Genomic DNA, 72089 nt, shown 5'->3' with positions numbered 1-72089 from the left:
TGCAAGAATTCACAAGTTTGCATTTGAAGTTTTGATATTCCTCAAGTACTGTAAATATTAAATATCACTTGTAAATTAAATTTGTTTATTAGGCAATCAATAACATTACTTGTTAATTTGTTGCCTTTACTTGTTAATTTACTAACATCAGTTGTAAATTAGAAGGCGTACTTATCTATAATTTATAAGTAAAGTTATCAATTTAACAATCAATTATGCTAATTATAATTGAAAAATAATGTCAAGTATTATATAATTATTGACATGTTAACTCAAGTAATTTACAACTCATATTTGTACATTAACAAGTGGATTAAGGAAATTAAACAATTTTGCATAATAAGTAAAAAGTAATTTGGTCTTTTGACTGTCAAAATTCTTTTGACTTTTCTCTCCTGAACTAAACTAAAATTTTAAAATTTGTTTGGACCCACCTGAAATTAATTCTCTACAGTGTTCTATAATTGAAATTCTCCCTAAATAATTTTACTCCATTTTGAAGGTTACATATAACTTCCTAAATTGTTAAAATTTAAAATTTCATTAATCAGTGAGTAATTTAGTCAATTAGAGTATTATTTTGAGTTACTCACATTCCTGAATCGTTAATAGACTTGTTGGGATTTTGTTAAACCTTTGAATCAGGCTAGGAAGGGTATTGGGCTAACAGGCCCTAGTGTGTAGAACAGCACACTGTGCCATCTGCCGCCATCTGCCACAACACAAGCATTTTGTGTTGTGGAGGACATGTGTTTCTAAAGACAAATCAGAAGCAAAAATTTATCTAAAATAGAAGGAAGAAGTGAAGAAAATGTGAGGGGCAATGGATGAACTTGTTGGGGCTGTTAGGGACTAGATTCTTCAGCACTTTAAAGAGTTTTTGAGCTAGATTCAAACTATGTAAACTTCCCCTACCTCGCTTCTATCTCCTTATTTGAATTTTTTAGAGTTTGGATGTTAGGAGATGATGATTTTCTCTTGGAATGTTTTGTCTAAACCCATTGAGTTTGTTAAAATTATTGGGAGTTAATTTAATTTTCTATACCTATCTCTAGTGATTTTATGATATTTTGGAGTTGGTTCCTGGGTTTTGGATGAACTACAGGGTAAATTTGGGAATTTAAGGGCAATGTGAGCTCTGATATAATGTTGTAAGAGTATATGGAAGCTAAATGAAGTTAATAGAATATTGTTAGAGTGTTAGATTGGTCAACGATAAAAGTTTAACATTATAAGTAGCTAAATTGAGTTAAATGATGATTATGTTACAACCAATAATTGATGATTAACATTTAATTATATAGATTTTAGTTTCTTGCAACCCCTTTGAGCTTTGTGGAGGCTTGTGAAGCTTGGGTATTCCACAAGAAACCCTTTTCGATAACAAAAGAGTATAGATAATTGGATAATTTACTCTACTTATTGTCATGTTAAACCATTGATGAGATTTTATGAAAATAATAGTTATGTATTATATGTGTAAGCATGTGGATGTGTTAGACGGTTTTAGAAACATGTGTGAAGTGGGGAAAATAGTTTTGAAAACAATACTTGGTTTATATGCTTTTATGTATTCATGTATTTAAATTTGTTAACTCAATATATGACAATGGCAATATGAGCATGATGATTGTGATGTGATAATGGAATATGCATGATGTATGAATGGGAATATGTAAGGGTGTTCAGTTGCCAGCATTGAGAAGGTTTAGATGTGTAACATCCCCAAGTTTCTAATTTGAAAACCTAATTGCTAGTCAAGAGTAAATTAATAATTAATAAATTAGTAGATTAATTAAGTTAATCATATTTTCAAGTTGTTAATTGACATTTTGGATTATAAATAGCTCTAAGATTGAGCTAGGGTAAAAGCTGGATAAGATCGGGTTGGAACCGGTGAGTAAAAGTGAGACTTTGCTCACTGTACCATATATCACAGCTTGTGCACAAAGGCTACTATACATGGCACATTTTAAATAGCATAAGGTCATAACTCAGCTCAAAAAGTCAATTTTGAAGTTAAGTTTTTGGGGGGAGCTCAAAGGAGAAGTTAAAAACATATGCTAGGGCTTGAAAATTTAAGTATTTGAGAGCTATTTTTGACCTCCAATCTTTTAGGTAAGCTCCATAGCTCTCTCCTCTACCTTTCTAGCTCATTTTTTTGGGTTTTGAAGAATGGGTAAACGAGTTCTAAGTTGGAGAAGGGTTTAACTCCAACCCTAATGCTTGCATGTGACTTTGGAAGTTTAATTTGAGTTCTCCTATCTTAAATAAGTGTTAATGTGAAGCTCAGTTGTTGTTTGGAAGGAGTTGGAAGAACCCTAGCTTGAGATTTAAAGTTATGAAGCTATGGGAGCTAATTATGAGTGTGGGCTTGCTTGTTAGTTGTTAAATGAAGAAATGTGAATTTTTTGTAGCTTCAAATAGCTCAATAATAGAAGTCAAGGAGTAGATAGCTAAATTTAGCTAAACTTAGCTAATGAGTACTGATGTTAAGTTTGAAAACTAACATATATTGCTTTATATTGTAGATTTTTGTAGTTAAGACCTCGTAGAGAATAAGAAAGCAATAGGAGCACATGTGGATCACGAGTAACCTTTTTGTGTAAGAAAGGTTGAGGTAATAGGATGCTTTAAACTATGTATTATCTTGCAAAATTGTTTGCAAGTTGTTTGTGAAAATATCTAATAGATTGTGTATATATATATATATATATGTATGTTTTAAAACTGTTAGAGTGGGAAAAAGAAGTGATTTTTTTAAAATAAATCAATAAATAAAGTGATGCATGTCTAAATTATATTTTTAATGAGAGTAAAATTATTAATTAAGGCATGGTTATTAAATTAGCCCTAGAGCATGTTTACCTTATATACTATAGTGATGTGATTTGTAAATGCATAATGATTGTGGTATATTAATAATGCATGATGTGATGATTGTGGTGAAAATCATGACACAAGGATAGGAGTTCTCCCAAGAGAGAAGTGGTAATAATATCCATATGGTCAAATTGTTCTATTGACATATGAGCAGTTATACTATTCACTTTGTATCACTGAAGAGGTAATAATATCAATTGGACTTGATTCAAGCTAATTAGTGATATAAATTTTCATATTTGAGCACTTAGATGACCTGTATTAGTTATAAAGTCTGACTTTTTTACATTTGGGCATCCATATTTTACATATAATGTCGGATCATAATGAATCTTATACTACTAGTTAGATTATTGAACAAACTTCACATGAGCACTTGAATCACTCCAATCAAACATCAGATGTGAAAATGGCACATGTTTGAAATTTGCCTTAAAAAGCTGCGGTGACAACATTTTGATATCATGATAGGGGCATGTGAGCCACAACATGTTGTGCATGTTAGATAGGAAGGCCCAACGAAAGATTAAAATTTTAAAGTCTCTATCCTGATATGGACCGAACGAACTCGTTTAAGTCAAGGTGGATAGAAGAGTTCATTTTAATTCTTCAAACTTGGCGCACATTCTCTTTAAGAGTATGGATCTTAGGAGCTGACAACGTAGATCTGCTCCCTCTATCGGTATCCACATGAACAGCTCTCTAACTCGAATAATGTGCTAGGGCTCCCAGTGTCTATTCTTCTGTGAACGTTAGTTTTTTTTTCTATAGGGTGTTTCATGACTCTCAAAGTGTTTTTGCCATCAGAACTTTTCTAACTCTCTCATTCTTAATCAAGGACGTCCCTATCTATATATATTATATAGATGAGGGTTTTCGTCTTCCACTTAAAAGGCCCACAAAAATATAATTAAATTTATCTTATAAATTTAATCCATGATGTCACATCTAATTCGAATTTATCTTATAAATTTAAATTATAAAACTGACATGATATTCTCTCATATCATGTTAGTTATTAAATTTAATCTATCATATAAAATTAAATTTAAAACTAACATAATATAATATAATATAATATAATATAATATAATATATCACATATACATATTATATTATATATATATGAATATATATATATATACACATATATATTTCAAATATATATATATATATAATTATATTTTGAATTATATATATATATATTTATTAAATAAATATTCAAATATACATATATAATTCATTCACCCTATATTATATTCATTGAATCTAGACATATTCCAGATTCAATAAACTTGGACATTATAGCTCGAGTTGGGTCATTCTTGCGTGCGACCCTGTAGGGTCCTATGAAATTGGCAGTAAGCTAATTACACTATTAGCCCACAAGTCACAAGTGGCCTCTAGCAAGACATTGCAACTACCTAATTCACATAGGGATCGATGATTCGATGTTACCTATCATACAACCATATCACATTCCTTTTGTCACGTGATATTTCAATCAAGTATGAGACATGAAATTGTCATTCTCCTTTACCTGATTGTTACTTTCTCGATCTCTAAGTAGACTGACAGTAACAATGGAAAAACCCTTTCCATTATAGTATGGCTATACATTTTCTCAATCTTACTCATCGAGGGGTCTAGTAATATCTCTCATTTCATGTGAGGGATAAATTCCATCTTGACCACTCATATTTCTCTGCATGAATATTACTAAACTTAATCATAGCCTTTATGATCACCCGATCAAAGGTGACTTTTGACTAGGTCAAAGTTCAATGGTCATCATGCAGGAATCCGTAATGATCTCAGGTCAAAAGGCTTAGTGATATAGTTACATATGAGATAAGCTTATGACTTGTACCATACAGCTTTCTCATAACAGGTCAGTCTAAAACCTTGAACTTTTTCAAGCGCCTATGACTTTAATTTGTATCTTTATAATTAATCAAAGTTATACTAGTCTAATTTCATCTATGATCCCTCAAAGATGACTGACTAAGGACATTTAGGACAATCACTATAATTTGTCCAAGGATATAATTATCATATTAAACATGAAATTGATATGATAATAAAAGAGAAATTCATTAAATAACAATGTGCATAATATAATGATTAGCCCTAGGGCATAATTTTTAATAGTACATAAGTTGTGGCTTATGATATAGACGCCAAATTTCCCTCTCTAAGCCATATGCCACGGCGCATTGACCATATGCCGCAACATCTATGCTAGAATGTGCCAAAATGACTTTTTTTGCCTTGTTTTCCTATGTTTTGCTTTCCTTGGTCTTCCATGCTTCTTGTACTTTTAAATATCAATAAGTTTAAGTTCAAATTACATATTTGAATGGTTTTTGGGATCCCAAAAGTTTTTACTATCCAAAATATTTAATTGATTTAACCATTCTGTGATTACAAGAAGCTTAAGAGGGATTAATGGCTCCTAAATTACTATTGTCTGTTGTGATTGTGTAGTGATTATTAGTAATGTCAAGGCAGACATCATAGGATGGACTTGGGATCATGCATGCATAGATTGTGATATATGTGAGAGCTCGAGAGCTGAAAAGTTATTTTGGATGTGGTGTTGTGTTAAATTCACTAGTCACCTCAGAGGAGTGAATTGGGAGTTTCCTGATTTTTCCCTAATAGAGTGTAGAAATATGTTAACCTTGGTTTTGATTATTATGACAAATTTAGAGAATATTGTGTGTTTAGCCAATTTAATGTGTCTTAAGAAAATAAATGTATAAAGTTTGATGGCTTAAACTTGACTATTTTTTCGATATCAAACTTTCTTGAGAATTTTGAAATTATTACACCACTTTTGAAACTTAAGCTTCTCTCTTGTTTGTTTTTTGAATTTCCAAATTCTTATTCTATCTTTCAAAATTGGTTAAATCTTCATTTTAATCTCTTATCACTTTTGAAATTAAACTTGTTATTTCGAAACTTGGCCTTAAAAGTGATCATCCTTAATGAGTTTGGAAAATGTGTTAATTTTTTTTTTTAAGACAAAGACATGGAAAAAAATTCATGTAAAAGGTGAACAAAATCAAGTCATGTCAGATTTTATAAGGAATCTGCATCTTGAGAATGGATAATTATAAATAATAAAATCAAGATTTTTTTAAAAAGCCTGCTGAGCAAGTATGTCTGCGAAAATGTGTTAATTTAATCTTTCAAAATTGCTGATGTAAGTTTTTGGATGAGTATTTCTAAATGGTCTTGAAATTTTGGAAGTGTTTTAAAAGTTTCAAAGCCATCCTGAGAATATTGAAACTCATGCTGAATCTCAAACGTGATCTAGTCTTTCGGAAGATATTTTGGATTTGTGTTTTCACAGTTTTAAAATTCAAAAGCCACGTTCTGATTTCGATATTCTGTTCTCTCATTACTTCTGAATTTTGAAAATCTTCCTTGAATTCCAAAATTGTTCCTCTATTTTCAAACTGTTTATGCATTTCAAAACTAAGCTCATATTTTCAAAAGTCACACTTCTTGTAACTATTTCAAAAGAAGCTTTGTGCAGATTCAACTTTGATTATCCTGAATCCATAACTTATAAATTCTAATTTCATTTTTTTTTAATTTAGGTTTGCACATCTCTACTCTTGAACTCATTAATTTTATGGATTTATTTATTGAATCAAAAGTTCCAAAATCTTGTGAATTTCGAAACTAATCATCTATAATCTATAGTAAAAGGCATCGGATCCCATCCAACTCATTTTTTTTTTAATGGATGGTCCTACTTTTTAATGGATGGTCCTACCTTTTTCATTTTTTTTTTATTTTTTACGGTTCCTACTTCTTCATTCTTTTTTATTTTTTTACGGATGGGTGCTGTTACTTTTTTTTCTTAATTTTTATTTGTTAATTTTTTTAATATGATATAGTTAAAAAAAAAGGTAAAAAATAATGTGCGCTCGGTAATAAAAGAGGTACATGTCAGAGTTATAAAAAATAAATTATTAATATGAAACTTATAATTAAAAATGAGTAAAATATTTTTTTAACTTAATTAATGATACATTTTTTTATTTTTTAAAACTTATATGAACATTTTTTAGTATGGATAGTTATAAAATAAAAGCCTTCATTTTATTTTTAAGATTTTATTTTTATTCACTTAATCATTAATTGACCATTAAGTTATTTGTGTTGGATTAAAATACTCCTATTTAAATATAAATGTTGTCTGAAAATTATTTAAATAACCAATTTTTTATTATTTAAATGTATTTATTTTGTCAATTTTTAAAAAAATTAAATATATAAATTGGCCAAAACATATTCAAAGACCTAGTTTATGGACTCAATAAAAAATAAAATAAAAAATTCATAATATATATATATATATATATATAAGAGCAGCATATTACAAAATAGAAGTTGTACCCCTATTTAAATATAAATATTATCTGAAAATTATTTAAATTACCAAAAAAATAATTTTTTTATTATTTAAATGTATTTATTTTGTAAATTTTTAAAAATTAAATAAATAAATTTGCCAAAAAAAATTCAAAGACGTAGTTTATGGACTCAATAAAAAAAACTAAAATAAAATAATTTTTATAATATATATATATATATATAAGAGTAGCATATTGTAAAATAGAACAAGAAGTTAAATTATGTATGTTGTTCTAAAATATGCCTATTTATATATAAATATTGTCTAAAAATTATTTAAATTAACAAAAAATAAATTTTTGATTATTTAAATGTATTTATTTTGTAACTTTTTAAAAAATAAATATATAACTTGGCCCAAAAAATATTCAAAGACACAGGTTATGGACTTAATAAAGAGAAAAATAAAATAAAATAATTTTTAATAATATGAGGTAGTTAAACCAACCTAAAGAAACCCGAAAGCTAGAGGTATCAAGAGTCAGGCTTAACTATAAATTTTTTATATGTTTAGATATTTTAAACTCAATATGAATTTAGGCTCTATGAGTAATGAAGGAAATGTAAGATTTTAATAAACTTGATTTTTAAAAAATTGTAGTGTGGTTTAAAAAAGTAGTGTGTGGGACCTACTATTAAAAAATGTGAGTGGGGTCTATGTAAAATCTCCTTCCACTAAACACATTTAACATTAGAACTCATGGGAATCAAAAGATTAATAAATAACAATGATTACTAAGCTTTTGTCTAAATTCAAGGGATCCCAAGTTTTCAAAATAATAATGAGTTCAAAACAATCAAATCCTTTATATCAGAGTAAAAACAAGTTTCAGAAACATGGGATACCTTAAAGAAGTGAAAGAATTCAAAGATGGTTGAAAAACAAAACATATGCTGTGATACAGGGCAATGCGTTGCGGCTCATGCACACTATACCATGGCTTGTTGCTCTCTGTGCCACGTGCCGCGACTCAGGAGCCATGCGCCACGGCATGTTGCATGAAAATTCAACTGATTCTGCTATCATTTGATAGTAGAATCGAGGAACTTCTGAAGCGCCCCGATTCTCCATTTGACATCTGAATGACGTGATCTAGGTATTTAGAGAAAGCTCTTTACATGAATTAGCTAATGGCATGGGTTTTACTTTCAAAATAAGTCACACAAGGAAGTTGGATACCTAAATACATTTTAACCCCTTTTCACAACTTTCACACAAAATGGGTGTCCAAAACTCTCAACATGTGCCAAAAGCCTTTCTTAACACTTGAACCATATCCATTGGACTTAAGACTACCAGCACAAAACATCACAAGTAATAAAATAATAGTATAACAAAAATTCACTCCTCAACCCCATTTTATCAAAAATAAAGGGGGAGGTAAATTGTCATTACTTTGTATCTAATTCAATCCAAACATGTTCAAACCATCATTTCTACACTTGCACTAGTATTTTGGCTCTATAAAAATATATACATCTCAACATACACAAATATTCAGGGCCCAAAATACAAATCTAACATTTACAATAACAAAATAGTGCAAGTGTGATGGCATGCATTCTATAATTGACAAACATATACTATTACATAAAATAAACTAAGCTAGAGGCATACATTAGGAATATGCTAATTCCTAGCCTCCTAAGTCTTCTCCCTCTTAGCACTAAAGCTAGAGTCTGAAAAGTGTTAAATGTAAAGAGTGAATCTAATCACTCAGTAACTAAAGTAAAATCTACCCTATGCAGTTATATATCAATTATAAAATAAGTATATGCATGTGAAACCAAGCACTTAAAACATACTCATACATATCACAACTCATCCTTTTTCACTAATAACATCCTTATCTCACATATACTAGGTACGTTGTCACCATATACTCAAATATGTAACATGTCCCCTCATTTATATGATTTGCCATAACTTAACATGTATGACACATCATATATTTACTTAGGCAATGATTAACCAATCTTATATCTTCCTTATTTTCTCAGACTGAAATCGTAGGCTATAACACTGAATAAGGTTTCATCTATGTGACTAGACTACCCAAGCTCACCAATCGTGAGGTGTAACCTAGCTAAAGATCACATGACTCACTCTCAGACCATGGCTTCCCCCATTTTTAAATCTTTAAGGTATCTCATACCTTAGGCTATTCTCCTCATTAAACTGGTGGAGATAACTAGGTTTTAGTCTCTCGACAAACTATGGGACAGTCCCTTAACAAACTGTGGGATAAGGCTATACCCCCATGCACTAGAGGGCAGCTTAAATGCCAATGAATTTTCTATCTACTCCCAATCCCTGGGAAAACTCCCGCCACTAATCATGCTATAATTAATACTCACTCATTTTCACATTTTCATTTTCATTTACTCATTATCACCACAATCATGTTGGGCTCATGATCATGCGCTACCTAAGTGCACATCAATTTTTTATCTTTCACTTATACCACTTACACCTATTTTTCAATCACAGTTGTTCATCTTTATCAAATCAATCACTCACTACTCATTTACAACACACCATCACATTCATCTTTCTAAAAACATATGCATGTTCATATTCGAAAACACCTTGATTTGGCATTTGTATTTCCAACCACAATAATATTATGCACATTCAATTTTCATATATTCATTAGAACTAACGCATACTTTTCACATTGAAAACCAACCCATACATGCCACATTCACAACTAGAAATCAATTTACAATCAATTAACATATAACTACCTAAAGTAGGGTTCCCCTAGTTACCTCAAACCTTTGAGAGGTCAAAGGTTTACCCCTTAATGTTTTAGCTTCCAAACTTGAATTTCTAAGTCAAGACATGAGTCCAAGAGCCAAAACTACAATAAACCAAGTTGAAATTTTATCAACATTACCAACTCAAGCATTAAACTCTCAATTCTCTACTTCTAAATTGCCTAATATTCACTCTACATGAGTTGGAGCCTATCCATTGGGTTCATTATCTATCTATAATATCATATAACTTTATTGAATAGCCATATTGCCATTAATACCTCAACAACCACAATAATAACAAATTTAATGTCCATTTTCGGACATTAATGGAGCCCATCTTCTAACAACCACCAAAATTATTTATACTATGTTTAAATACTCTAAACAACTCCTATTAAATCTATTTGAGTCAATATGTTCAGACCTATATCCTATATGAACTGAAATCACTATCCTCATTTAAATCCTAACTCAAATCCTTGAGAAAATGGAAGAAAAAAGGAGAAAAAGGGTTTAGGAATCTTACCTTGGGTGTTTGTAGCCTCTAAAATACTCCCAATGTTGTCTACAAGAAAACTCTAGTAAAGCTTGGTTCGTCTCTTCCATTCTCTCTTGTCTTTCTCTTTATTTTTCACATCTGTTCGCGTATTAATTCTACAGATTTTGCACTGTGCATCGCAGCGCCTATTCCCATACACTGTGGCATGTGGTACAGAGAAGGAAATTCTCACCTGATCGCCCCGTGCACCATGGCACACCACGCTAGCGCTACGGCATGTGGCACAGAGGCTATTTAGCTTGTTTTTCTCCACTTTTTAGTCCCCAAGTGACCCAATTTTACTTTGGACCTAAATTATACCTAAAATTCTAACTAAAAATACTTATTATTCTCCTATGACCACACACCACATCAACTTACTTAATTATCCTTATTAATCCTAGTAAATCAGGAAATTAAAAATTGGGATGTTACAGCCTACATTTATAAATTTTAAAAATTTAAATAAGGCGTAAAAAATAATAATTTTTTATATTTTGAGAGATCATGTAGAATTCATATTAAAAATTAACGGTGAATATAAGATTCTTACTAAAATAATAGGTGTTAAATAAATAAAAGCTAGATTATATTTCAAGTTGTAAGAGGTGAGAAATTTTAAAAAACAATGGTATTGTTTTACACATATATTTTTAAAAATAATGCCATTGTTTAATATATATATATATATATATATAGTAGCACATTGCAAAATAGAAGCTGTTCTTTATAGATATTATCCCATTAAAATTTTAGTCTCAAACTATAGAGATACCTTAAGATACAAGAAAAAGAAAAAGATGTGTTCCTTAAATTTTAACTTACACGGGACAATACATTCTAAAATAAAATAAGTCATTATTTATTTTTTAAAATGTAGGAACATAAAAAAATTTTAAATAAAATATTTTTTAAATTTTAATCTGCACAAATTAATAAATTATAGATTAAAATACACTGAGATCTCCTTTGTTTTGTTAAAATTATAAAGACTTATTCTTTATTTTTAAAATTTACACTTTATTCTCATTTTATATTTGTTTTTGAGTGAAACACCCAATTAAATAGTAAATATGAAAAATTTCTTAAATATTATTTAAAAACTAACTCCATAAAGTTTTTTACAAGTTATGTTTATTCAAAGTTGAATTATGTTATTAACACTTGAAGTTTATGCCTTAAATTAAGACTTTTGGAGATTTTATTAAGTATTTTTCATATATCTCTTAATATACAAATCCATTTAATGTGAAACTTGTTCATTTAAAAAAAGACTTGTAAAGATTTTCAAAGACGTCTATTGCATTTAAAATAGAATTTATATGAAATTTTTATGAGTTTTTAAATTTGGCTTTTGAAGCTTCTAGATGCTCAAAAAAATTCCTTGACCTTTGCTCAACTTTTTCTATTATATATCTCAAACTATTTTAAACTTTTGAGTGGGTATTATTTCATTGGAACTAGACATCCAGAGCTTTCCAACCCAGGTCATTTCCCTACTTTAGAATTAAAATGAGAGAGTTATGACCTTTATAAAATGACTTAAACTGTATTCCATATCTATATTCGTTATTTTGAAATAGCAAGTCTTTTGTCTTATTTGGAAATAAGCTTGCTAATTTCAGTGTAAGCATCTATTTTAAAGCTTTGTTTTTCATGTTCATTCTTAGCCTCTTCGACTCTCATTCCTTGTTTAATCCTTTCACCTTCTAAGTGTTGTGTTTACTCTATAACTTTCCTAAAATCCTTTTAAACACAACTTTGGCTAGTATTAAATTCTTAATGATTTTTTTCATCATCCTTTGTTCCCATGTAGTCAAGAAACTCAAAAGCTTAATCTGTGTTTGATCAAATTGAGTTTCTTTCTAAAGATTAAGTATTCAACTTGATCTTAATCTCTTAAGGACCTTCATAATTGCCTGAGAAGTATTTCAACTAAACTTAGAGTCAAATATTCAAAATCTGAAAGCTTCTATGAATTTGTGATGAAGAGGCCCTTATTCCAGAATAGCTTATTCCTATATATGATCCTTATTCCTAAGTAATCACTCTTTTACTTATTCAAACATATCTTATTTGAGAATAACTACCTTATTCAAGAATAGTGGTTCTCTCTCTCTCTCTTTCTCTCTCAAAGTTGTTCTCAATGCTTCATCTTGTATCATATTATTTAGGAATAGATTATTTGGGAATAGCTTTCCTTATTCCCAGATAAATATTTTCATATTATCGTATGCATAACTTTTTTTTGATATAAGAGTTATATTTTGAAAGAACCTATTATGTGCTTCTTTCTATCATGTTCTTCATTATTTCAGAATAAGCAATCTTATTATGGAATAAGCTTGAAAAAACTTGCTCTATTTCACATGTCCATAATAGGAAAATTTTGATTCTCTCTCTAATCTCTTTCTTCTCACTTTCTAAGAGTTGTGTTAGTTATTTAATCATCCTAGAATCATTCTAAACACAACTTTGGGTTGGATTAAATACTTATTGATCTTATTCTAAAAATCCTTATTCTCAAATAGCGTTCGTTCTTCCTGTTTGATTCTTAACAGTAATATTGTCAAAGCATTAAATTCATAAAAGCTGTTATATTTGCTTTTGGCTCTAACATGCAAACCCATTTAAAAAGCTACTATTTCCTACTATCATTTTATATAACAATACCATTGCAAAGCTATAAAGCTATACTTACATCTATAATGTTAAAGATCAAAGAACAATACAAAATTGATTGTGTCTAATGGACACTCTACAAGACACAAGAGGAGAGAAGATGATGACTTTAACGGCTACTTTAATGAGTCTAACAAATCACTTATCAACTCCAACTATAAAAGGACTCATTTATGAAGATTTAAAAAGAGACATTAATGGCACAAGCTTTGATATTCAATACCTTCGACTACTCTTTATTTTGTCTCTGATATTATTATACTTCAATGTATTCATCTATTCAATGAGTGAGTTTGTATCAGGATCACTTTATGATCAAAATTTTTTTATTATTTATTTAAGCAAACTTAAGATCAGATCTTAAGTTGGGTACTAAAACTACCTTTGTAAAAGGGAGAGAAACAGACTTGTGAATCTGAGAGATTGTAAGTGACTTCACAAGTGCCCAAATTTAACTTGTGGGATTTTTATAAAAGCGAGTAATACAGATGATAAGTCTATGATTGTACTGTAGCTTCACAAGTGCATAGATCTAACTTGTGGTTATAGTGAAAAATCTCAAGAGGTTCCTAAGGACAGGCCAAGTGGATTGAGCTAATCCAAGATAAATTATCTTTGTATTGCTCTTTATCTCTCTCATCTTCATTAGCTCTATTTATCCTTTCATCATTCATATTTCAAGTTTCTGTAGTCAAGAACTTTAAGTGAAAAAATTGAAAGACACCCAATTCACTCCCTTCTTAAGTGACCAGCATATATTACAAAGTGTTATTATTATAATAGCTTAAGTTTTAAATTTGAAAGTTAATATTTAATTAAAAGGTAATTATTAAATTAAGTAATTAATTAATTTAAATTATGTTTTCTGATTGCTAATTGACATTTTGAATCATGAATAACCTCAAGATCATGCTAAGGTGAAAGTTGGATCGAATCGAGTCAGAATAAGGAAGCAAAGGTGATATTTTGCTTGCTATGGCTCATGGCATAGTTTTAACATAAAATCATGTAAAACATCAAAAAAATGATGGGGAAGGTTGGAAAACTTAGGGCATAAAGGAGGAAGATGGAGGCTCTACTAGGGCATTGATTTGGGAAAGGTTAGAGGTTTGTTCAAACCTCTAATCATCCAAGTAAGTTTCTTAGCAATCTTCTCTACCTATCCACCTTGGTTTCTTAGATTTTGAAAAATAGGTGGTTGAGTTTTGAGTTAGAGGGGGATTATACTCAAACTATAAATCTTATATGTGGTTGTGAGAGTTTGATTTAAGTTTCATTGAGTTGAGGGAGTGTTAATTTGAAGCTTGAGTGTTAGGGCCTTGGGTTTGGAAAAACTCTAGGTGAATTTAGGATTGTTGGAGTAGTGTGAGCTAAAATTAAGCATGAATTAACCTTGTATATGTTAAATGAAGATAAGGTGAGGTTATAAAAGCTTTGACTAGCTTGATGGAAAAAATTTGGATTGTTGGATAGCTAAATTTAGTTAATTTAGCAAATGGATACTTATGTTAGATATGAGAAACTAACATATGGTGCTTGAAATTATAGATTTACATAATTTGGTATCTCTACTAGTCACCAAAACTATTGGAGTAAATGTTACACCACAAGTAACCTCTTTTAGTAAAAAGAGGGTTGAGGTAATTGAATAATTCATTATGTTGGTTAACTAGTTTAACTATTTATAAGTAAATTGCATAGTATGATACATATTTGATTTCAACCATGAGCATGTTTTGTAAACTTGCATGATGTGGCATTAAAAGGGGTTTAATTTATAAACTAAGTTATTTATGAAAGTAGTTTTAAAAGTAAATTACTATATACATACATATATATATATATATGGATGGATGTGTGGTTCAAACATATAGTTGTATGTGTGAAAATGCATGAGTATGTTAGGGGGTAGGAGTTTACCTTGAGTGAATGGATTAGTGTGAAAAATTCATATGGTCAGGCTAACATCATGAGGTAATCTGATACAATAATTGCTTGGGACTGTTCCCATGTGGTAATTTAGGTAGTCTAGCAACTCTCAAGTGCTTATGAGGGTGTAATTAAGAGTCAACGATACCTCGATCGTGTGTGTGAAAGGGAAAAATTTATAGTTTAAAAGTGGGATAGAATACCTTAGTTAGGTAATTCTATCACTGAAGGTGTGCTAGGATTAATGTACATAAGATTGATCCCATAGAGTCTATGGGTTTGTCCAAGGAGTATGGAGGTTTAAATGGATAGATGATCATGTGAGTGTGTGAAAATAGTTTTATGAAAATGGTTGTGATTATATATATATATATATATTGTGGATGAGAAATAATAATAATACAATAGTGTTTTGTTTACTTGTTTTTAGTTATTCTTGTTAATATATAGTTTTGAATTATTTTCGTTATTAAGACATTGTCTTACCTTGTGAATTTATACTACAAGTTTTGAAGTTGAGAGGAAACAAGGGAAAGAGCCTAGCCAGGAGTAGTTTGTTTACTTACTTTGTGATGCCCTTATATTAAGTTTTGTGTATATGAATGTATGCGTAAGCATATGTTGCCAACTAGGGATTTCATATGTTTTTGCACGGTGCTTGTATGAGTGGTGTATTTGAAATTTTAGACCAGTGATAAGACATATTATTTATACACATTTATTAGCTACTTAGGACTATTTTACATGCATTAAGAGTCTCCATATACATTTATATCACATTCATAATGCCATTTTTCCTAAGTGTTCAATTGCATGCATTAGGGATATTTTGGTCATAAAATGTACACTTTCACTAAAATTAGGGTTAAGCTAAAGATTTATGTCTTTTAATGGAATAAGATAATTGGTCAAATTAATTTTCATTGATTCATCCTAGATTGAGAGTTATTAGTAAAAGACACCATTTTAAAATTGTCTTCTTAAAGGTTTCCATTTAGCCTTTGATTTTAGTTTAAGTGTGTGCTTATCTATACTTGTTCTTGTAAGGCTTTCATATTCATTTTCCCTTAATCATTATAATACTTTAGATGGATTAAATATTTTCTATCTTAGTCTAATTAAATAAATTACACACTATGGTTATTTGATTATTTGATTTAATTATGACTTCGGTGAATTAATATGACAAATGAAAACATAACTCAAGGCAATTGAAGAGAGATTCAAAAGGGCAAATGTGGCATGACATAATCAAATTTAGACAGGTCCAAATTAGGCTTGGAATAGTACATTGTATTGGATCCAGTCTACATTGTAGTCATCACCAATTTTCGCTCCAAAATGCAAGTAGTTTGGCCACTTGAGTAATTAGTTGAAGACAAAAACCAATTTATAAGCTTCCATCACTTTTCTCTCATTTTCCATCAACCAATTTTGTGCTCAAGCCTCTCAATTCAGATCTCTCACTCATTTTCCCATCTTCAAACACTTTCTCTCACTTTATCACTTGTTCATCAATCTTTCCACCTAATCAATCACTCATATCACTCTCATTTCTTATCCAAATCACACAAAACCACATTCATTCTTCTCCTCTCTCTATTTTTGCCCAAACTCTTATATCCAATCAAGGATTGAAGGCTTCAATCATCATTGGAAGGAGATGAAGGTTTTACCCTCTTTGTGTTCAACCTTGGAAGCTTTGAAAATGATGATGGATTGCTAGATTTCTTATGAGATCTTAGAGGAAAGATAGATGGAGGATGAATCAATGATCTTCTAATGGCTATGACCTTCTAATTCTCTTAGTTTCTCTCATTTGATTTGATGTTTAACACATTCATCTAAGGTTATTCTATCATTAGTTTTTAATTCTAGTTAGAATTCATCTTAATGTAATGAGAGATACTTGTTTGGTTGATTGGATTCTTGTGATTCTCTTTGGTTAATTTGGCCATCTATGAAAATATATATAGTATTGTGTTTTTCTATTAATGAATATTTTTCTTTGCTCTTATATAGTCTTGTGGGTAAGATTAAGACACCAGAAAAGACCAAAGCAAGGAGAATCAAACTAGGGTTTTCTCTAACCTAAACACTTGATCATCATAAAATTAAACTAGGAAAATAACCTAAGAATCTTAGTTGATGACTTAGGTAATTAAACTTGCTAGATCAAGTTTCTTAGAATATTCTTCATAAGGAACACTTGTACAGTCAAGAAGAGAAAATAATTTACCAAGCCATTAACATTGATAAAGATAATGATTCTTCCACTATCATAACTTTAGGGTTTCACTTTGTAAAAGGGTAAACACTTAGCTCATTCTTTAGTTTAGGTTTTAAGCAATTTTAGTTCATTAGTTGGTAGTAAACCTCTCTCAACTTTTGAATAAATTATTCACTAGATAGCTTCATTATTAAATTGAGACACTCCCTAAGGAGATGATCTAGGGTTGACCCTATACTAAAGGTTAGAACTAGTACTATTTTGTTAAATGTATAATTAGCCTCTACTAAGTTCAGGATTAGAACTAGTACTATATTGATAGGTGTACTATTAGCCTCCAATATGTTTTAGGAGATATGTGTGGGGCTAAAATATTAGTATAAGCATTAAGTTAACATATGCATATATGGTTGAACTATACTTGCAATGTACATTCTAGTACTTTAGCCTAATGTATATGTTTGGCAATAACATTGTGGAAATAAGCTAAAATAAGAATACAAGTATATGTTGTAATGATTACATGTGATGTGTTGTGAATATTTTTCCTAGCAAGGAAATATGGTGAATTTCATGAAATTGCTTAGTTATGGATATTAGGGTCTTGGGTGGTCAAATCTTATGTTTGATATAATATTATGTGATTACTTGATCAAACATATGTGTATTGATCCATTAAACTTAGTTCAAGTCCCAGATTGAGTTAGTAGTATAATTTTTGAGATTTGAGCACTTGGATGCCCTATATCGATTAGAAAATTTGACTTTTGCATTCAGGTATCCAAATTTAGCATATGACATTAGATCATAAAGAAACTTATTCCATTAGCTATATTATTTAATAAGCTTCATGTAGACACTTGAATTACTCCAATCGAACATTAAATGTGAAAATGGCACATGTTAAAATTTTGCCCTAAAAGGCTATCATAATAGCAACATGTTGTAATGACATGGCATGTGCACTGTGGCATGTTTGCATATGCCATGACACATGGTATAGTAATGATATTAAGTCCTTTGTGCCACATGTCACAGCATATGGACCCTTATGTTGTGACATATGTGTTAAAATGTGTGAAAATGATGTTTTTAGCTTTGTTTTGCTACAGACCATACTGCAAAAGGATTTTTCTTGGGATCTTAAAGGCTTTTAATTGCATTTCAAATATTTAATTGATTTAACCCTTCTATGATTACAGTAAGTTTATGAAGGATTAATGGCTCCTAATTGCCATTGTATGTAATAATTGTGTGGTGATTATTGAAAATCTTAATGTAGACATTACAATGATCTTGTGTTAGATGTGGGGCCTACTAACTTCTTGGCACACTTTTCAACTATGGAGCCGACTGTCATCTTTTAATAGATTTATTGAGAATCATGCTCACTATATACATGTTTTTGTACTTACTTTCATAAAATATGATTCAGATAACTTTTCCTAGACATTTTACTCAGGCTGGACCTTGCTTCATTTTGCGTGCCAAAATAATGTACTTATGTAAGTCCCTATCAGAACATTTGGCCGATCATAAAAGATGTCCTTGATTTATGTGCCTTAAAATAATAGTTATTCTCCTTACTCAAGCACATAAATACTTTTCTTTGCACTGTAAAATGTGGTTTAAATTCTCTTTTCTCATTTTTCATTAATTTCTTGCCTCGTAAATGTGCACTCTAAGTTTTCTCATCTTTATGTGCATCAGAAGCTTCTCATAAAGCATACAATCGCCTACAACTTACTTTATGGTATAAAATACCATACTTAGGCACCTTTGTACCTTACTTTGATCCATTAAATATAGGATGTTACACAGTTGAGATTGACATTTTGAACTTTTTTTATTTTCCCTATGTGCTCCCTAATTACCAACAGTGGCATCGAAGTCATGTCAATGCTTGTTTAAGTTGAGTTTTGAGTGCTATTTCCTATATATATGACATATGCATTGGAATTTAGGACTCACATTATTAGATTATAGATCTGATTTCATAGATGTGATATATATGTATGTGAACTATGCAATTAAATTCAATTTAAATCAAGAGATTGATTGTTCGATGTGATCAATGGATCCATGACATCTTTCTTAAGGTAGTGACTCTTTCTTAAGGATATATCTAATCCTAGCATAACATAATCTAATTTAACACTAAAACCACAAATTAAAGTTTATAGCCTTTCATATTGGATGAGATGTTTATGTATTGTGATTTGTTTGTTTGAAATTGGATAGGCATGGTGCATAATATGGCCCTAGGAATTTATTATGGTTTGTAATTTAAATATGATTTGAGAGTCATGCGTCTCTCTATACCCTCTAGATATACATTCTCTTCTCATCTCACTCCTCTTGAATGTACAATTGAGGTTTCTCTTTGTATATAGATTTTATCTTAGAGTAGTCCTCTCATTCACTTGGAAGAATAAAGGTTAGATAAGCTATATTGTGACACATTTATTTTATGATTTACGACGAGATCATTCACATGTATATGTATACAATGCAATGGTGACATATGATAATGCGATGACTAATTATATGAATAATAATATAACAAATGAAATACAATCCCTCGAATCAAATTATTTAAATCATAATGCCCCCAATTAATGAACTCTTGTCAAGGCTTAGATTGCTTAAACATTAGCTCTACCAAAGTGGGGTATGTTGAGGTTATCTTAGTAAGACAACCATCGATAATGTTGCTACACACAAGCTCCAAAATTGTTTGACTTAATTGAGATTATCAAAATGGTTTTAGGTTTCAAGGCATTAGATGTGATTGAACATGCTAGATTATATGATGATAGAATTCCATAAAGATCTAAGAGTTACATGCAATGTAATTTGTAAACAAGTTTCTTATCTAAATAACTTAATTTTAAGCATCATTCTAAAGCTGACTTAGACTTAAGTGAAATATAGATCTTAGACAATAATTGTTATATTTCAAGGGTTATTAATTTTTATGGGGAATTATTAAATTAACTTTGCATTTTTTCCCTTGTAGAATCATGTCAAAAGATAACTTTACTATACTATCATTGTGATCTGTCATTAAGAATGACAAACCCAATGGGACCAAGTTTCTTGATTGGTTTAGAAACTTGAAAATTGTTATCAAGCAGGAGAGAAAGTCATGTCCTAGATGATCCTACTCCTAAGAAGCCTATGGCCAATGCTCTAAGAGCATAAAAGGATGCTTACATTAAGCTTTTTAATGACTTTGCGGATGTAGGATCCTTGATGCTAGCCATTATAGTTCCAGAACTTCAAAGAGATTTAGAACATATGGAGGCTTATGACATAACAATGCATCTCAAGGAAATGTTTTAGCAATAGGCAAGGTAAAAAAGGTATGTCACCACGAAGGCCTTACAATCTTGCAAAATATATAAGGATGCATCTGTTTGCACTCATGTCTTAAAGATTAAAGGCTACATTGATCACCTTGAAAGGCTTGAATTTCCCATGATCTTGTAAATCCATCTAAGAGGGGGGATGAATTGGGCTTAATAAAAATTTGACTAATTAATGCAAAATAAAAGATAAGGTAACAACCATGTGACAATGGCAAAAGCAAATATCACAACTTGTCATAAACTTAATAATCATGTGATACATTGGATAAGAATGCATGATTTAACCATCCTTATGTCCTCCTTACCTTTCAACTAAAATTGTGGACTACAATTTAATTAAAGCTCTGTTTATGTGAACAGACTACTCAAGCTCATTAATTGTGAGGCATGACCCAGCCAAATATCACCATACTTACTCTCAGATCATGACTTCTCCCATTCTTGAATCCTTAAGGTGTCATAAATTTTAAGCTAATCTTCTTGATAAACTAGTGAAGTCAACTAGATTCGAGTCCCTTTACAAACAATGAGACATGTCCTCAATGTAGTGGGACAAGGCTACCACTTGATTTCAACAATTAGCAGTCATTATCATATGGATTTTATCTACTCCTTTTCCTAGGAAAACTCTTACAAAAAATGATCATGCTATGAATTTTGCTCATTTATTTCACATATTCTCATGTACAAATACAAGTTCATTGAATGCACATAATGAGTTATCACATGCGAGCATCACAATTATCTTTACTCATCACACATAATTTCTATTCTCAATCTCATATACTCATCCCACATTTGCGCATTCTCCACTTTACTCATTTATTACATTCAAATCTAATATACCAACACAATCATCACATCAATTTGTCAACTTATTATTTTAAAGGTAATTGTAATGTTTCAAATATTTCAAATTCAGACATTACATTTATAAGTTAATCCAATCTCACATGTTTTTGCACATATTGACAACAGTAAGTCAATCTTTCATGTCAAATCCTTTTTTCCAAAAAATAAAACAGTTAACAAACAACTACAATGAAAAGGTTTCCCCTATTTATGTCAAACCTTCGAGTGGTCAAAGATTTACCATTCAAATCAATGCTTTCAAAGCTTGTCCTCAAGTCAAATAGGTGCACAAACGATTAATCTACAATTAATTATACCATAACTAGTATTATCATCCCAAATAGGTTTTCTTCTTATTTCTACACTTTAATAACCCTAACTTACTTCGATTCACCCATTAAGAATATTAACTTCCTTCAATCTCAACTAGCTTCTTTAACTCTCTTAAGGTCATTAATGTCACCTAACAACCTCCAAAACCCACAAATAATACTTAATTTTCAGACATAAGTGCCTCTCCAACTATCAAAATGAGTTAAGCCTTTAACTATAGGTTTAAATAGTATAAATAATTTCTATTAGCTCCATTTAAGCAATGGGTTTGGACCCATGACCTCTGTGAACTGAAAATTACTTCTAATCACAAATCCTAACTTCAAGAACTCCCAAATGAGGAAGGGAAAAGAAGAAAGGAACTTGGAGAACTTACCTTTAATGTTTTCTAGTTCCAAATACTCATAAACTTCAAGTCATAGAATAGCTCTAGAGTTCTCTCATTTTCCCTCCCACTTCTCTTATGTCTTTCTAGTTGATTCGTGACTTATCACTATCAATTTGGCTATGTACTGTGGTGCCTGTCATAAACAATGTAGCATATGGCACAGAGAGGGTTTCTTTGCATTTCTTAGGCTATTGCGCTATGACACATGCACCACGACGATTGCGATTGTCGCCTACCTATCAAAATAATTCTAGTTTTAACCCTAATGTAGTAAAAGATTAATCCTAGGTTATTTTCCTTGTGAGTGCCTCAATTTACTTATAAGGTTATCTAGTGAGCAAATTACCCAATTGTTTGAGATTAATTAATTAAAATTTTAATTATCTTGAATTAAGTATACATTATGGCCATCAGTGTGTCTGAATTCAAACACATTTAAGTATAATTAATTAGAATAATAAATTAAATTAATTAATTAAAATTTTATTAATAATTTAATCAATATGTACTTATGGTAATAGGCCTTAGGAGAGCTTGTCACCATAAGTGCGTCTAAACTCAGACATGTTAATCATGTGTGAGTTTAGACACATTTAATTATAATTAAATTCATTAATAGATAACATTAACAAATTAAAATTTAATTAATTATTAGTTATTCAATAATAATTTTGAATGTCTACTTATGGCGACAGACTCCCCATGGGCTTGTCACCATAAGTGTGTTTGCACTCAAATACAATTAATATAATTGAGTTTTTGAGTTCAGACACATTAAATTAGATTTAAATTCATTAATTAATAAAATTAAAAAATTAATACTTATATAATTATTATTTTTAATGTGGACTTATGGCGATAGGTCCTTGGGTAGCTTGTCACCGTAAGTGTCTCAGACACATTTAACTTATATTAAATTAATTATTTAATTAATGTGTATAATTAAATTAATTAATGAATCACCTTTTTTAATTAAAATTTCACAACTTATTTTAATGAATTAGGGCTACAGTTGATACTTATGACTGTCACCATAATATCTACATTTTTTCACTTATTTACAAGTTTATCACTATATCATTTATTACTACAGTTATTTTAGAAATTGTAGTAACAAGAGTGATGTCAAAATCGTATGTTGCACTAATACTCCTTACATTGATTTCCCATTTTCAGGCGGGGATCAGACAAGGAGTCAAAGAGAGGCACAGAAAAATTGCGTCTGACGAGTCAACTTGTGTTATCATGGCACCGTGGCCACTTTACTTTTGTATCATTCATGACTTAGGACTTATTTATCTTTTGGAGCCTTAACTTTGATTTTATATTTTGACCGCTCCTGGTCTAGAAACATTTTGTAAAGATATTGGATGGTTTGGGATATTTTGGTCAATTAAGGTTAAGTTAATTGGATATTGCTTGGGCTTTGTCGATTCTATCGTTGTGGGCTTTGATCCCCCTTGGCCTTATACTTTTGTTGGGATCCCATTATTTTGTTAAATCGTTGTATCGTACGTATTAATTTGTTACGTTAATTAAATATTTTGAAAAAGATCAATTGGGGACGACATTATCAGTAATTAAAAGAAAAAAAAAAAGCTTATACTCTTTTTGGTCCAACTCATATAAGTTAACTTTTCGAAGGAAGTAATTGTCTTTTTTAAATGTCAGTTTGCATAAAAAAAACAGGGATCGTTAATTACTCCCCCCCCCCCCCCAAAACTTTTCCCAGCTTTTAGAAGAAATAAATAGTCTTTCTTTATAAATCACTTTTTATAAAAATAGGGATCATTAATTACTTTTTTTCACTTTTTTCCTTTCACAATTTTTTAAAAGTAGAGTAAGGTTACATATGAAAGAAAAATATCTTTAAAGATGCATTTAGTAAGGATAAACTGATTTTTTTTTCTTTTATAGATACAACATCAATTATTTAACTCTCTCTCATCAATTCTAATAAAATAATTACTGGCGACTTATATATGGGATCAGAAGTATTGATTTTCAAGCCTCTTACCCTGAAATTTTCTTGTGAATATGTGAGTAATAATTGTGAGTACTTTTACTGCGTGGATGTAAATATTTTAACACTTGTACATGGATTTTCAAGCCCCCTCCTTGAAACAATTGATTAATGAATATGGGGTGACAGTTGTATATATTTTTGTTGCACTTGTAAATTTTTGAAAAAAAAAATTGTATGGATTTTTACTCTCACCTTTGAATTTTTAGTTGTGAAAGAATATTAATTCTGTTTTTGTTTTTTCTTTGTGGAACTTGACTTTAATATTAAAAAATTGTATGGAATTTAAGCTTCCCTTATAAATTTGACTCGTAGATATGGAAGCTAAAGTGGCGAAACATTTGCCTTGATAGATTATTTATCTTGAGAAGCTAGCAAGTACAAGATCTGAATTCCATTTCAATTTTTAGGCATCAAAAAAGTCCGTATCAAACTTAAATATTTTGAATATATACGGTGAACAAAGTGGCCACATATAATGTTAGAGCTATTCCTATCGCGTGCCTACACGTTTATAAAGTGGTTGAATCGACTTATGTCAGTTCTTTTTTTAGTGAGCATAAGGTGCTTGGTGGATACTATGCTCGGTCAATAGCAAATAATATCTCCCTTAAAATATTTATATTAAAGGGTGAGCCTCTCTTAATAAAATTGCAACATATATAAGGATTAGGGTTCAAACCCTCAATACTTAATTAATACTATGCTTAATAAGAGAGAAAAGTGAGGGATAGAGAAAAATAAAAGTAAGAAGTTGAGGAAAAACTATAGTTTCCCTTTCTTTTTGGCTAAGGAAAAAGAAATGGGAGAGAAAATAGAAGGAGAAAAAGTACTTGGGAGTCACATGTTTTTTTCCTCTAACGTTCCTCTCCAAATATAAGAGATATTGGAGAGAAAATTATACTTTTAGGTCATGTTTGGTATGATAGAAGAGTTTTTGATGGAATCGAAATTAGAATTGGAATCAGAATTGGAATTGAAATCAGAATAGAATTGGATTTAAAAGTGTGTTTGGTATGATAATGGAATCTTGATATAATTTTAATAAAATATAAGTACTTAAAATAAGAAAAGACCAAAGTGCCCCTTTTAAAATTAAAAAAAAATATCTCCACCAGCTCAATAGTCCCATTCGGCCATTCCTCTCCTTCTGCATCACGCCACTACCTCCTCCTCCTCCTCACCTGATGAGCATCCTCGCCACCGTCCGTCGCTGCGCCAGCAAGGACCCCCTCCCCTTCTTCTTCTTCTTCTTCTCTGGCAAGGACCCCCTCCTACAGTCTATCGCTACCTTCTCATGGTTCATCGTCACTGCTTTCTTCTTCTTCTCCGGCGACACCTGACTAAATAAGAGGATGAAGACTAAAGAAGAAGAGAGAAGGAGATCGATGCAGATGATGATGTCTTTCGAGTAGGGTGATAGTGATGACTGTTGCACCGCTGCTCAGTTCTTCATCGTCATCGCCAGACCAAGAGCACTCACAGAGAGAGAGAAAGAGAGAGAGAGACGTGATGGGCACTTTATCGACGGCGAGAATGCACGAACGATGATGGGTCCTTCATTATTGATAAGAATGCACGGCAAGAATGCATGCCAAATCTCCTCCCACACATATGCCGACAACTCCTCCTGCGGGTGCTCCTCTCTCACTTGTTGCAAGCCAACCGCTAATGTTGCTGCTCCAGCACGCATCAAGTCCATGAAGAAGAAGAAGAGGAAGGGAGGCAAGGGTAAGATGGAGAGATAGAAGAGAGAGAAGATGGAAAGTTACACAGAATCGAATTCCATAGCTTTTGAGATGGAATCGAATTCTGAGAAATTTGTCAAAATCAGGTTTCTAAAGAATCATGATTATATCATACCAAACATGTTTTGACATGGATTCCGTTTCCGTTTCTATTTCCATATTTCAGATTCAAACCTACCAAATATAGCCTTAAATTCACCCAAGAATGTTTTTCATTTCTCGCCTTCTACCTCCTTCTATTTTCATCTTAATGAATGGTTGTAGTTTAAATTTTTGAGATTATTGTATATTTAATAATTTTATAAATAAAATTTAAAATTAAATAAAATAATTTTCAATAAATATATTTTTATTCCATTAGTTTTTGTCCAAAACATATTTTTTCCATTAGTATTATATAATGAAAGTTATATAAATAATATATTAAAACTTTAAGTTTGATTATATCTAAATGTTTTCTATAAATAATAAGGATATTGTTGAGTAAATGAAATCAACAATTTTCTCTTATTTTTATTTTCTCTTGATTAGCCAAATATAAGGAAAGAAAATCACATCTATTTACTTTTCTTTTCACTCAGTTTTCTCATATTATCCAAGCATTGCATAGGTAATGAGATCCTTTATTATTCACACTAATTTTAATTGGTTTATTTCAATTTCAAACTCTAATTATCCTTAAAATAAAAACACACTTTTAGTAAAATATACAAATTAAAGTGTTTCTTTTGTTGTGTAAAATCAAAATCTATTTGGTATAATTCACTTACAATGTCCAAACTTCATCTTGAAAACTTTTTTTCTAGGTTAAATTTCTTTTTACAAGAATTTTAAAAGCCACTTCTTTGACATATTTGTAAAATTAGACGGAATTGGTAAGTCAAACCAATGAAATAGCAATCTGACTGTTTGTCTGATCTGATCTTGCACTTTTTGTGTGCACTAATTAATCTGAGTTAACTTGCCCAACCCAAATTAACTGGCAAGTTATATTTTTTTTAATTCCTGAACTCTAAAACAACTAGTGTTGGTGTTCTAAAAATTAAAGAAAAGGAAAAAAAATAAAAGTCAGAACGACAATCAGATTTAGAAGCACAAGCCTTCTCGCCCTTTACTTCAGACACTACTAGAAAAATGTCGTCCCTCGCTAAATGCTATTTTTTGTAGCTAAATTGTATTTTAGTTAAGAATTTTGTCCCTCATTAAATTCGTAGCTAAAAAAGGGCTTGCTAAATTTAGCGAGAAATTGTATTTCTCTCGCTAATTAGTGAGGGATTTAGCAAGAGATTTAATCCCTCGTTAAAATTAGCTAGGGACTGAATCCCTCGCTAAATATGCTTATATTTAAAAATAATTATGCCACATCACCCGCCATGTGTGATGTCAACTTGTGATATGTCATCAACAATCTCATATTTTGTCAATCATCATGTCATTTACCATCTCGTGCTTTATCACCCATTTACAAGTATGACAACTCATGACATATCATTGTCCACCTTACGCCATGTCACTTGCTCCTTACCATATCATATATTCATCATGTTTATGCCAAAGCTAAGGTTTGAACCCTTGATTTCATACCTTCCAAGCTTTATGTTCTTTTTCTTTGCCAGTTGAATTGAAAGGCACCGGCAATCATTATATGAGAAATTAAATATGTATATATATATATATATATATTATTTAACTACATAAATATATCAAATAATATATTATAAAAATAAACACATATACATATTAAATTTTATTTTCAATTATTAATATGTTAAAAATATTTATATTTTATTTAAATTATTCTTTATATTATATTTTTAATAAAATATTATTTTATTAATGAAAATTAACTTAAAATAAAGAAAATATTAAATAATTTTATTATGAATATTTTAGTTAATTTTTAAATGAAAATAATTAAATGTATAATTAAAAGTCATTTTCAAAAGTTAATTTTTTTTGTAGTAATTAGCTAGGGATAGAATCCCTTGCTAAGTCCCTCGCTAATTATCTTATTTTAGAGAGGGATTGGTAGTCCCTTGCTATTTTTCTTACTAATTCTCTTATTTTAAAGAGGGATTAATAATTTCTCGCTATTTTTCTCATTAATTCTCTTATTTTAAAAAAAGATTGATAGTTCCTCACTATTTTCCTCATTAATTTTCTTATTTTAGAGAAGAATTAATAATCCCTTATTAATTTTCTCACTAATTTTAAGTTAAATAATGAAATCAACATCTATTGCTAATTTTCTCACTAACTTAGTATTTTAGAAAAAAATAAACGATGTCTCACTAAATTTTTTTATTAATTTATATTTTTTTAGTAGCGCGAACAAATTCACACTTGACTTCACATTCAGAACTTCACTTCACTCTCCTCCATTCTCCCTCGCCTTCTTGCCTTCAGACGACTAGCCAGCCCTCGAAACAACTTCACGGCGTTCGACGTCTGAAAGGAAAGTTGGGTGTTGCGGGCGTGAAAAAATGAAAGATGGAAGAGGGAAAATAGCATCTGAGAGGAGGAAGAGAGAATTATATTAAAAAAATGAAGAGTGAGGAAGGGAGGAGTGAACGAGGAAGAAAGAGACAAGGCAAGATAGTGATTGACATGAAAGATAAAAAGAAAGGGCGGGAGAGTGGTGAGTTATGAGGTGTGATGGAAAATCAGTGTTGAAAAATCGTGCTTGCAGATTTTGAAAATGACAAAAATAATTAAAAAAACTAGAGAAGTATGTGAAAAAAATTAAAATTTGAGATGAATTAATATTTTTTATTTAAATTATATTATTTTATTAATTTTTAATTGAATTCCGAACCTTTTATTTTGATTAATTTAATAATCGATTTAATTTTTAATATTTTCCTTCTTTGTATGGATTTGGTGCTTTTAAAAAGGTTACTTACAAAAATATTAATGACAATTAAAATTTTTTAAGAATATTAATAATAATTATTGACATTAAATTATTAAAATATTAATAATAAACCATGGTCCTTATTTACAATAAATTACCTTTTATTAATTAGCTTGATATTTATAATAAACTTTAGTAAATTCTCAATTAATGCTACATAGATTTTCAACTATTTTTTGTTGATTTCCTAAATGATAATAAAAAATTACAAGTGATTGACTCGCGACTCACAATTGATTTTCATAGATTCTCAATTAATGTTATAAATAATTTTAAGTATATTTAGCAGATTTTTTAAGTGATTTATCTATATATTGAAAGCAAAAAATCATAAATGATTAGCTTGCAATTTACAACTGATTTTCATAAATTCTCAACTAACATTATAAATAATCCTTGATATATTTATTTGATTTTTCAAATAGTTTATATGTATATTGACCACAAAAAAATTAAGATTGATCTCAACTAACTTTCATAAATTTTCAATTGATGCTACAAACAGTCCCAAGTATAGTTAGTAGATTTCTCAATTGAGTATTCATATTTTTTTAATTATAAGTATAGACCATGGTCTTATATTAAAATTTTAATAATTTAGAGTTGATATGTAATTATCATTAATATTTTTACAAGATCTATAATTGTCATTTCTCCAAAAGGAAAAAGGAAAAAGAAAAAAAAAGAATATACACATTCATTGATATAATATTGACAAAAATGTGAGAGAAATTAAAAAGATTAAATAATAATTTAATTTTTTTGATTGTTTTTTTTAATAAAAGGCCACAGAGAAATTCTCATAATAGAGCGACGAACTAGATCATGTCATAATACAAAAAATCTTAATATCTAAATTGACATTGAAAGTTTGGTGCACAATGTGCTCAATTGTTGGCTTTTTTATACACATGATTTAAAATGATCATTAGTTTCTCAGAACGAGTTTTTTTAATTTTTTTTTAAGATTTAAGCAAGTGGATGGTTATAATTAGAAAAATCGTGCCCAACAAGTGTGAGAGCTTTCTGATTATGTTTTACATGGAAGAGAATAAGAAGTAAAATTATAAAAATGATGAATAATGGAGAAAAGGGCAAGAAGTAGCGGCGGAGCAACATACAAGCGCTAAGCACATGTCCCTCACTTGTAAAAATTATATCTAATGGGTATAGAATTTTAAATTGAAAGAATTACATTCAAAAATTTTTTTAAAAAAAATATTCATATATAAAAAATAATACGAAATTATTTATTATTAAAATAGTAATAAAAATTTGTTTTATCTCAAATAGTAATTTATTGTTGGTTTTTATTTAAAAATAATTTTTTTAAAAGATCCTCAGATATTATTATTTTTTTTAAATTTTGCACCCCCTTCCTGTAACACCCTCAAAAATACAAATCGATTTTTCGCAAATTATTAAAAATATTATCATGGTAGAAAATTTTCTTACCATGATACATCCAAGACAATATACCACAGGTCTTAAAATATCTCAAAAAGCAATTAGAACCATGAGGGACAGACAGGATCCTCATGTCATGATATTCAAATCAAATCATAAATCAAGAGGGACAGACATAATCCTCTTGGTCATATAAATACTTTTAATAAAAAGGATTAGAGTTTACATGCTTCACAAAAAGATATGTCCTAAGTTGGCACAAGATACATTGTATAATCTAAAATAAGAGGCAACGTAAAAGATGGTGTCTCATACACCATAGTTACACCTCTGGTGCTTTCTCGGCCGGACTCGCTCCTGTAAAAATATTAACCACGGGGAATGAGACTTAAAAGTCCCAGTAACCAAAAATTAATATGTAATGATGCATGCGGATGTAACTAATCATGCGATTGCTAAGTGGGCACACAAAACATTTAACCGAACAATATTTTCAAACAAACCGAACAAGTATTTAATTGCATGACTGCACCTTATATCCTCCTTTCACCATGCTCGGACGCCAAATCACCCGGCCAAAGGTGAGTTGGACCAAGCGACACGCCACTCATTGGATCCAATGAGGGCTTACCACGTGGTAATAATTAACCGAACAGAAATTTCCATTAACACCATACATTAAAATACCCTGACAAGTCATGCATCATTCAAATATCCAAACAGGAATATATCCGAACAATAATATCTCATCATGATAAACAAAAATAAATTTTTAACCCACTTGGCAATAATTTCAAACAAGTATATACAGTATTTATTTTCAATAATTCATAATTTTTTCAAACAACAAAACAACACATAACCATTCACAAACACACTCATCACAACACATTAATAATGGTTACCTTGTGTCTTGAATAACAAGTTCCCCTTCACAACTCTTCTTTCACCACTATCTTTGTCAACACAATCTACATAGTTATTTCATAATACTATGTATTAATTTTACATTAAAATACATAACTCTAATTTAAAGAGTTAGAAAGTCTTAGATTTATAATCCATATTAATACTAATTTAAGATTTATGCCTCATTTAACTTCTCAAATTCTTTTCTAAAATTCTCGTACCCTAATAAACTATTTTTAAGCCTCAAATTACTTCTAGTATCACAATTTCATCCTTCTATATTCTAAAAATTCGCCCAAAAATAAATTAAAAATTTTAGAATTATCCTGAAGCCTCAAATCACATTTCTATAATCTCGAAAATACCTATTCATACTTAAATAAATATTTAATAATCAGAGGTTCATCCCTACATCTCAGATTCCACATAAATTCGACCATATAGATCTAGATTTTAACTCAAAAATTCTTAAACATGAGTTTCAACCTCAAGAAAATATTCTATAATATTTATTATATCCCTAAGAGTTTTAACCTATATTTTTATTCCATCATATCATCAGATTAACTATTCTATAGAAAAATCCTAATCAGAATATTTACTCTATCCTACAAAATAATCATATCACTAGAAAGCTAATATCATTTAGAAAATAACTATAAAATTAATTTTGTAATTAAATAAATTTTTAAATGCTAATCTAAACAGGAAAGCTAGAACATACTTGAAGAAAAAGAAAATAATCCCCCTTGCGAGAAAAACGCCGAGCAACGTGAGAGGAAGAGAGAAAAATAATATAAAAATGGAATTGTGGTCCCAAAATTATATTAAAAAAAAACTATAGGTTCGAATTTAATTATTCAAACCTTTGGGCCAAAAGTTACAATTTCCTCTAAATTGCATCTTAGCCTCTCATGCTTCCTAATGCACATACCCCCTCCTTTTTATACATGAAGGCACCTCTTCTCTTCCCTCATCTAACCAATGTGGGACTTAGAAACAATAACCTTCCACCCCCCTTTTTTTTGTTCCTTCTACCTTCTCTTTTTTTTAACACACAATAAAAAATTATTTATGTATTATATCTTAACTAAATATTGCTTATGTGATTTTAAATTTAAATTTTTAAATTTATAATTAAATACCTAACCATAATATCATTTCTAAATAACCTCAAATAATATAAATTCCTATTATTATCATTTTTTTCCTCAAAACCTAAATTCTATAATTTTTTTATTATTTAAAAATCAGGATGTTACACTTCCCTTCATATTTTGCACTTTATCTTTTAAATATTTTGAACATTAAATTCATTTGATTTTTTCTTTAGACATAGAATCCAAATTAATTTTTCACCTTCCTAACTTAAAGTCCAATAATATAATAAATATATATATAATCAATTTTTTAATTATTAAATTATTTTTAAAATTATTAACTTTTTAAAAAGAAAAATTGCCCCCTAATTCAAGTGCTTGCTCGGGGAGTGAGGCCACGCTAGACCGATAGGGCCAACAAATTTTTCAGTCCTTTATTGTGTTTCACGCCAACTAACTCGTTCTTCAGTGCTGACTTTCAGCTAGAACCTAATTTTTTAATACTGTTGGATATTAAATTTAAAAAAGAAAAGACAAAATAAAGAAAGCGATGGAAACATGATTCCCCTGTTCATAAATGACACGAGGACTTTGTTATCTTGTCACAACAACTGTACTGTTTTCAACCTGATCACTTCACTTCTGAAATTAAGAAGCTGAGAGTGGCCACATGGAGACACAGTCGTCGTCAACGCCTCTGCTTAATGGCACAGAGGAGGCGATGATTGCCGACGACGGCGACTATGCTCCGATCAGAAACTTGGAGGCGACAAAGAAGGTGATATGGATTGAAAGTGTAAGAGTGTGGAAGATTGCTGTGCCCATTGCTTTTAACTTGCTCTGCAACTTCAGTATCATCCCCATCACCTCGATGTTCGTCGGCCATCTCGGTAATCTCGAGCTCTCCGCCGTCGCCATCTCCCTATCTGTCATCGGAACATTCACCTTTAGTTTAATGGTTGGTTTCATCTCCCTTATTACTTCGTTCTCAACATGGCTTGTTTTCGGGTGTTCATGTAGGCCGTAGGTGGGTAAGCCCGGTTAGTCCAGTTTTACCCGACATGTCGGGTTGGGTACTGGATAACGGTTAACACCCACCCGGCCTAACTCGAAGATATTAGATATATACACTTTTTGTCTTTTGGTTTAATTTAATTTTGTAAAAATTATTTATTTTATAATATTTTTATTTAAAATTTATTATTATTATATTTTTTATGATTATTGAAGATATTTTCTATTATTTTAAATTTTTTTTAATTTCTTTAAAATTTTTAATTGATTTTTCTAACTTTAAAAATTTATATTATCTAAAAATAATAGATAATTTTTTAGCATATAAAATTTTAAAATTATTAACTTTAATTCTAGGATTAATTTTCTAAGAAATATATTTTAAATAATTTTAATTATATTTTTCTTAATAAAAATAATTTTTATATTTTTTAAATATTTTTAAAACATTTTTTTGGGTTGGGCCAAACTTGAACTAGAATCATCGAGCATCCAATGCCCAAATCGGGCTAGCCCAAACGTCTGGTTGGGAGATGAAGCCTGGCCCAACCCTATCCATATATGTACAGCTCCAAATTGTTTCAAGATTGGATTACATCCCATTGAGCTGCACTAAACCTGATGTATTGTACACAAAATTTGTAGTTGGGCATGGGGAGTGCCTTGGAGACACTATGTGGGCAAGCATTCGGAGCTGGGCAAGTGCATATGCTTGGTGTTTACATGCAACGCTCATGCATAATACTGTTCGTCGCTTGCTTCATCCTCTTGCCAGTTTTCATCTTTGCTACACCAATTCTAAAGCTTCTAGGCCAAGAAGATGAAATCGCCGATCTTGCCGGCGTGTTCTCAATCAAAACAATCCCTCGGCTTTTCTCTCTCGCCTTCATTTTTCCCACTCAAAAGTTTCTCCAAGCTCAGAGCAAGGTCAATGTGCTGACCTTGATTGGGTTCATGGCTGTGGTCACTCATGTTTTTTTGCTATGGCTCTTCATTTATGTGCTCCATTGGGGCACCACTGGGGCTGCAGTGGCTTGTGATATGTCTTTTTGGCTGATTGCTTTGTCTCAGATTGTTTATGTTGTTGGATGGTGTAAGGAAGGATGGCAGGGATTGTCGATGTTGGCTTTTAAAGATATTTGGGCTTTTACGAGGTTGTCTCTATCATCCGGTATCATGATTTGCTTTGAGATTTGGTATTTGATGAGCCTCGTTCTTCTTACAGGACACCTTCATGATGCAGTCATTGCTGTTGATTCCCTTTCTATTTGGTAAGATTCATAAGCAATTCTCTGAGAAAATTTTGCTGTTTATTGACCTTAATTAAAAATATATTCAAGAAATGATTTAATGTTGCCTTTGTATATAAGGTGATTTAGATGAGAAATTCTTACATAGGGCTTGTACATCATGTTATTTATATTCCATTCAATAAAATCGCATAAGCAGTTCAATAACAAAAATAAAAATCTTATATATATGTCATTATTTTTAAGGGATAACGGAAATTATTCTGAAATTATTGGCTTGGTAATGTTTAGGATCCTAAACTTATTTTTGGTACAACTTTTCACTTCAACTTTTAATAAGGTGTAATGTCGCCCTGACTATTAATAAATTAAAAGTTAATTTTGATAGTTAGATGATTAAAAAAATTACAAAAAAACCCTCAAAAATTATAAAAAAATGACTGACAAAATTATTTAAAAGAATAAACAAAATTTTTCTCGATCATTTTATGTAATTTTTGAGATTTTTTTTATGTAATTTTCTTGTCAACTAACAATCAAATTTATTTTTTTTATTAATGACAGGGGTAATATTACACCATTTTCCATTTTAAAATGTTAAACGGGAACACTGTGCCAATAATGAGTTTAGAATGCAAGAAGCTCTAAGACCTATAGTTTAAGTTTAAGAGCCAATTTTCATTTAACTCTCTTTTTATTGACTTTATTTTTGAAATAAAATGTTTCTTTAATTTCTTGTCTTCACTCTTATCTATCTTATCAATAACAGAATCTATTTATATTTACAACCATCTAACATTGCATGCTTTTGTTGAATAGAACATAGATGATGTATTGCATCAGGTCCATATAGGCATTTCTCAATTAATTAGATTTAAATTTGAACCAAATCTATATTTATTATAATTATTTTGTAATTTTAAATATCTTATGCATTTTAGTTATTTGAAATGGTTGTCACTATAAACCTCTCATTCTCTCCCAATTTCCATTTCCCAACTCCCTTTTTCATTATCTTTGAATTTGAATTTTTTATACAAGCAAAGGTTTTTAAATAAATGAATTTTAAGTAAAAGAGTTTAATTACATGCAAGATTTTAAATTTAAAATCCATATCCAACCAATCCAAATATAACGTTTATATAATATTTGGATTAGTAAGAATTTGGATTTGGATTCAATTTTGTTCCAAAGCTAAGCAAGTTTTTTATTACAATTCCTTTAAAATTTCAATTACTTAATAATCTGGACTAATTATTTTAAGAATTAAATGATAATTTAGATTTTAAATTATAAGATTAGGGTGATTTGAATTTTAAATTTATATTTAATTTATTTTAAATTTTAAATAATTAAAATTAAGACAATTTTACCTCCACCGGTAGTTTCAAATTAAGGCCAACAATTTAAACAAAATGAGGACCACATTTTCTCTTTCCACTCCATTTACATTTTACTCTACCACTATTTTCTTTCACCCCCACTTGTATTTTACCATGCTTTGGTATCTTTTCCTCGATCTTCTCTTTCAATCATTTCTTTTCCTCCTCCTCCTCCTTCCCGCCTTCCTATTCCCCATCGCTTGACTGCAATATATATTGCCCAGCACAACGAAAATAAGCTCCTCAAAATCCATGATCAAGACATGTAAACAATAGTCTAGACTTTTCATTCACCATAAAAACAAAAATGACCAGGAAAGGAGACTCAGAGATAGAGCTGCTGTCGGATCAATGAAGCTTTTCCAACAGGCTGTGCTTCTTCTCTACTCCCTTCTCTCTTCTTTCTTCTCCTCCACCTTATTCTCGCACCCTTAAGAAACCTTCACATTCTCGAACTCACGGTGCCGATCGCCTCCTCCTGAGGCTTCTCCTCTGATGAAAGTGCACGTGTGGTCTCTAGAGGTCGTACTCAGCTGGTCTTAGATCTTTAAATGTCGCATGCGACTTGGGTCTTTGGAGTAGCCATCTGGTTCTTCAAAGGTCTCTTCAGAGGAATAACGAGAAGAAAGAGGGTGGGAAAAACCGTCTAAGCCTCTCCGCACTCGAAGGTTTGAGTAGTACGCTTTGGAGGTCGCCACACTCGAACGAGGAAAAAGGTCGGCTTCGGAGTTCGGCGTAGTCGTCTTGGAAGGACTGAGCCTCGCCGCACTCTGGTTCGTGTAGATAGGAATATCAGGCCAGAGATTGGGAGGAGGAGTAGTAGCGTGCACGGCTGAAGTCATATCTGCAATCGGCCGACCACCGCGTCGCAGTACTTGACCTTGCAGCTTCAGGCATCCACCCGGGAAGAGCATGGAAACGACACGAGAACAGTGAGAGAAAACGGTCGCAAAGTAAATGGCGTGGAAGGTGAAAATGTGGACCTCACTTACCTCACTTTATTTAAAATAACCGCAAGCAATTCAAAATTAATGATGAGGTGAGATTTTCTCAATTTTAATTATTTAAGATTTAAAATATATTAACTATAAATTTAAAATTTAAATCGCCCTTGTTTTTATAAATTGGGGTTTAAATTGTTATTTAATCTTTATTTTAAAATCTTAGCCATTCTCTTTCAATACTACCAAATATGTGGACAAGTCACACAAATAACTCATTCTTATTAGTATGAATTTTTTATTCTGTCCAAACAAACTATTTTAAATGTATAAATTTAAAATTTAAAATTTAAATTCAAATACATGTATCCACACACACGTGAATAATCCATTTACCGATCACTTTGTTTCTGACAAAACAAACATTTCAGTATGTATTACAATGGCTGGGAGATCATGGTATTTCTTGGAGTAAATGCAGCAATCGGGTATGCAACCACGTCATAATAATATTTAGTGGTTAATTAATTACTTGTAATTTTCACTGTTTTACTGTATATGTTGTGAAAAATGGACATGCGTGGAACACTACTTTATATATATATATATATATATGATGATGCTTGAAAGTTTTCCTTTAGAGGTATGCATATTATATATATCTGATTTAAATCGTTGAAATTAGAATTGTTCATTGTTTTAAACAAATTATTACCCGTATATACTAATTAAAAAGTGAAAATTTTCATAGTCTAAATCACAATGTGTACCTTACATATTTTTTAAAAGGGAAAATATCTTTTAAAGACATGCCCTCTAGTTTTTTAATAGCAAAAAAGAAACCTATAATTATGAAAGGAAAACATAATCTTTGATCCTTGTAGTTATTTTTGTGTTTTTAGTTTCTATAATTTTAAAAAGATTGAGTAATCTTTGTTTTTTTTTATGTTTCCATAGTTTCTATTTTTTTTTTCAATAGTTTTAGTTTTTATAAAGGTTAAAAACACTGAAAAAACTATATAGACTGAAAACAAAATTCGATAAGACTATAAGTATTAAATATTATGTTTTCCCATTATGAAATATCACTATGGACCCCCTAAGATCTAACTGAAAATAAGATTTAAGAGAGACAACCTGATTACCCCTGTTAAAATGAGAAACATAGCTAAATGAATATCTACTTGCTACTAACGATGGTTACTTGTCAATATATATCAAAATAAATTTTTGTTTATTCAAGACTAATACTTGTACATTTATTATATGTCCTCTCAATTTTTCTAAGTTGTTAATGGACAAATGGATGCTTATCATATGGTTATTTGTTAAAACTAGAATATTTACTTGTTTATCTAGGACCAATTCTCATACAATTAAACACGTTTAGTCAGTTTTTTTACATTGTTCATTAACAAATGAATGCTTACACACATGGTTACTTGTTAATACCGAACTAATTACTTGTCAATACTCGTTCCTTCTTAATCTATGTACTTCAATTTCAGTGTTAGAGTCTCAAATGAACTTGGAATGGGGCATCCAAGGACTGCCAAATACTCAGTGTACGTCACGGTGACTGAGTCTCTTTTGCTTGGAATTCTGTTCATGGCTGTTGTACTAATTGCTAGAAAGTACATAGCTTTGCCTTTCACCACCAGTGCGACTCTACAAGAAGCTGTTGCCAGCCTTGCATACTTGCTTGCTATAACTATGCTTCTTAACAGTGTTCAACAATCGATTTCAGGTATCATCTATCAATCATCATCACCTCATCAATGCATGTAGTTTCCATGGAAAATTGGTCATAAGGACTAAAAGGCATGTATATTCGGGCATAAGTTCTCGAGAGATAATATCCTTTCTTTTCTTGTACTCATCTCTAGAATATAGATTCTTAAAAATTCATGGATAACTCCAACATTTTAGTGCAAAAAAAAAAGGAATGGTATTTTATTATTTTATCTGAAAATATATATTATCACTCCAGGACCATGTGGTCCCCTATAGGTTTTATTCCTAAATTTGGGACTTAATTATGCCCAAATATTTGGAACTTTTGGTCCTTGTGGCTAATTTGTTCTAGTTCCCATGCTTGCTAGCCTTGCATATATATATACTTGCTTTCTCTACACTTACGTCTTAAAAGATATTTGAATAACAGCTACATTTCAAAAAGTATTTTGCTGAAAGAGAACTAACGGCAAATATCAATTTGAATAACTGCAAACATATAAATCTCAATTACTAATCAGTCATTTAAATCTTGCATATTACTTTTATTATTTTATAACTAAGAAAATTTGCAACTATCTAAATTCATATTTTATCATATATTTTTAATAAAAATTTTTAAAACCTAACTATCATTAAACTTTAGAATCGGTATTACCATTACAGGGGTGGCTGTGGGAGGAGGATGGCAAGCATTGGTAGCCTACATCAATGTGGGCTGTTATTACATTTTCGGCCTTCCATTGGGTATCGTTCTTGGTTACGTTGCAGATTTGGGAGTTAAGGTAGCCCCTTTTGTTTCTTTTTAATTGAATTTTTTAAGCCGCGGGGGAAAAAAAGGATAATCTTGAAGTTGTTCGTATGATTTTACCAGAGTTATGTATACATAAGGCCGAAATGAGCTACATATATAAATGCTTTCAACCCCATTACCACAAAATTCAAGCTTTCTTATTGTTGAAGCAACTAAAACGTTGTCCAACAAATGCAGCCCAACCCAAGATTGTGGAAAATAATTTATTTATATGTAATGTTTACTTATTTCAGAGTCTTTTTTTCTATTAATATCCATATCTTATATATACTTGTCCTCATCTTAGATGACCTTACCCTATATATATATATATATATATAAATGAAATATGATATTCAGCATATCCTTTTAGCTTTCGTTTATTTATTTATTTTTATTTTCAGCTTTGATATGGTATCATAGCCTTTGACATTTTGTCAGCCATAGCTGCACTATCACAGCCCAACACTTAATTAACTCTTCCAGTTCTACGTACTTATCTTTCTATTTCAATATCATCTAAATCTTTTTCATTTTATTTCTGCTAACCTTAACAATGATATTAGCGGTGCATTCGAGTCCCTTCTTAAATATTATTACCTTTAGTTGGAAGAGATCGGATGACAATTATATATATATGAGCTCTAGCTAGTTCACGAATTGTACTGAACAAAATTAGATTTTGTTTATGGTCAGGGACTTTGGGGTGGCATGTTAGGTGGCATTGCTTTGCAGACCTTGATGCTCTTATTTCTGCTCTACAAAATTAATTGGAACAGAGAGGTATAGAAGTGCTTCTCATAACTTATTTTTATACTACTATCTAGTACGATTATTGTATACGGTAAGTTAAATTTGAGTATTGTTAAATTTAATTTAAATTAACTACTCAAATGTATGTTTTACTATTCCAATTCCTATTCAATTTTTTTATACCACTATCTACTTTCAGGTTGAACAAGCGACGGAGCGCATAAGATCCTGGGGAGGGCAAGACATGAAAAATGATGGAGCAGAGAAGATTGAAGAGCATATTTAAACCATGCATGATGATAGTATCTTGAAACAATTCGCTATATATTTATACATGGACTCCTTCCCTCCCCGCTTTCTAATCAAGTTTCGAATTCCAATTTCTATTCTAATCAAATTTCGCTGTAATCAAATTTATTTTATTATATTCTTGAATTTTCATATCAAAATCATTTATATATGTATGTATGTATGTTGATGATTTGGTAATATGGGATAGTGTTGCTAAAAGAAGGGCTCCATATAATGCCCTCTACATAGCAGTTATCTGAATAATCGTTATATATAGGAGACGAGATTCGCTGTAATAGACTATACAACAGTTACCTAAGAAAACTACTATAGCAGTTTTAACAAAAAAACTGTTAAATAATCTATTTTTTAAATTTTTTTTTCCAAAAGTCTATATAATGTTGTTTAGAACTAACCACTATACAGCCGCAAAGACCATTATACAGTCTTATTATTTTATAATTTTTTAAACCTATGAACTATTTAGCGGTTATTTTATAACTAAAAGGTTTTTTTAAATGGAACTATTTAGCAGTTATCAGGCAACTTTATGACTCATAAACTTCAAAAGAGTCTCCTGCTACCACAAAAGCTCTCCATTCACCATGAAACTATACTAGCACTCTCAAAAGCCTATTTCTTGTGTTACCCAATTGTTTTCCACCTCCGTTGTTGCCTCCTCTTACCATGGTGGTTTGGTTTCTTTTCATCAAGTTTTGGTGGTTTGGAGTCCATGGGGTTTGTGTGTTTTTCTTCTTTCATCTTTTTTGAGTTTTGTCCATGAGGATTGTGATTCTGTAACCTCCTCTCATTTATTCACTTTATATAAGAGAAGACTATGGTGTTACCACTACCTCTTATCATTTTTCATAAAAAATTTCATTTTCAAAAGCTTCGGCCGAAGACTTATGTTATAGACTAATCAGTTTACAACACAATCAGAGAAAAACACAGTGAAAAATAAATCATGTACTCCTCAAATACATGGTGGACATAACCCACTAGCATTCCAAGCTCAAATGCATGCATTTCAGCACACAAATAAACTGAAGTTTTGGTCTGTGCGCCGCAGTGGACGGTCAATGCACCATGGCATGTGGCATAGAGCCACACACTCATCCTGTCAATGTCGTGTGCCGCAGCATGTGTCTCCATAAGCCGTGGCGTGCCTGTCTGTTTTTTTGCTGTCATTTTGACAACGAAAATGATAAACTTCTAGCATGCACCATTTTCACATACGACGTCTAATTTGAGTGATTCAAGTGCCTACACGAAGCTTAGCTTATATACCAACTAATGAGATAGGTTTGGACACGATCTAATGGTCTGATCAAAATTTGAACACCCGGGGTGCAAAAAGTCACCTTTTCTAAAAATTTTGTACACCCAAGCGCTCAAATCGATCATTTTCTCTCATTATACCACACTAGACCTTAAACTAAGTTTAAAAGGATCTAATACTCTTGATTGACCACAATTAATCACAATTATACACATATATCAAGATTTAACCCTTCTACGATCAATTTTCACAATTTACTAATTTAACATATTATGCCATTCCTCGGCATAACTTAGCCCACTTGGTTATTTCTCAACTCATACATATGAAATTATATTTACAATACAATCTTAGCCCCCAAATTACTCATTTCATCATAATTTATCCCTTGGCTTAAGATTCACCAACACAAACAAACATTTCAACTCAAACATATTCAAATCAAAGGCCCTTTATCTCAAACAACACATATACACATAATTTGGGCTTGATTTCACAAAAGCTCAATTCAATACATGCATGCAACCCTATGACAACTCATATACACTTACATATACAATCTTTTCGTTCAGTTCATTACACAACCACAAAGTACATGGCTTCTCAATTTAAGTCGGTCCAGACTCTCTTCCCTTGGCCTGATCACTTCCCGATCCTGTAAACATGTAACCACGGGGATGAGATAAAAATCTCAGTAATGGAATAACTTACTCCTATTGACTATCACATGAAACAATATGAAAGTAAACATAGCATACCATTAACACCTTATAAAGTAGTATTTACATCACATATCACATTTCATTTTCCACTTTTCATCAATTCCAAAGGATTCCATATTATCTCAAGATATTTCATGATATCACATAAAATACTAGCATAATCTCTACCAACCAAACCTCCAAATTACCCCAACATGAAACCATAGGCTCATCTCAGACCAATGTATAATCTCATTAGTCTTGAGCTCACCTACAATGGTAGAATCACCTGGCCAAAGATGTTCTAACACATAATACGAATTATGATTTTCTCCCAATACATACAATGAGGCGTCATTGACTCCAACCCATATCACAAAGATACTAAGGAGTTTCTCATCTCTAACACAGTACCTTAATAGGCACTTAGGAGATCTTCTCTAACATAGAGCCTTTCAAGGCACTAAGGAGAATTGTTTCCAACACCGCACCCTAATAGGGTACTAAGGAAATCTCGCTATATGGTCTTTATCATCTCCCATACTCAAGTGAACTCCACCACTCAGATCATGCTTTCTCGAACCATTTAAGGTTCCCTTTTCACAATTTAACACTTTCTTGCACATGATATATATATATATATATATTACTCTTTACATTACAAAAACACAATATTAATGCTCATTTAAATCAAAAGCCATTTCACACACAACAATTACTCAATGCTATAAAACATGCTTAATTCAAAACCATTTCATGCATTACATAGCATACTAACATATAGTTACAATAAATGGTCAAATAAAATAAGTTATCCAGCTACCTCAACCCTTTTGTTACTAGAAAGGTTACCCGTGAATTTCAACTATCACTCAGGCTTTTCTCAAGCTTTCTTTCTCTATTCACGAGTCCAATATGCTAATCTGAACACATTTGGCACATTTTAATCAATTGGTTCATGTTGACCAAAAACTCATTTTTTACCACTTAGGGCTATATTCATCCGTAAACTCTTTCCCATTGATCTATTCTAAGTCCATAATTACCCAATTACTACTTTACATCACCTTTAACTGGTCTTATTCTACTCAAGACATATTTTTGCCCTAACTTTCTCTCTCTAAAGGCCAAAATTGAGCCTACGGGTTCAAAGCTCTACCGTTCAGCTCTAAACTAGTAACAAAGCTTTAATTTAACTTCCCAGAACCTTTTTATTACTATTGGGCAAGAATCAAACCCCTTAAATTCCATCGATTCAATTTCCCTATAACTCATTTTTAGAGAAATTTGTGTAGAATGAAAGGTAAGAGTTATATGTAGCTTACCTGGCAAGTTACCGATCTGAATCACCTTCCACCGCTCCAAAATGACTTAACCTAGCTCCTTAGCCCTTCTTCTCTCTTTGCCTCATGTGTTTCTCAATTTCTCTTTTCTAAAATTTTTTAAAATTCATGACTTATAAAGTGAATTTCTGGTCCATGCGCTGCGGCGCATGCAGTACAAGCCACGGTGCATGGCATAGTGAGATTTATTCTCACCACGCGCACTTGCTTTGACCTGAAACACACTCCTATCACCCATATCTATTCATATAACATAAATAAGTCAAAATGCCAATTAACCATCCAAATCTATAATCCCAATTTAATTTCTACTTTATCCTCGATTAACCTCTAAACTTAGGATTAAAAAATTCAGGATGTTACAATTCTTCCCTCCTTTTAAGAATTTTGCCCTCAAAATTCATAAAAGGCATAAATATATACCTATGGAAATAGGTGATGGCATTATTATTTCATTCTATCCTTTGTCTCCCAAGTAGCATCATCATGAGCCATGCCTCGCCAGAAAACTTTAATTAATCGTATAGTCTTATTCCTTAACTGCTTCTCGCTCTGGCTCAGGCTTATAGGTTAAATTCTCTTGGAGTTCAATCTCCTCTAGTTCTATCACATGTGAAGGATCATATTGATATTTCTTGAGTTGTGACATATGAAACACCTCATGCACACCCGATAACTGTGGTGGCAAAGCAATGCTGTAGGCAACTGGTCTAATTCTCTTCAAAATCTCGCAAGGACTAATGAATCTAGGAGTCAATTTCTTGGCTCTTATTAATCTCCCAATTCCCATCACTGGTGTAACCCTTAGAAATACATGATCTCCCACTAGGAACTCTAATGGCCTTCTATGCCTATCTGCATAACTCTTTTGCCTACTCTGTGTCATCAATAGCTTTTTCCTGACCAACTCAATCTTTTGAGTTGTCTGATCTATAATATCTGATCCTAACATACTCCTTTCACTTAACTTTATCTAGCAAAGAGGTGACCTGTATTTTCTCCCACATATTGCCTCATATGATGCCATTTGTATACTGGAGTGGTAACTGTTATTGTAAGCAAATTCAGCCAAAGGGAGATGGCTATCCTAGCTATCTTTCAACTCCAATACACAATCTCTCAACATATCCTCTAAAGTCTGTATGGTTTGTTCTGTCTGCCTATCTGTTTGTGGATGACATGCTATACTAAATCTCAACTCTGTACCCATGGCATGCTGTAAAGCTCCCCAAAACTTAAAAGTAAATCTTGAATCTCTATTAGAAATTATACTCTTCGGCACACCATGTAATCTTACCACTTTTCGGATATAGATCTCTGCCAACTTTTCTAGAGAATCACTAATTCGAATAGCTAAGAAATGAGCTGATTTAGTAAGTCTATCAACTATAGTCCAAATGGCATCATGTCTAAATTAAGTTCTTGGTAACCCAGTTATAAAATCCATAGAAATGCTCTCCCATTTCCACATAGGAATATCCAACAATTATAACATTCCTGTTAGTCTTTGGTGCTCTATATTAACCTTTTGACAGGTCAAACATTGAGTCATGAACTCTGTTATGTCTTTTTTCATACCAGGCCACCACTAATACCACTTCACATCCTGATATATCTTTAAAATTCCATTTGCAGACACCACGTGTCCTAAAAATCTCACTTCTCTTAATCAAAACTCACACTTATTGAGCTTGGCATACAACTTTTTGTATTTCAAAATCTGTAGCACTATTCTCAAATTCCTTGCATGTTGCTCCTCATTCTCAGAATAGATTAGGATGTCATCTATAAAGACCACTACAAACTAATCCAAGTATGGCTTAAAGATTCAGTTCATATAGTCCATGAACACTGCTGGCGCATTGGTCAAACCGAAAGGCATAACCAAAAATTCATAATGGCCATACCTAGTTCTGAAAGCTGTCTTGGGTACATCTACTACATTAACTCTCAACTGATGATACCCCGACCTTAAATCAATCTTAGAAAAGACTGAGGCACCAGCCAATTGATCTAAAAGATCATCTATCCTTAGTAGAGGATACTTGTTCTTCACAGTTATCTTGTTCAGTTGCCGATAATCGATGCACAGTTGTAAATTGCCATCCTTCTTTCTCACAAACAATACCGGTGATCCCTAAGGTGATACACTTGGTTTGATGAATCCTTTCTCTAACAAATCTTCAATCTGCTTCTTTATCTCAGCCAATTCAGACGGTGACATTCTATAAGAAGCTTTTGATATCGATTTGGTTCCAAGAACCAAGTCAATTGAGAACTCGACTTTCCTTTCAGGAGGTAGTTTAGTCATTTCTTTTGAAAATACCTCTGGGAACTCACTTACTACCCCAATCTTCTCAATTCCACCATCATACACCATGCTGGCTGTAAAGAATAACATATAGGCATCACACCCTTACCGGATCAACTTCTCAGCACTCACTACCGATAGAAACTTAAGTTGTTTTGAAGATTCCACAGCTGCGCACAACACTGGTAAGGAAACTACTCTTTTGGCACAATTGTTGCTAGCCAATCCATTCTAATTATCACATCTATTCCTCTCATAGGAATACAAATCAGATCGATCTTGAAAACTCTATTCTCAAATTGAATCTCTATATTCTGACAAGCTTGATTTGTAATATTAGACGATCTAGAAGGTGTTGTCACTTTAATGAGTATAGACAATTCTTGTAAAGATAATTTCAATCTATCCACACATTCCTTAAACACAAAAGAATGGGTGGCACCATAATCAAACAAGGCCTCTACTTTGTGACCATTTACATAAATCATACCTCTGATCAGATTCGAAGATGCTCTGGCCTCTTCTTGTGTAACTGCAAATACTCAACCAGGAACCATTGATCTCTGCTCAGTCTCCTCAACTCTGCCCTCTGGGAATTGCCTTACTATATGCCTCGACTTACCACACTTGTAGCAAGCCTAACATCTTCTTAGATGAGATTTGCCGCATATATTACATTAGGGCATCCTTCCAGCACTCAAAGTTGAAGTTGGAACATTCGATGCTTGCCTCGAGGATTGTGGAGGCCTAATTTTCACACCTCCACCCCTCTTCATTGACCCCCAATGCACAGGGTGAGACTGTGATCCTCGATTGAAACCTTCTTCTAGAAGAATTAGAACTGCTCGCACTAAACCCAGTCCTCTTTGAGATTCCACCAGTTGGACCCATATGAGATGAAAATCTCCCCATACTGTCTCATCTCCTTTCGACATCTACCTCTCTACCACGCCTAGCTGCTATCCTCAACTTGTGACATATCCCCTCATATGTCATCACATCAAGCAGTGCTATCTGTTGTCGATACTTAAGTCTCATCTTTTCTAGTAATCTCTCAACTTTTCACTTCGAGTCATTACTATGTTGGAGATATATGGAATAAGCTGATTAGTCATTAAATCTTCTTATAAATTCTTCCTTGTCTAGGTCTCCCTGCATGAAAGCATGAAATTCCTCTTCCTTCTCAGTTCTGAATGAGACTAGAAAGTGTTAATCAAAGCATATTCTCTTGAGCTCATCCCAACTCAAATGAAAACCACCAGTTAGTCTCATAGATTCCCACCATCTCTTAGTAGCACTAACCAACTGCACTGTGGCTAAGATAACTTTCTGCTATGAAGTATAGATCACCACCTTAAAGATGGTTTCTATTTGTTCTATCCACGATTCTGCTTCACCTTCCCTCATACTTCTATCAAATGTCAGTGGATTGAACTAAACAAATATCTTCCAAGCACGATCAATAGATGGATCAATGTTAGGAATCTCTAGTCCACTACCTCAATTTCGAGACGGTTCAGGTCTACTATGTGCTTCTTGCATTGGGATATTTTGAGCTTCAACTCTCTCTTCTTGCTCTCTTCCCCTTAGGATTGTGTCATGATCCCTAACAGTTTGTCTTATGTTAACCACCATATCCCTGAGCTCTTCTAGTAGCTCATCATGTCTATCCTTTTGCGGATGAATCGGTTGAAATTTCACCTCCCGTTCCTCCTTTACAACCCGTTTAGATACTGTGGTTCTCGCACGAGTGCCTCTCACACTGTACTATTTTCTCCCTTCCTAAGGACGAGAATACGAAACACAAAGGGCATTAGGGAAAAAGTTGTGTAATGAACAAGATAAGTTTCCATATTTCTAAATGAATGCATCAATAATAATTAGGTCTTGAAAATCAAGAAACTGATATCAAAATGTAACCTCCTCTCATTTATTCACTTTATATAAGAGAAGACTATGGTATTACCACTACCTCTTATCATTCTTCATAATAAATTTCATTTTCAAAAGCTTCGGCCGAAGACTTATTTTATAAACTGATCAGCTTACAACACAATCAGAGTAAAACACAATGGAAATAAATCATGCTCCTCAAATACATAGTGGACATAACCCACCAGCATTCCAATCTCAAATGCATGCATTTCAACACACAAATAAACTGAAGTTTTGGTCTATGCACCGTGGGTGGACGGTCAGTGTGCTACAGCATGTGGCACAGAGCCACACACTCATCCTATCAGTGTTGTGTACTGTGGCGTGCAAAAAGGGCCTGCCCATTTTTTTGCTGTCATTTTGATAGCAAAAATAATGAACTTCCAGCGTGTACCATTTTCACATAGGATATCTAATTTGAGTGATTCAAGTGCCCACACGAAGCTTAACTCATATACTAACTAATGAGATAGGTTTGGACACAATATAATAATCCGATCAAAATTTGGACGCCCGTATGCAAAAAGTCACTTTTTCTAAAAATTTTGCGTACCTAAGCACTCAAATCGATCCCTTTCTCTCATTAGACCATACTAAACCTTGAACCAAGTCCAAAAGGATCTAATACTCCTGATTGACCATAATAAATCACAATCATACACATATATCAAGATTTGACCCTTCTACGGCCAATTTCTATAATTTACTAATTTAACATACTATGCCATTTCTCGGTATAACTTAGCCTACTCGGATATATCTCAACTCATACATATGAAATCATATTCACAATACAATCTTAGCCCCCAAATTACTAATTTTATCATAATTTATCCCTTGGCTTAAGATTCACCGACATAAACAAACATTTCAACTCAAACATATTCAAATCAAAGCCCTTTTATCTCAAACAACACATATACACATAATTCGGGCTTGATTTCACAAAAGCTCAATTCAATACATGCATGTAACCCTATGACAACTCATATACACTTATATATACAATCTTTTGGTTCAATTCATTACACAACCTTAGAGTACACGGCTTTTGAACTCAAGCCAATTTAGACTCTCTTCCCTTGGCCTGATCACTTCTCGATCCTGTAAACATGTAATCATCGGGGTGAGATAAAAATCTCAGTAATAGAATAACTCATTCCTATTGACTATCACATGCAACAACATGAAAGTAAACATAGTATACTATTAAAACCTCATAAAGTAGTATTCACATCACATATCACATTTCATTTTTCACTTTTCATCAATCCCAAAGGATTCCATGTTATCTCAAGATATTTCATCATATCACATAAAATACTAGCATGATCTCTACCAACCAAACCTCTAAATCACCTTGACATGAAACTATAGGCTCATCTCAGACCAATGTACACTCTTATTAGTCTTGAGCTCACCTACAGTGGTAGAATCACCCGGCTAAAGATGTTCTAAAGCACAATACGGATTATGGTTTTCCCCCAATACATATAATGGGGTGTCGTTGACTCCAACCCATATCACAAAGATATTAAGGAGTCTCTTATCTCTAACACAGTACCTTAATAGGCACTTAGGAGATCTTCTCTAATATAGCACCTTTCAATGTACTAAGAAGAATTGTTTCCAACACTGCACCCTAACAGGGTACTAAGGAAACCTTGCCATATGGTATTTATCATCTTCCATACTTAGGTGAACTCCCACTACTCAAATCATGCTTTCTCAAACCATTTAAGGTTCCCTTTTCACAATTTAACACTTTCTTGCACATGATATATATATATATATATATATATTTCTCTTTACATTACAAAAACACAATTTCAATGCTCATTTCAATCAAAAGCCATTTCACATACAACAATCACTTAATGCTATAAAACATGCTTAATTTGAAATCATATCATGCATTACATAGCATACTAACTTAAGTTAGAATAAATAGTCAAATAAACGAAGTTATCCGGTTACCTCAACCCTTCTGTCACTAGAAAGGTTACCCATAAATTTCAACTATCACTTAGGCTTTTCTCAAGCTTTCTTTCTCTATTCACGAGTTCAATATGCCAATCTGAACATATTTGGCACATTTTAGTCAATTGGTCTATTTTGACCAAAAACTCAGTTTTTACCACTTAGGGTTATATTCATCCATAAACTCTTTTCCATTAATCCATTCTAAGTTCATAACTACCCAATTACTACTTTACATCACCTCAACCGGTCTTATTTTACTCAAGAAAAATTTTTGCCTTAACTTTCTCTCTCTAAAGGCCAAAATTGAGCTTGTGGGTTGAAAGCTTTATAGTTTAGGTCTAAATCAGTCACAAAGCTCTAATTTAACATTCGAGAACTTTTTTATTACTCTTGGGCAAGAATCAAACCCTTCATATTCCATTGATTCAATTTCCCTATAACTCATTTTCTGAGAAATTTGTGTAGAATAGAAGGTAAGAGTTATACATAGCTTACTTGGAAAGTTACCGATCTGAATCACCTTCCACCACTCCAAAATGACTTAACCTAGCTCTTCAACCCTTCTCCTCTCTCTATCTTGTGTGTTTCTCAATTTTTATCTTTTGAAATTTTCTAAAATTCACAACTTATAAAGTGAATTTTTGGTCTATGCGCTATCAATAAGATTTGTTCTCACCACGCGCACTTGTTTCAACCCAAAACGCACTTCTATCACCCAATCTATTCATACAACACACAAACAAGTCAAAATGCTAATTAACCATCTAAATCTCTAATCTCACTTTAATTTCTACTTCATCTTTGATTAACCTCTAAACTTAGGATTAAGAAATTCAGGATGTTACAGATTCTCTCCCCAATCTTCCTACTTTATCATATTTTACTAAGCTTTGGTTGATTTTTCCTATTTAAGTAGTACATATATACCACTGTTCTTTTTCTTCGACTCCATTATTGTGCTTCTCTGTTACTCTTTTTATTATTTTTATATAAAGAATGATATATTTAATCGTTTGAAGCCTTGTTTTATTTAATGGCTTAAAGACCAAATTTCCACTTGTACTTTCCTTGAAGATGGCACCCTATACCATTAGGTGGGACATTTTTACACTTATAAAATTTTACTTAGGTGCAAATCTTCCCTTCCGTCTGATTCCCATTAGTTCTCTTATTTTCTAATCATATGGCTCATTTGTAAGGCCCACTTTTATTGACACCTAGGCATTTGACTCTCATTTTAGACCTATAGATGTGGTTATTTTTGCTTGAGAGGAAAGTGTGGCTTTTTTTAAATTGACCAAAGAAGTAGAAGATTTATCATTAACTTTGAGAAGAGGTTAATTATAATATAATTAATTAAGCAACACGTGGAGTTAAAGACTCTCTAAACAGCCTTCAAGAATAGGCTATTAAATTCAAGAACCATTTGAAGAGGAACGTAGCCAATGCCATGAGCCATAACAATCATAAATTTCTTTATCTCTACTTCAAACCCTCTTAGATCAACTCTTCCATTTAAGTCATGATCGAGCTGTATGAACAGTGACTCATAAGCATAACTTGCCTCTCCTTCTCCCAACTTTAGCTCTAACTCCACTCTACCCACCCTTTCGAGTCTAATTCTGCCTTAGTTGAATATGAGCTTGCCTAATCCTTTATTGACTCTTGATCCTATGTTCAAAAAAGACATGCGAGCAATGTAATGTTTGTCTTAACATTACTAAAATACAACACACTATTGTTATGATAACTAGGATAAATTTATTCCTTATATTAGGTTATTATAACACAAGGATTTACAAATCAAGTTTAAAAGTTTGGGATCCCAAGAAACCTTTTTTGCAAAGATGTTTGATCTTAAACTATATTTTAAAACAAGTTTAAAGAAGTATTGAGAGAATGTAAACATAAGTTAAGTTATATAATGACCAAAAGAGGAAAATCTAGACATCTTCCAAATTGCACCATTAGTTACTATACATGTGTCATCCACCATAGTAGATGGCACAGAGGGATCAATTCCCTCATTGTGTAATGTACTATGGTATACATGCCTTATGTCATCGTACACCCCTACTATCATAATAGCAAATTGTTATCATGATAATACTTTAGGACCAAATTTTTTGAGCTTTCTATTTCTCCATTCAATGTCCAATTTAAGCGATTTAAGTGTCCACATGTAGCTTTTTAAGCCACCTAGCTATTGACACTAGTGTCACAACTAAATACTTTATCATTTAAAAAGTAGACACCATATACAATTACCCTTTTCCTTTCAAAACAAACCTAAGGGTGTCCTAATCCACCAATCGAGTGCCAATAACTGTAGGACCACTTAAACCAACTCAATGGTACCATAATACACCTAATTGATCAATCATACACCTACAATTACATTCAAACATAATTTGGCCATATAAAACCCAAATTTCACACAAATCAAGGGGTGTGCATAAAACTTAACATAAACATCTCATAGCTATCCAAATACATACAACCATTACAATAACACCACTTGTACTAGTGTCTCAACCTCTAACAACAAGTTCATTATAATTACATTATCCTAGGTTGAGATACCCATAAATCACATATTTTCATGTAGGTGACCCCAAGACAATATATGATCCTAAGTTGGCATAAATTTATAAATCATTCATTTCATAATACCAAAAGGAAAGAGAGTTATACAAACACAAGCCTCTCAATTCTTGGCAATACCTTCCTTCCCTTTGCCCCTATTAGAGCCTTGACTTGAAAAATATAACCATGGGGGTAAGTTGATAACTTAGTAACTAAATAATCTAATTTATTCACGAGCATACAAGAATAGCATATGAGTGTGTGAAGTGGAAAGTAAAAAAAATTTATCAAATATCACATAATTATCATACAACAACTCATACAATTCAAAATCAACACTCTTTACTTTATATCTTTTGACTGAATCTGTGGGTTAATAACACAATAGGACTAAATCTATGTGATATTGAATCATATATTTTGATGATTACAAAACTAAGAGAAGGTGCACGTGCTATGTGTGCAGATACATAAAGAGTCATAGATGAGACAAAACCTTTAAGAGCATGAAGAATCAAGAGAAGAAGATTTATATGATAAGTTATTTATTTCTCTTAGATTCAATGTGAAAACTATGAGAACTTAATCACATGCTGTCATCCCTAAAATGAATGCATCATTTTAGGCTCATAAGTTTTATTCGTGCAATTTAGGACTTGTCTTAGTTAATTTAAGCTTAGCATTAATGTCATTCTAGCTTGAATTAGATCATAGAAGTTGAGCTTTTTACTAGATGATATTTCACGTGTGATTTGGTATGGTCCCACGTGTGATATGTCACTTTAGGCACACTAATTGACATTTCATGCCTAAATCAATATTGGTCTATGGGTGATTTATCATGTGTGATGCCTTGATGAAGCTTTTATGCTCCAATTCATGCAAGCCACCCTTATGTACACACACTTAAATTGTCACCTTATGTTCCTTTACATTTTATGTAGTGTCATTTCATGCTTGGAAGTGAAAGTATTCACGTGTGTTTTGTCACTAAGTTTCTTGAACACATTTTGCCCAAGTGAGTCTTAAGCCATTTCAAGCCTGTTTTGTATTGCACACTTGCATAATTTGACATCTATTATTTTGAATCTTTTCAATCATGCAATCCTCCTTTAAATGCACATTGGTTCCACATGTGATATGTCTTTTAAAATGGCTTAGTTTTGTAACTAGTCATTTCACGTGTGAAAGGTATAGTGTTCTACACATGATTTGTCATCCATAACAGTTTGGGTTTCATAATTAACCATTTCACGTGTGTTAATCAGTTGGTCCCACGCATGATTTGTCACATAGATTGGGTTTGTCATTTTGCCAGCCAATTCATACTTGAGAGCTAAAGGGTAACACGCTTGTTTTTTCACACAGAATGGTTTGTATATTCTTATCCTTCAAAACACGCGTGAGTCACCCTGGCGTTCATGCTTGAATTGTCACATACACTTGACTAAAACTTGCCTAGCTCCATTTCACACACGAATTGTCTGGTTGCATGTAAGGAATGTCACTAATAGCTACATACACTATTCCTATTAACTATCAAAGCTATATATGTGATGCAATTCAAGTCTAGAACAAGAATTCTAATTTTTACATAACCTATTCATCATTTGAAAATTCTTAAAAAGCTTTAAAAGTTGTGCATCAAGGTCTTGTATTAATTCATTTATCATTCTTGATAAATCTTATGAAAAAAGCTCTAATAAGTTCTTAAGCTTTCATTTGTACTCAATCTACTCTTTCTAAAGAGTTTATATTTGAGATATCTTTATTTTATAAACAAGCTGAAATCTTTAAAAGGAGTTTCAAGTGAATTATAACAACTTGCTGGTTGTAGTAAGGTTAGATTGTTAATACAAGATTAGTTAAGTCTTGTGAGTTGTACTGTGGTTGCAAGCACCTACTTAAGCTTGTGAGTTTAGTTGAAAATCTCAAGTGTGATCTTGAGAACTGAATGTAAGCCAAGTTTTAGGTTGAATTAGGATAATTTTCTCATGTCAATTCTCTTAACTTCTTGCATCTATCTTCCTCTCTTCTTAATTCATTAGAAAAATTAATTATCACCCAATTTACCCCCTCTTGGGTGCTTTCCTATCCAACATTTAATATTAGAGCTTGGACTCTTGATCAAAGACTTAATAGTCTAAGAGGATCTTGTGGTTAGTTTTAGTGATAGTGTTCTTCCAAAAGGTGTCAAGATCATTAGGCCTCTAGGATTAAATGGTAAAAACTATACTTTCTGGAAGAGAAAAATGAAATTGTTCTATGAGGCGTTAGATCTTGATTTATGATAAATTGTTGAGAATGGTCCTTATGTTTCTATAAAAAAAATGGAAGGATAGTAAGTGAGCAAAGTAAGGAGTGAATTTACTAAAAAAGAAGAGAATCTGGTGCTATTAAACTCTAAGGAAAAACTAATCATAGCAAGTGCCTTCAATTAACAAGAATACTTTCGTGTCAGCAATCTTGAAATAGCAAAAGAAATGTGGGATGCTCTCAAGATAGCAGATAAAGGCTAGAAGGAGTCAAAGAAAATAAAATAAATACATTGAGTTAAAAGTAAGAGCTTGCAACACTTAGAAAGACTTACACACAAAAGGAACAAGTCAGAAAAATCATGAGAGGACTTGAATGGCAATAAAAAATCACTGTCATTGAGGAAGCAAAAATGATTCTTTAAGATTAGTGGCAGTATTGTTTAGAAACCTTACTAAACATGAAGGGATATTATTAATGCTAAAGGAGGATGTTAAGAAAAAGAAGAAATCACTAGCATTGAAAGTATCAAAAGAAAGTTCTAATTGTCAGAAGAAGAAATCACAAGGAGATCATTTGCTTCAAGTGCAAAAAGCCAGGCCATATCAAAGCTGATTGTCTCCTAAAATAAGAGAGTAAGAGCTACAATTATGACAAGAAGAAATTCAAGGCATATCTCTCATTAACATGGAGTGATAGTGATGAGGAATCTATAGAAGAAGAAGAAGCAAATCTTTATCTAATGGCTAAGAGTGACCTAGATAAGGTATCAAGGAGAGTCAACATGAAAAGTGGTATATAGATAGTCGTTGCTTCAAGTACATGATTGGTGACATCTCAATGTTCCTATACATGGTAGAAACTAAAGATGGTGGGATTGTCACTTTTGTAAATAATGAGAAAGGAAAAATTTTTTGTATAGATAAAGATGGTAAGAATTCTTCTAACTCTCCATGCATAGATAATATTTATTTTATTGATGGTTTGGGACATAAACTTTTAAGCATAAGTCAATTATGTGACAAGGTTATGAGGTTATATTTAATGTTGTGCATTGTATTGTGAGAGATGAGGAAATAGGAAAAATCATTCTCGAAGGGAAAAGAGTTCAGAATATGTACTCCATCAACCTCTTTGATGATGATTCTTTAAATGCAAAGTGCTTGATTTTAGTAAATGATGAAAGCTGGCTATGACATAAAAGATTAGCTCATGTAAATATGAAGCAACTAGACAAGCTTGTTAAGAAGGATCTTGTAATTGAACAACAAAAAATAAAATCTGAAGCTAACAAGTTATGTGATACTTGTATGGAGAAAAAGCAAGTTAAAACTACATTTCACAACAAAAATGTGGTTTCCACCTCAAGATCTCTTGAGTTGCTTCATATGAAATTAATTGTTCCTTCAAGAGTAGAAAGCCTAGGGGGTAATCTCTACACTATTGTCATTGTTGATGATTATTCTAGGTTCACATGGACTATTTTTCATATCTCACAAGGATCAAACTTTTGATTATTTAGTGGCATTTATAGTCAAAGTTCAAAATAAAAAGAGTTTGAAAATTGTGAATATTAGAAGTGACCATGGTAGAGAATTTGACAATTTCAACTTCATTGAGTTTTGTGAAGAATAGAGAATAAGTTATGAATTCTTAACACCAAGAAGTCCTCAGCAAAATGGAGTTATAGAGAGAAAGAATAGAATCTTAGAGGAAATGGCAAGAGTTATGCTAAATGAAAAGAAGCTTCCAAAATAATTTTAGGTAGATTTTATAAGCACAACTTGCTATATTACAAATAGAGCTTATGTGAGACCAATTTTGAACAAGATACCTTATGAGCTTTACAAAGAAAAAAAGCCTAACATCTCACATTTGCATATATTCAGCTATAAGTGTCCTGTACTTAACAATAAGAAGCCTTTACGATTTGAAGATCCATCAATGCCAAATCATGTCTATAAACTAAAGAAGGCCTTGTATAGACTTAAAGAATCCCCAAGACTTGGTATGATAGGTTAAGTACTTTCTTATTTAGTAAAAACTTCAAAAGAGGAATGGTGGATAAAACCTTATTCTTTCAAATTAAAGAAAGTGATATTTTAGTAGTTTAAAAATATGTTGATGATATTATTTTTGGAATTGCTAATGAGGTTCTTTGTAAGAAATTTGCTCAGATTATGCAAGATAAATTCAAGATGTCCATGATTGGGGAGCTAAATTTCTTTCTTAGATTACAAATCAAGCAAATGAGAGATGGGATTTTCATAAGCTAGACTAAATACGCTTATGAGATGCTAAAGAATTTTAGGTTTGAGAATTCCAATCCAAGCAATATCCCTATGAATGCTTCAATCAAGATGGACAAGAATGAAAAAGGAAAGAAGGTAGATCAAGCTAGGTTCATGAAAATGATTGGATCCTTGTTGTACTTCATATAAGTAGGCCTGACATAATGATTAGTGTCTGTATGTGTACAAGATTTTAATCAGACCCTAGAGAGTATCATCTAAAAGCTGTGAAAAAAATTTTTCAAGTATCTAAATGGCACACCATGGTTAGGACTTTAGTTTATGATCACTTATTCAGATGCTGACCATGCTGGCTATAAGACTGATAGAAAAAGCACAAGTAGAACATGTTAATTCTTTGGACACTTACTCATCTTATGGTTTAGCAAAAAGTAAAATAGCATGTCCTTCTTTTTGCGTGAAGCTGAATATTTGGTAACTAAAAGCTGTTGTGCACAGATCTTGTGGTTGAAATAACGATTGGGAGATTTGGGAGCTCATCTCAAGGAAATTCCAATCAGATGTGACAACATAAGTACTATTAATTTGGTTAAGAATCATGTCCAAGACTCAAGAACCAAGCACATTGATATAAGATATCACTTTTTAAGAGATCATGTATAAAAGAAGGACATTGTATTGGAGTTTGTCCTAACCACCAAGCAATTAGTAGATATATTCACTAAACCTCTGGCTAAAGGATAATTTACTTTTATAAGGGAATTGAGAATGATAAATCCTAATGAATTGTGATGTATTTTATAGTTTAATCTTATTACATTTGAATCTCTTACTAACTTAAGCTTCAAAGTGGTTATAAATTGTTTTTGCAAGGTTCACATTATGAATCTTGGCTTTCTAGATTGAATTGAGATGATTCTTAAAGAGAAAGTTAGTGGATCATGTATTATTTTGTTAAGAGAGTTGTTTTCTTATGTTTTAAGACATTTCAAGTATGATTACATGCTAAATCACGTGTGAAACAATTTACAGTGGTGTGGCTTTTATGAGGCATGACAAATCATGTGTGAGACCTAATTAGTTTAAAGCGTGAAATGTCATACAAAAAGCTACCTTGCTTGAGTCATGACAAATCACGTGTGAAAGCACTTATGCTTCAAATGTGAATAATCTTACAGAGAGGTATCTCTTTAAGTCATGACAAATCAAGCATGAAGGTTGAAGGTTTCCTCATATGAAATGTGCTTTTGAGAGCCTTTATCTTTTATCCTGGACATGTCATGCGTGAGACTGATTAGTGATCATGCATGAATTAGCTTGAGCCAAAATGTCAAATTTCTAAATTGCACTATGTAGACAAATCAAGCATGAAACTAACATAGTCATAAGCGTGAAATGTCTACATAATCTGAAGAAATTTTAGAGACAAAAAGGAGAAGAAATCAAGTCAACAAACATTTTCCAATACAACCATCCATCGTTAACTATAAAACTAAAGTCAAGATAAACTACAAATCAACCATAATCATAGTCTATAAATTTAATAAAATAAGATAAGGATTAGGTCGAGCTTAGCCAAAGATGATCTTCAATACTCCTCTTCCATCAACTCCTTACTAGGATTCCATTGAAAAATTAGCTAAAAGACACCATCACCATCTTGCTCTCCAAGAAGCTTGACCTAGCCAAGTTGATGTAAAGTCTCAGCTTAAATCAGGCTTTATCATCCCCAATTACACAGTCAACAAGTACCAACGCAATAATATTAGAGTAATAGCCCTTTATTTGTTTTTAAAATGGGGGATCTTGACTTTTTAAAACATATATTCAAATAAGAGGGCTAATGAAAGTGTAAACACATTCAAAAGACTCAACATAACACAACTTTTTAACCTTGAAAAAAGACCATGCACCGTGGCGTGTACCATGTGCACCATTACATGTGGTACAAAGTGACATGCTTTATTTTTGACTATGTTTACTGCAAAGGGCACATCGTGCACTGTGGTGCATATAATAGCAATTTCTGCTACCATATGATAGCTCAGAAGATAAGCTTTTGCAGCACGCCATTTCCACGTTTGATGTTCGATTGAAGTGATTCAAGTGTCCACACAAAGCTTACAATATATACTAGCTAATGAAAGAAGTTTGGACTTGATTTGATCGTTCAATCTAAAATTGAACACCTGGGTGTAAAAAATCACTTTTCTTTTAAAAACTTACACCCTAAGCACTCAATTCTCATTTCTTGTCCTATTAGATTGCTTTGGGCTTTGAACTAAGTCCAAAAGGATCACATGTACCTAATTGATACCTTAAACTATAAATGTCACATTAATTGCCCATTTTGGCCTTCAATGTCACATTTTACAATTGTGGGCTTATATGAGGAATATGAAACCCCCTTCTCCCCCTCAGGATGGTTTTATTAATTATCAGGTTAGAATTTTTTTTTGACATTATTATCATCAACCAAAATTTATCTAAGAATTAAAGGGTATTATACATATTTTTTATACCATATTTAAAGAAATAAAAATTAAACTATAAATTACGTTATAAAGAACTATTCTTGCACACATTAAGGTAAGGTTATATAGATATATGCATATATTTACATATAGTCAAGTTATATCGGGTTAACTTAAGCATTTCTAACAAGTGTGGGAGAAGGGGATTTTGTAATTACATCAAAAAAAATACTAGAATATCCTCTAATATAATACACCAAAAAATATCCCACATATATGTTCCTGAAATATCTAATTATGCCCATTGGGCATGTTTGAAGGCATCATCCACATTGAGGCAGGTTACATATAAAAAGGCGACGGCAGCGGTGACATAAATAGAGGTGGTGGCTACATAAATGAAGGTGATGGCTGCATAAAGAGTGGTGGTTGTATAAATGGTGGAGGTAGTAGTACAAAGAGCGATGGTGGCAGTGGCATGGCATCTACATATAGCACTAGAAATATAACTGTGTTTCCACTAACCCTTTTGTAAACATAAGGTTCATCAATATTTTGATGAATCCAAACTCTTTGATTACTTGATCAAAATGTTGATTCCAGCTTCAAGATGCTTGCTTTAATCCATAAATGGATCTTTAAAGGTTGCACACCTTTCCTCTAGATGCATAAAGCCTTCAGGTTGTGTCATGTACATTTCCTCATGTAGATATCTATTAAGGAATGTTGTTTTAATATCCATCTACCATATTTCATAGTCATAATATGTTGCAATTGCAAGGAGGATTTTGATTGATTTGGCCATTATGATTGGTGAAAAGGTTTCATTATAGTCTACACCATGAGTTTGGGTGAATCCTTTTGCAACCAATTATACCTTAAAGACATTTACTTTGCCATCCATGTTAGTTTTCTCCTTAAAAACTCATTTGCACCTAATGGTTTTTATACCTTTAGGTGGATCGACTAAGGTCCATACCTTATTATTGTATATGGATTGCATTTTAGACTTTATGGAATTTAGCCATTTCTTGGAATTTAATCCCACTATGGCTTCTTGGTAGGTGGTTGGTTCATTATGTTTAGTGAGCAACACATCATGACATTCATTAATTAGAAATTCATATCTCTGAGGATGATGTCTTGTCCTATCAGACCTTCATGGACCTTGTGTTATTTGAGCAGGCTCATTTATTTTTTCTAAGTCTTCTCGATCTTTCATTTGTGACTCTATGCTATTTTATAGTTCTTGAATTTCTTTAATATGTATCTTGCTCCCACTGGTTCTTTTAGAGATAAATTTTTTTTTCTAAAAAGATATGATTTCAAATTACAAATACTTTGTTATTAGTGGGATTGTAGACATAGTATCCCTTTGTTTCTTTAGGATACCCTAACAAAAGGCACTTTATGGATTTAGGTGCTAACTTGTCTGAGGCCTATTTCTTAACATAAACCTTACTTCCCTAAATCTTAAGAAAAGACAAACTAGGTTTCTTCTCAGTCCATTTCTCATATAGTGTCTTTTCAATTGCCTTAGATAGAACACAGTTCAGTGTGAATGCAACTGTTTCTAGTGCATGGCCCCAAAAGGATAGTGGAAGATCTACTTGACTCATCATGGATCAAACCATATCTAATAATATTTGATTTCTTTGCTCAGAAACACCATTCCATTATGGTGTTGTTGGAGGAGTTAATTGTGAGATTGTCCTACAACTCTTGAGATGATTAATGAATTCTTGGCTTAAATATTCACCTCCTCGATCAGATTAAAGAGTTTTAATAGTCTTGCTAAGTTAGTTTTGTACTTGATTTTGGAATATTTTGAACATTTCAAAAGATTCAGATTTGTGTTTTATTAGGTAGTTATATCCATATCTACTGTAGTCATCAACAAGATTTGCAAGTGTCATAAGATTCAAAATCAAATGAGTTGAGAAGTCTATATTGATGGAGCTTAGAAATGTATTTTTCATTTATATAGCTGAGATGACAATGCCATAGGTAGGTTAGATTCAAATCATTCGACTTGATCCTTTTGGTAGTTATGTTATAAACGTTTTCATTACTAGGATATTCTAGATTTAAAAGATAATGACTAAAATGAAAATCACCATTAGCATAAAAAGTGTCATTTTGATAAATAGAACATTTACCATTCCCAGTAATAGAAGTAAAACCTTCTTTATCTAAATAAAAAAGAGAAACAATGTTGCTACTTAAAGCAGGAATATAATAGCAATTGTTCAAAACTAACAAAAGCCCATTGGGAAAAAGTAATCAATAAGTGCCTATGACTAAAGCAACAACTCTTACTCTATTTCTAACTCATAGGTCCACTTCACCCTTCATCAACTTTCTACTATTTTTGAGACCTAGCACATTTGTACAAATGTAAGGACTACATGTAGTATCTAATACCCATGCAGAAGAAGTAGAAAGGCAAATATCTATAATATAAATATCTAAAGGAGTAGCCCCGCTATCCTTCTTCTTTTTCATATCTTCTAGTTAAAGCTTGCAATTCCTTTTCGAATGACTTGGTTCATTGCAAAATAAGCAAACTCTTTCCTTTTGAGGCTTTGCCTTCTTAGTTGAAGGCTTGGTTTCGGGCTTGTTTGACTCTTTAGTCTTACCATTTGAGCTTTTACCCTTTCCCTTTCCCTTGCCTTTGTCTTTCTTTTTCATACCCTTTCCTTTCTAAAATATCAAAACAGTGCTAGGCTTTTTCTTAATGTTTTGTTCAGTAGTTTTAAGCATCCTATGCAGTTCAAAAATGGATTTCTTTATGTCATTTATGTAATATTTCATAATAAACTAGTCATAACATTTCAAGAGTGAGTTTAAGATCAAATTTATAGCTAACTCCTAATTTATAGAAAATCTGTGTCTCTCAAGGTGATCAATATAGCCCTTCATCTTTAAAACATGAGTACTAACTGATGCACCCTTAACCATTTTGTAGGAGTGTAAGGCCTTTGTGGTCTCATACCTCTCTTGCCTTGCTTGTTGTTGAAACATTTCCTTGAGATGCACAATCATCTCATAATCCTCCATGTGTTCCAAATCTCTTTAAAGTTTTAAAACTATGGTAGCTAGCATTAGGCATTCTACATCACCAAGTCATTGGTGTGCTTTGTGTAAGCATCCCTTTGAACTCTTGGAGTGTTGGCCGCAACTCCTCAGGAATGAGTTTATCCTTCTTTCCTACTTGAGAACAATTCTCAAGTTCCTGAACTAGTTAAGAAAGTTCGTCCCTTTGAGTTTATCCTTCTCAAGGACTGATTGCAATGATAGTGTAGTAGTGTTACTAGTTCACATGATTTTACAATAAAATACACAAAGTTAATTTTATATCTCCCACTAAAACTAATAACTGTCAAATTTGATTAATGGGCTAAGACCCATATTTCACTTAAATTTAAGTCCACTTTGGCAAGCCGCTTAAAATTAAGTTATTTAGGTAGGTAACTCATTTACTAATTACATCACATGTAACTCTTAGATCTTTATGGGGATTCAATCATCATATGATTCGACATGTTCAATCCTATCTAGTGCCTTAAGATCCAAAACCATTTTGATAATCTCAATTAAGTTAGACAATAATGAATATTTGTGAGTAGCACTATTACTCATGCTTGTCTCACCAAGATAACCTAAATGTATCCACTTTGGTGGATCCAACATTTGAGTGATCTAGGTTTTGACAAGTATTCATTAATTGATGGCATTATGACTTAAGATTTTGATTAGAGGGTTTGATTTATCAATTTAAAAAATCATGTAAAACAAAACACAACTGTATCTCATACAAAATCATGTATATTATGATATAATTAAAAGCATAATTAAACGAGATACAATATGGCTCACCTAACCTATGTCCATCCCATGCCAATGAGAGGACCTCTCTAAGAAGATAAATTACATCAAGAAATCTCGTTTATACATACAAGGGGATTGAGATGAGAAGAGAATATACATTCAAAGTTTATAGAGAGAGGCATGACATGCAGACTATATTAAAAAATTACAATCCTTGTAAAACTAGAGCCAAAAGTGTCACCATACCCAAACAACTTCAAGGCAAAGAAAACACAACAAATAAACAATTCATATAAAATGAAAGGCTATAAATTGTGAATTAGGTTGCGCTATGCAGAGTTAGCCATGGAGCTTTTGAAAAGCTTATTTTCTTTGAATGAATTACTACCTTAGACCCTTTGGATTCATCAATCATATTGATAATCCAGCCTAAACCATATGAGAACGTGAACGAACAATAATGACAATGAGAATGCACATCATATGGACAAACATTAGTCATATTGAGAACGCACATCATATAGCTAAATATTAATCATATTAATTTATTTAAATTCATATAAATTTGAATATATAAAATGATTTATATATATATATATATATTTATGTTTCAAAAACATCACATGAAAAACATATATAGATTTTGAAAATATCACATATAAATTATGAAAATTTTAAAGCAACGTTCATCTAAAGAATTTCATCACATGAAAATTTAAGAACATAATCAACTAAAACCCAACTTAAATGAAAATTTAACCCGGCTCTGATACCACTGTTAGATAGGGAGGCACAGCAAAAGTTTAAAATTTTAAAATCCCTATCCTGATATGAACCGAACGAACTTGTTTAAGTCAAGATGGATAAAAGAGTTCCCTTTTAATTCTATGGTCATGGTGCGTGTTCTCTTCAAGAGTTTGGATCTCAGGAGCTGACAATGTAGATCTGCTCCCTCTATTAGCACTCTAACACAAACAATACTCTAACACAAACAACATACTAGCACTCCTAGCGTTCGCTCTTCTTTGAACATTAGTTTTCCTTTCTATAGGGTGTTTCATGGCTCTCAAAGTGTTTTTGCCGTCAGAACTTTTCTAACTCTCTCTTACTTTTTATAAAGCACATCCCTATCTATATATATTATATAGAATAGGGTTTTCATCTTTTACTTAAAAGGCCTATGAAAATTTAATTAAATTTAACTCATAAATTTAATCTATATAAATTCAAATTATAAAACTAACATGATATTCTCTCATATAATGTTGGTTATTAAATTTAATCTATCATATAAAATTAAATTTAAAACTAACATAACATAACATAACATAACATAACATAATATAATATATATTACATATACATATTGTATTATATATATAAATATATATATACATATATATTTTAGAAATATATATATATATAATTTTATATGTCATATATATACATATACATATACATATATATATATATATATAGAGACACACACACACACATATGAATATGTATGTATATAAATATTTATCAAATAAATATTCAAATACATACATACATACATACATACATACATACATATATATATATATATATATATGATTCATTCACCCTATATTACATTCATTGAATCTAGACATATTCCAGATTTAATGAACTTAGATATTATAGCTCGAGTTGGACTGTTCTTATGTGCAATCTTATAGGCCTATATGAAATTGATAGTAGGCTAATTACGGTGTTAGCCCTTAAGTTAGAAGTGGCCTTTAGCAAGATATTACAACTACCCAATTCACATGAGGATCGATGATTTAATGTAACTGATCATGCAACCATATTACATTCCTTTTATCACATGATATTTCAGTCAACTGTGAGACATGGAATTGTCATTCTCCTTTACCTAACCATTACTTTCTCGATCACTGAGTCGATTGACTGTAATAATGGAAAAAACCCTTTCCATTATAATATGGCTATACATTTTCTCAATCTTACTTATCGAGGGGCCTAGTAATATCTCTCACTTAATGTGAGGGAAAAATTTCATCTTGACCACTCATATTCCTTTATATGAATATCACTAACCTCAATCATAGCCTTTATGATCACTCGGTCAAAGGTGACTTTTGACTAGGTCAAAATTCAATAGTCATTATAACATCTTAAGTTTTCTCATTAGTAATTATCAATATTTTCAAGGGTAATTTGATTGATTTAGATCAATTGTTAATTTAGCGAGGTTTATGGAGACTAATATAGTTTTTAGATCCTTAGACAGCATTAGAAGAGGGCTAGGTTGAGGTTTAAGCAAGCCATGGTACGAAAGAAAGTTTAAAATTTTGTGGAGTTTTTTGTGTCATGTGCCGTGGTGGGCATGTTAATGCATCATGGCACACGTGCGAAATTAACACTTATCAGATCGGGAATTAGACTCGAAAAATAGAAGAGAGAAGGAGAGATAACAAGAGAGTGACGGAGAAGAGCTTATGGTCTGCTAAGGCACAATCCTTAGGTTACTTTGAGGGCATTTAGAGCTTGAATCACCATTGAGTAAGTTGTACATTTCCTCTTCTCCCTCTTTTATGCAAAAATTTGAACATTTAAGGTAGTGGGAGCTTTGATTTTAGTTCCCTTAGATTTAAACTGAACCTATTAGTTTATTTAAGATCTTGGGGGGTTAAATCAAGCTTCTAACCCTAAGTTTATGAGTTTTGTGGTGATTGAGAATTTTTGGTAAGGGTTTGGATGAACCCTAAGTATAATTTAAGGATTTTGAGACAATTTGGGACATTGATTAGTGAATTTAGTGTGTTGGAATACTTAATAGGATGGTTAGAGTATGTGAGAATGGTTGATGTTGTTAGAAAATAAATTTAAGTATTTTAGACACTTAGAACCTAGAGAATTCAGAGTTATTCGGAGTGATAATTGACGATTGTTACTTATTAGTGTAGATTGAGCACTTGCTCAGGCCATATCGTGCATATAGAATGTGTGGAGCTAATGTTGAGCCACAATAACCCTTTTTATGTGACAAAAGGTTAAGGTAACTATATAGTTTATTGCGTTTATTAACTATTATAACTGTGTAGAAGTAATTACTAATGATAAGGTCGTGGTTTTGAAGAGTTTTATGCATAATTTGACACTGTAAATGATTTTAGCATGAAAAATTGATTTCTAAATGGTTATTGATTTTAATTGAAATGTATATGCTATGTATATAAGTTTGTGATGTGGAAATATGATGAAAAGTAGTGGAAATTATGAACGAGCATGATCATAGGGGGTGGAAGTTCACTCGAGATATGTGGGGATATGTATGTGTAGAGATATGTGAGTGAAAAATTCATATGGTTAGGCTGACACCATGGGACATTCGGTGCAGCATTATATGGGACTGTTACCATAGAACATTCAGGCAGTCTGGCAACTCCTTAATAAGGGTGCAGTTAGGAGTTAATGACGCCTCTATCATAAGTATGTGAAGAGGGAAAAAATCATAGTCTGTAGGCAGGTTAGATTACCTTTGGTCGGGTATTTCTACCATCAAAAGTGTGCTCGGGTCAACAAGTGGTTGATCCAGGAGAGCCTATGGTTTCATGTCAGGGAGTATTGGAGGTTCGGTGGTTAAACGATCATGCTAGTATGAAACTATGTATTTTGTTGTGAAAAGATACACTTATCTCATAATTATGGTATACTTGTTATTACTATAGTTTTGATACTTTTTTATGGTTATTTGTGAAAATAAACATTTAATGAATTATATTGGTTACTGAGATGTTTATCTCACCCTGTAGTTATATTTTACAAGCAAGGGCTCCGATAGAGGCAAGGGGAAGGAAGGATTGTCTGAAGAGTAAAGAGCGTTGTAGTATAGCTCTTCCCTTTCTCCTTTTTAGTTTTGTAATGAATATTGTCACTAAATATTACCAACTTAGGAACATAACATTATTTGGATATTACTTGTGTGAATCTTGTGATAAGTGCGTATAGCTTGGTCCAAGATTAACATTATGGATTAAGTGTGTGCTTGGCCAAGTTATATTTACAAGTGATATATATATTTCAAGTGATTTGAGTATCAAAATGACCAATTGATTGATGTGTTGAATTTTATCTGCACCGTTATGTTATTGTCAATTAGGGATTTGGTGGTCATTTTGAGTGTGATTACTCAATTGGGTGTTATGAATGAATTGTTATGTGGTGTGTGGTTCATTTGAGGTGATCAAGGTGTCTCTGGGGTTAATGGCATTTGGTATTGTGAGTTGGATACCATAAAGTGTGTTTTGTTAAGAAAACGAACTATTTTGTGTTTAGGTGTCCATCTTTTAAATATACGGTTGTTTGAGTGCAAAATCAATGCCATTAGCTAGAGGGCTTAAAGAGCAACGTGTGTACATTTGAACCACTCAAATTAGATGTCGAATGGTGAAACAGCACTCTCTAAAATTTCAAAGAGAAGCTATGACAGCAAATTGCTATCATGACAGCAGGTGCACGCTACGACGCATGATTATTACACCGCAGCGCGAGAGGCCTTTGAGGGATTCATCCCTCTATGCCATCCGCCATGGCGGGCGAGGCTTGTGCATCAACAGACATACCAAATAAGGGCAAGATGGCTTATTTTAACCCATTTTGAAGTGATTAAATTCCCATGCTTCTGTGTTTACTCTTAACTAATTTTTAACCATGGTTTGAGCTCAAACAATATTTTAGAAAAGGGTTTTCTTGAGATCCCAATGTTTTAAATTAATTATCTTTAAACCCTTGACTTGTGGTAACTTTTTTGGAGGATTTTATTTAACCCGAGTTATCACAATGATGTGTGAGTGTTGTCCTGGTAATGTTAAGGTGGACATTACAATCATCTGTAGGAATCCATAATGATCTCAGGTTAAAGAGCTTAGTGATATAGTTACATATGATATAAGCTTATGACTTGTACCATGCAGCTTTCTCATAGTAAGTTGGTCCAGCATCTTGTACTTTTCAAGTGCCTATGACTTTGATTTATATCTCTATAATTTATTAAAGTCATACTAGTCTTGCTTCATCTATGATCCCTCATAGATGATTGACCACGAACATTTAGAACAATCACTATAGTTTGTCCAAGAATACAGTTATCATATTGAACATGCAAATGATATGATAACAAAAGAGAAATTCATTAAATAACAATGTGCATAGTACAATGATTGGCCTTAAGGCGCAATTTCCAATATATAAGGTGCTGAACTGACCCACTATGAGAAAGTCGCATGGTACAAGTCGTAAGCTTATCTCATATGCAACTATATCACTAAGCTTATTGACTTGAGTTCATCATGGATTCCTACATGATGACCACTAAACTTTCACTAGTCAAAAGTCATCTTTGATCAGGTGATCATAAAGGCTGTGATTGAGTTTAATGATATTCATGTAAGGGAATATGAGTGGTCAAGATGGAATTTGTCCCTCACATTAAGTGAGAGATATTACTGGGCCCCTCGATGAGTAAGAATAAGAAAATGTATGGCCATATTACAATGGAAAGGGTTTTTCCATTACTATAGTTAGTCTACTTAGAGATCGAGAAAATAATGGTTAGGTAAAGGATAATGACAATTCTATGTCTCACACTTGATCGAAATATTGCGTGATAAAAGAGATGTGATACAGTTGCATGATAGGTTACATCGAATCGTCGATCCCCATGTGAATTTGGTAGTTGCAATGTCTTGTTAGAAGCCACTTCTGACTTGTGGGCTAATAGCGTAATTAGCCTATTGTCAATTTCATATGGGCCTATAGGGACGCATACAAGAACAACCCAACTCGAGCTATAATGTCCAAGTTTATTGAATCTAGAATATGTTTAGATTTAATCAATGTAATATAGGGTGAATGAATTTTATATATATATATATATTTGAATATTTATTTGATAAATATTTATATATATTTATATGAAATATAAAATTCAAAACATAATTATATATATATATATATTTTCAATATATATATATATATTCATGTGTGTGTGTATATCATATATATATATATATGTATATGTGTATAATATATAAAATTAAATATATAATATGTATATGTGATATATGTTATGTTATGTTATGTTTGTTTTAAATTTAATTTTATATGATAAATTAAATTTAATAACTAACATAGTATGAATATCATGTCAGTTGTATAATTTGAATTTATAAGATAAATTTGAATTAGATATGATATCATAGATTAAATTTATGTCATAAATTTAATTAAAATTTGAATCTAGAATATGTTTAGATTTAATCAATGTAATATAGGGTGAATGAATTATATATATATATATATTTAAATATTTATTTGATAAATATTTATATATATTTATATGAAATATAAAATTCAAAACATAATTATATATATATATATATTTTCAATATATATATATATATATATATTCATGTGTGTGTGTATATCATATATATATATATATATATATGTATATGTGTATAATATATAAAATTAAATAGATAATATGTATATGTGATATATGTTATGTTATGTTATGTTATGTTTGTTTTAAATTTAATTTTATATGATAAATTAAATTTAATAACTAACATGATATGAATATCATGTCAGTTGTATAATTTGAATTTATAAGATAAATTTGAATTAGATATGATATCATAGATTAAATTTATGTCATAAATTTAATTAAAATTTGAATCTAGAATATGTTTAGATTTAATCAATGTAATATAGGGTAAATGAATTATATATATATATATTTAAATATTTATTTGATAAATATTTATATATATTTATATGAAATATAAAATTCAAAACATAATTATATATATATATATATATTTTTTTTTCAATATATATATATATATTCATGTGTGTGTGTATATCATATATATATATATATATATGTATATGTGTATAATATATAAAATTAAATAGATAATATGTATATGTGATATATGTTATGTTATGTTATGTTATGTTTGTTTTAAATTTAATTTTATATGATAAATTAAATTTAATAACTAACATGATATGAATATCATGTCAGTTGTATAATTTGAATTTATAAGATAAATTTGAATTAGATATGATATCATAGATTAAATTTATGTCATAAATTTAATTAAAATTTTTGTGGGCTCTTTAAGTGGAAGACAAAAACCCTAACCCATATACTATATATAGATAGGGACGTGCTTTATGAAGAGTGACTTAAAGAAGTTTTGATGGCAAAAGAACTTTGAGAGTCACGAAATACCCTATAGAAAGGAAAGCTAACATTGAAAGAAGAACGGACGTTAGGAGTACTAGCACGCTGTTTGAGTTAGAGGGCTATTTGTGTGGATACTAGTAGAGGGAGTAGATCTACATTGTTAGCTCCTGAGATCCAACTTCTTGAAGAGAACATGCGCTAAGTTTAAAGAAGTAAAAGGTAACTCTTCTATCCACTTTGACTTAAACGAGTTCGTTCAATCAAAATCAGGATAGGGACCTTAAAATTTTAATCTTTCACATACATCCCAGTAACTTGGAGGTAACCCTAATTATCGATTAGTAAGCAAAATCATAAACAAGCAATAAAGTAACTTGTGCATTAGTAAAAGCAATATCATATGCATATACAGGAGTTCATTCTCATCGATCTCATTATGCTCATGTAATGCACTCATGGTTCCCTTAGTGGAGTAATCTCTATGCTCAGACCAAGACTTCTACTCACAAGGAATAGGGCCTATCATACCACTGCTTAGACCAGGTAATCCTCTTCAATTTCACAAGCTGATCACGTAAGCTTTAAGTGATCCTAGGCAATGTGCTGCAGTACACGTAGCTTCCACTGCAGCGTGTGGCATAGTAAGTCCAATCTCACTTGTGCTCAAGCATTATGCCTCGAATTATCATTCTACCCTTTAATCCTATCAGCACAACATCCAAACAATACAAATCATCAACCCAACACCCAAACCATAATCAATCCACTAATTACTAATTTACCTCTATTTAGCAACTAGTTCCTGAGATTGAAATTCAAGATGTTACAGTTGAGCTCCATGGAAAAGGTGGAATCTAAGCTTCATTCTCTTCTGAAATGATTGGGGTTTGGTTGGCCAATTGAGAAGAGGTTGGTGGAATTGATTATTGAAAGTGAGAGAAATGGAGTTGGATGTGTATTTGGTGTAAAGAGAAGGAGGAGAAAATGAAGAATAAGATATACTAGAGAGAGAGAATGGAAGGCATGAATGAAAATGTGTTATTCAATCTAAAAATATGCTGAATGGGGTATGGATAATGGTTTGGCTTCTACTGAACTTGAATTAAAATAAAAGAAAATAAAATAAAAAGGAAATTTGGAACTATGTCACACTTGCGAGGTGACACTCTCTATGTACCGCATCACATTTGTCACTTGTTGTGGTGCGTGGCACAGTGAGGAAAATCGTCACTA

General features: G+C 31.7%; 1 protein-coding gene and 1 long non-coding RNA gene across 4 annotated transcripts; one reads left to right on the top strand and one right to left on the bottom strand.

The window, feature by feature from the left end:
* Nucleotides 1-30679: 30679 nt before the first annotated feature.
* On the bottom strand, nt 30680-32293 carry LOC129306082 (uncharacterized). Its single transcript, XR_008592123.1, has 3 exons — nt 32126-32293; nt 31398-31463; nt 30680-30849 (listed from the first exon to the last, which is right to left on the bottom strand). It is a non-coding gene; the product is annotated as an uncharacterized LOC129306082 (long non-coding RNA).
* An 803-nt stretch (nt 32294-33096) lies between these two features.
* Nucleotides 33097-40790, top strand: LOC129309598 (protein DETOXIFICATION 35-like). 3 transcript variants are annotated; one of them, XR_008592934.1, is made up of 7 exons: nt 33097-33459; nt 34161-34786; nt 37520-37576; nt 38597-38835; nt 39489-39607; nt 40295-40398; nt 40568-40790. XR_008592934.1 is itself a non-coding variant. In XM_054951228.1 (7 exons), exons 1-7 carry the CDS (start codon nt 33172-33174, stop codon nt 40652-40654), a joined length of 1503 nt encoding a protein of 500 aa, XP_054807203.1. In that variant the 5' UTR covers nt 33097-33171; the 3' UTR covers nt 40655-40790. The 3 variants fall into 3 exon arrangements, 2 of the variants coding, with proteins under 2 accessions (XP_054807203.1, XP_054807212.1); XM_054951228.1 differs by having other exon boundaries at nt 40312-40398; XM_054951237.1 differs by lacking the exon at nt 37520-37576 and having other exon boundaries at nt 40312-40398.
* Nucleotides 40791-72089: the final 31299 nt, after the last annotated feature.

This window comes from Prosopis cineraria, unplaced genomic scaffold (genome assembly GCF_029017545.1).
Source record: "Prosopis cineraria cultivar Desert tree isolate PC_DT_omini unplaced genomic scaffold, ASM2901754v1 PC1, whole genome shotgun sequence".
Lineage (NCBI taxonomy): Eukaryota > Viridiplantae > Streptophyta > Magnoliopsida > Fabales > Fabaceae > Prosopis > Prosopis cineraria.
Note: the sequence above shows the minus strand (reverse complement) of the source record. Positions and strands in the feature narration are given on the sequence as shown.

What these genes read in the sequence shown, in the direction of transcription:
- LOC129309598 (XM_054951228.1), top strand. Translation starts at nt 33,172, where the DNA reads ATGGAGACACAGTCGTCGTCAACGCCTCTGCTTAATGGCACAGAGGAG. An exon ending in GTTGATTCCCTTTCTATTTG is followed by an intron (nt 34,787 to 37,519) that starts GTAAGATTCATA and finishes CAAACATTTCAG; the next exon opens with TATGTATTACAATGGCTGGG. An exon ending in TGTTCAACAATCGATTTCAG is followed by an intron (nt 38,836 to 39,488) that starts GTATCATCTATC and finishes TTACCATTACAG; the next exon opens with GGGTGGCTGTGGGAGGAGGA.